Genomic DNA, 72089 nt, shown 5'->3' with positions numbered 1-72089 from the left:
GGGGTGCCCCAGGGTGAGCCTGGAGGCTGGGAGGTCAGGTCTAATCACCAAGGAGAGAAACCTGAAGGCCAGGGGTAGGGTAGGTGGTGGTGGTGGTGGTGGTGGTGGTGGTGGTAGTGGTGGTGGTGGTGGCAGTGGACAGCCTCCAAGGGCCAGGGAAGGGAACCAAGGAGCCCATCCTCTGCAATCATATTTACCAAGTCAATAATAACCATTTACTGCTGATCTGTGTCTGCAATGGTGCTGAGCACATGACACGTATTTTCTCAATTCCTCACAGCAATCCTATTCATTAGATATCATTATTTCCCCATTTACAGACAAGAGGCAAAGAACCCCAGTTCATCATTACCATGTCTGTGGTAGTTAACAGTTGGGTAATACTTAATGTAACACAGGCACATTACAAGCATTATCTCACAGAATCTTCATGCTTATTTGAGGATGTAGGTTTTATTATTCCTTATTTCCATTATATCATTGAGGAAGCAGAGGCTTAGAGAGGGTGTGTATCAGTTGTAAGCATTTGCAATGTAGCAAACCAGCCCCAAAGTTAGTGGCTTGAGACAGAAATCCCTCATTTTTTTAGTGCAGGGAGGGGACAATTTGGGCTGGGTTCCCCTGGGCAGTTCTTCTAGTCTCAGCTGGTCCAGGGAGAGCATCATGCATCTGTGGTCAGATGCTGGCCAGCGAGGGAGCTCTGCTTCAGGGGATCGGTTGGTCGGAGGCTGCGGTAAGGGTGGAGGTGGGTGCATGGGTGCCTCCTCACCCAGCTGGCTAGCCTGGCTATGAGCTGGGCAGGGGGTCTGAGGGGGAGCCTGGAGACATGCAAAGCCTCTTGAGGCCCTGGGCTCAAAACTGGTACGAGGTCACTTCTACTGAATTTGATTGGCCGGAGCAAGCCTAGGATCCACGGACAGGGAATATAGACTCCTGATGGGAAGGGCTGTGAAATCACAGGGCCAAGAGTGAGTGTTGATACAGGGAGGGTTGGAGAAGTGGGGCCATTTTGACAATGTATCTCTAGGTGGGTACCAGGAACAGGTCTGGGAACAGGTCTGGGTGGAGTAGGATTCCCTGGTGGAAAGAACAGTATATTCAAAGGCCCCCGAAGACTTCTTCTAGTCAGGATAGAGCACGTGTTTCTGAAAAGTTGGTTGGGGTGCCTGGAATATAGGAGGGGAAATTTGGAGGAGTTAGGGACGGGGTGTTATTCCAAGCACTTCATCTGGGTTAACTCCATCGTCCCAATAACCTCATGAAGCAAGCAGTGTGGTTACCTCCCCTGTTTCTAGATGAGGAAAATGATGGAGAGGTCAAACAATAGTCCAAGTCACACAGCTAGAAGCAGCAGTGTCAGGGTTCCAAGTCAGGGGGTCCAGATATAAAGCCTCCACCCCGAATCACTTACCACCCTGCTGGCACCACAACAGGTAGGAGAAAGGACATGGGAAAGAGGAGTTCGGGTGTACAGTAGGAGGGAGGATGTCGGAACTACTTTCCTGAGGGGCCTAGAGACACTGGGATAGAGATTCCCTGTCACCTCCTATTCACCCAAGACTAAGGCTGCTTGTTTTTGTTTGGATGTGGGAAGAAGCTGGGCTTTCTGACTCTGTGACCCTTACAAATAAGAGCACAATAGTATCAAGTGTATTCACTAAGATACTTTTTCTTTAAGCAACAGAAACTGATTCCATCCAGCTCAAGTTTAAAATGAAGTATTTTTCTTTTTTAAACATTTTTATTTTATTTATTTATTTATTTTTAAATAGGTTCCACACCTGCTATGGGGCTCAGACTCATGACCCCGAGATCAAGAGTCCCATGTTCCACCGACTGTCCAGCCAGGCACCTCTAAAATGATGTATTTCTTAGGAAAGTGCTGGGAGAGCTCACAGAATCAGATCGTCCTAGTAAGGGTAAGGGCTGCACAAGGCCCTGGGACCTCAGAGGCACCAGTTGCTGGGCTCACTTTTCATTTGCTGCCAGTCCCATGACTTGGGTCTAAAGACTTCCAATCACTATGACTTATGTTTACATCTTGGCTTCCTGTGGGAGAGAATCTGGCACAATTTGGGTGGCATGTTTTTATATTGGACAACCTGTATCTGTCCAGGAAACAGGGACATGAGCACAGCCAAGGCCACTGGGGGAAATCACTATGAAGCCATCCTGCTTGGTGTCTACTGCTTGGCAGCAGCATGAGCGCTAAGCACCCCTACTTACATCCCCGGACAGTTCCAAAGACATATTTTTTCTCAAGGAAAGGAAAAGGCTTTCTTCTCCCAGGGATCCAAAAGTTCTAGAGCTTCTGACCAAACTCTCACCCGCGGCTTTATTGCAGATATGAATTCTCAGCAAGAGCATACGAATGTGATTTTATTAATTGACTTTTTTTCCGAGTCTAGCAAATAGTTTTCATTAAATTATAACAATCCAAGGCAGATGATATCCTTAAGCTCAAACAATTTTGCCATACAAAGATTATATTTATATTTGAGTGCTTTTCAATCCTGACTTCCTAAGTGATTGGGTTATAAAATATTTATTAGTGGTTCAAAAGCATTGCTTTTGCAAATTCAGTATCTTCTCTAGGATAGGTTCTAGGGCAGACGGCTCTTTTTGGCTGAGTTCACGGTGTGATGTGCAAAGGTGCCTCCTTGCATTTACTGAGGGGTGAAGCCAGGCTCTATAGGTGATCAGCTCCTCTTCTGAGCTTCATATGTGCTTTGACCCTAAAACTGAAAAGGCCACTTGCACAGATTCCATGAAATCCATGGTTTTCAAAAATAAGTTTGGCTACTTAAATTTCTAGATGGGAGTTTCTTATAGATGGGCACAACCGGCTTCCATATAAATATTTTATAACTGCTCATTCCAATTCTTAACATAAATATGATTTTCATGAGCATGTAGTCTATTGGGAGAGTATTTGGGGTGGGAATTTAAGACTCAAGATACTCACCAGACCTGGATTTGCCACCATTCAATTCATGATACGACCTTGAGCGAACACGCTCATATTTATTTTGTTTATTTCAATATATCAAACTAAAATTGGTAAATATCAGTTAGGAATGTGTTTAGCTACAAATCAGGGAAAACCTGAAAGGGGTTTATTTTTTCCTTCCTTTCCTTTCCTTTTTTTTTTTTTTTTAAAGATTTTATTTATTCATGAGAGACACAGAGAGAGAGGCAGAGATATAGGCAGAGGGAAAGCAGGTTCCCTATGGGGACTCCAATGCAGGACTCGATCCCCAGACCTGGGATCATGACCTGAGCCGAAGGCAAACACTCAACTGCTGAGCTACCCAGGTGTCTCAGGGTTTATTTTTTTTTCTTTCTTTTTTTTGGGGGGGGGGTTGTTTATTTTTCTAATGAGACAGATCAAGAGGCAGGGAGTCAAGAATTAGGAGTCAAGAAGCACCCCCCTCCCAAATAGTCTTCTCGTTACATCTTGTTTGCCAGAACCGAAATATGGCCACCTCTACTCACAAAGGAACCTGGGAAGGTGATCCTTTTATTTGAGCATATTAAAGCCCTGAATCAAAATAGGGGTCTGTCAGTAAAGAAAAATAATGAGTGTGGGGTAGCAATTTAACTGTCTCCTTTTTATCCCAAAGGGGCAGAAGGAGACCATTGCTTATTGGTTCACTTGGTCTTTTAGCTGGCAGTGAGCATTGTGTTAAGTCCTTCCGCTGGTCAACTCAGGTAAATTAATCTATGTGTGGCAGACAGGAACTCTAGTGGAGAGATGAAGAAACCCAGTCTTGGAAGCATTGAGAAAATTCCTCAAGGTAGCAGAGAGGAATGAATTCAAAAGTATCTCCTTTTTCTATTGACTTTAGGAGGGCTGGATGAGGTCTCTGGTTACTCTGAATAGTTTCTGTTGGCCTTCAGGGGAGGGGTTAGAGCATTCTCTCCCTTCTTTCCTTCTAAAGATGTTATTTACTTATTTGAGAGACACAGAGACATAGGCAGAGGGAGAAGCAGGCTCCCTGCAGGGATCCCAATGCAGAGCTCGATCCCAGGACCCCAGGATCACCCCCTGAGCCAAAGGCAGATGCTCAACCACTGAGCCACCAAAGTGTCCCTCTCTCTTCTTTTCACTCCTCACCCTGAAGAAGGTTGGGCTTGTGGGTAAGAGAGGATTCCCAGAGGCCCTTATGTCCATGTTTGTGGGTGCTGGGATTCTTGTCCAGACCTGGTCTTCCCTGAGGACATCATCATTCCTTCCCAGATTTCCTGCAACAGAGTGGTGGCAGGTTCCTCCTTGGAGCAAGGAGCAGGATCACTTCCTCACTGTTGCCCCACCCAAACTTCATGCTGGGCATTTGCAGGGATGGGAGAGAAGGAGAACAGGAGTCATTTGCCCCCAGCTCTCAATAGCAGGTAACACTGATTAGCTGGCCCCTACAAAGGGGCGACGTTGTAAATAGTCAAGCACACAGTGTCGGGAGCCTTTGGATCACACCTGGCCAGTTCCTGGCTACGTGACTTGCGAGTTGATTGCCGTACAGCTCAGTTTCCCCATCTGTGAAATGGGAGGTTAACAGTACCTGTCGTAGGGTTGTTGTGAGACTCTGCACACACAAAGCACTGAGGACCATGCCTACCATAGCCAACACTGGTGCGTGCTTAAGTCAGCTCCTTCTGACTGTCCTCTCCTCCAGACATCTTTATGATTAACTTGCTTTTATAGATTCTTTCTTTGGAATCTTGAAAGCCAAGTCTCCTGGGGGTTGTTCTTAAGTTACTATTTGTTTTTAATGAATCCTGGAGTTATCAATTAATGCCTCGGTTCCTGCTGTTAATGCAGAGCAAGAAAAAATAATAGCTAATATTTCAGCTCTTACTCTCCTGCCTTTCCAAAATACCGATTAACAGTACAGTGTGAGCTATGCCCCCTGGAGTGGTGTCATATGGTGGCCCTCCGATTAGTCAACTTGGGAGGGATGGGTTGGTAAATAGTGAAGATCACTTCACAGTTGGGGCTGAGCCTTCATGTTTCTCATCCAGTATTTTCCTTGGCACCAGCTCTCCTTCCTATACACACACATTGCAGTCATGAGTGTATATGCTCACATGTTTGTGAAATATATTTCTCAATATGGATCACGGTGGGCCCAAGGAAGACCACTTTCCATGTGCTGCTTTTCTGTGTGTTCTCAGTCACTGCCAGGAAAATGCCACCTGGAGACAAGAGGTCAAAGCACTGGATCCTCGTCCCTTCTCTGCTCTCGCCTCAAGCCATGATATTGGGCAAGGGACCCACCCAGTTGGGCCTTCAGCTTCCCCTTCTATGAAATGATCCGTAGGGCCCACCCAGCTCTGCAGTTTTCCAGGATTTTCCAAAAGATGCCTTTGGACTTTGGAAGTGCAGCGTGCTCGGGAGATGTTGGTTTTCAAGTTTTCCTTTCGAGGATTGCCTTTGTGTTTTGAGCATCTTGTTGCTGAAACATATAATCAAGAAAGAACAGACTGAAGTTCCTTTTCCCTTCTCCAAATGTGATGCTTAAATAAAATGCAGTTTCCTGGAGCAGATACAGAGGAGTAGAAATGGATAGGGTTTCTCCTCTCTTTGAGCAGTCCCAGAGGAGGCTGCAAACAGCAGGGCATCCCTTCAACCAGATGGGCCTCTGAGCCTGGAGAGCCAGGCAGTCACAGAAAATAGAGAAATCAGTGGCAGAGATGAGGAAAGGCTGTCTGCTGTGATGTCGGCTTATTCTCGCAGCTGAATATAGTCAGCCTGGAGGCTGGGGAGAAGAGGGAGATTAACCCGGGCTGGTGGGCTGGGATGTTCCAAGTCACAGTTCTGATCAGATGAGACAATGGCCCAGTGAGCTAACTTTGGATGCAAGGCCTTCTTGAGAGCAGAGCCAGTCTCAGGAGACGTTAGGACACGGCAGGGTGAGCTGGCACTCGACACCCCTCCCCCTTTAGTGGCTTTGCCTCATTTTTCTTGGTGTTGTGAACAGCTTTATGTATCCAGGATTCTCCAGAGAGCTTCCCATGTGCCCCACCTAGGCCAGTCTTGATTTATCCAGTGACACTCTTGATTTCATATGTTTTCCTACTCCCTTCCTTAGACCATTAATCTTATTAAAATTTTAGTGGGGGCGGGTGGAGCATGGTGGGGTAGAAGGAGTCCATGGCCTTTGGACTCAGTCTTGGGTGATGATTGATTGTGGTCTTTTTGCTCATAGTCATGGGGCCTTGGGTAAATTACTTGATTTCCCTCAGCCTCGGTTTTCTCACCTTTGAGATGGGTACAGTCATACACAACATAAATAGTAGTTCCCCTCATCCTTGGTTTTGTTTTCTGCAGTTTCAGTTACCTGTAGCCGACTGCGGTATAGAAGCAGGTGATCCTCCTGATGGATTATCAGAAAGTCAAAAGTCATCTACCACTAGGTCGAAAGGCCTGTGTTATTCACCTCACGTCATCTCATCATACGGCATTTAATCATCTCACATCATCACAAGAGAGGTGAGCGAAAGAAATAAGATATTTTGAGAGAGAGACTATATTCATGTAACTTTTATTACAGTGTATTGTTACAGTTATTCTATTATATTATTGTTGTTCATCTCTTACTGTGCCCAACTTATTTTTTATTTTTTAAAGATTTATTTATTTGAGAGAGAGAGAGAGAGCATGAGCATGGGGGGAGGGACAGAGGGAGAGGAGAATCTCAAGTAGATTCCCTGCTGAGTCCAATGCAGGGCTCAATCTCATGACCTTGAGATCATGACCTGAAATGGGTTGAAATCTAGTTGAAATCTAGAGTGGGATGCTTAACCGACTGAGTGACCCAGGGCCCCTACTGTGCCTAATTTATAAATTAAACTTTGTCATGGCTCAGTATGTACAGAATAAATATAGCACAGAGCTTGGTACTGTGATTTCAGGCATCTGCTGGGGGTCTTGGAATGTATCCCTCACCAATAAAGGGGCTACTGTAGCATTATTGAATTAGATGAGATACAAAGGTTGCCTCAAAAAGAAAACCACCACTAGAAATGCCATTTCTTCCTACTTGTCCCATCTTATACTTCCTGTGCATGAGAATCTGGGGAATTTAGAAAATATACGATGCCTCAGATCCACCCTATCTCCTGGTGGGAATCAGTGCTCTTTAAAAGCTCCTCAGGTGGCTGTTGCAGCCTGAGTTAAGACCCGCTGCCCTCAGGCATTGCTGATCAAGGGTGTGCTGCTCCATGTCTCTGCTGCCTCTATTCCCATCCCCATTGGATCTGACTCCTAAAGTCAGTTTGCCTTGTGTGTTTTAATCTGACAAACGGCAGGTGATTAATCAAGGTTTGTGTGCTAGATCCCTCCCTGAGCCCTGGGTATTTATTTTCATTGGCACCTTGACAGGAGTAGGGCCATATTCTCTTCCGGCACTAAGGGGAGGGAACGGGTGGATAAAGATTTACTGAAATGTTGTGGCAGAGATGATAGGCTGCAGACAAGACATTCTCTGGGACATTAGCTGAGAATCAGAGGGGCCCAGTAGGACTGGTGAAGCAGCTGGGCAGATTTCCTGTCTTCATTCAGCAGTGCTGGAGCAGGAAACCTAGCAGCCAGGCTAGGACAAACTTCAAGAATTTAGAACTCAGGGGGTTGGGTCAGGATGTGCCTGACTGTGTGGTGTGGCCCAGGAAGGGAGGCAGGTGTTTTTGACTGACGGTGGCTTTCTGAGTTAGTCCTTCTTTCTCCCAGTTACATCTTGCAGGAGACCTTCAAACTGTATACTCTTAGGCTCCTGGGTGGCTTAGAGGTTAAGTGTCTGCCTTTCGCTCAGGTTGTGATCCTGGGATCCTGGGATGGAATCCCTTGTCAGGCTCCCCACAGGGAGCCTGCTTCTCCCTCTGCCTCTCTGCCTCTCTCTCTGTATCTTTCATGAATGAATGAATGGATAAAATCTTTAACAAACAAACTGTATACTCTTGACCCCCCCCAAGGTCATCTAGAGATAATTTCCATACAGCCCAAAGTTTCCTGCATCTCTCAGCTTGGGGGTGTTCTTTGGCCTTGGGAGGTTGGCACTCACTGGGTGGCAGGCTGGAAGTATTGGGAAATTAATTGCTTGGGTGCCACCTTCACATGGAGGAATGTCAGTTGGTGGATGAACACCCCCAGCTTCCCTGCCCTTTGGTGGGACAGTCCTGAGCCATGTTCTGCATGGTTTCTTAGACGGTCTCCTGCGTGACAGAGTCCCAGATGCCACAGTGACAACACCCCTCATCATGAACCTTTTGCTGGCTTTCCTCCCTTCCCTGTCTCGCTTTCCTTCTGAAGTCTTCATGGATAGAGGAAGGAAATCATGGTAAGTGTAGTGCTTTCCAATCTGCGAGTTTTGACCCATGAGGGAGTTTTGCATCCATTTCTTTTTTAAAAAAATATTTAATTTTAATTAATTTATTTGAGAGAGAGGGAGAGCAAGAGAAAGAGCAGGGAAAGGGGCAGGGGGGAGGGGCAGGGGCAGAGAGAGAAGCAGACTTCCTGCTGAACAAGAAGCCTGTAATGGGGCTCAATCCCAGCACCCTGGGATCATGACCTGAGCTGAAGGGAGCCTACTGAGCCATCCAGGTGCCCGTGACGTCCATTTCTAAAAAATGAAAGGGAATGAATGTGACATAGCAGAGTGTGCTACATGTTGTGAGGGCACACACTGTTATATGAAAATTTCATTTCAGTCACATGTGAATATACTCACATGCTGGTGAAATATATTTCTCAACATGGATCATGGTCAAAAAATTTGAAAACAAAGAAACAAAAAAAATGAAAACATTGCCATCGTGGGCCTCTGTGGTTTTTGTCTTCCCAGAATCCATTTTCCATCTTCCTGAAGTAATAGCACTTCAATATTCCTCTCAACAAGGAAAGAAGACAGTGCCCCTAATTAGACCTAGTCTTGGTGGGACAATCAATCAAAGTGTTGCATCACTCCTTGGTCAAAAGATGGTCTCATGACCCATGACAGCTCAGTCAGATTATTGTTCCAGGGAACTTGAATCTAGAGAGGACACATGAAAGGGCTAAAAATCATTAAAGATGCTTCACTCAAAGGGCATGGATGTCTGGATGTTCATATCTATATGTTTCCTGAAACCTAGATCTTTAAACTTCCTTAACTTTTATTCCCTTCTAAAATTTGGTTGTTGAGCCATTGGGTTGGTTCTGTGAAATACCTGTGAATTTCTTCCTTCCTTCCTTCCTTCTTCCTCCCTCCCTCCTTTTGTCTTTCTTTTCTTTTCTTTTCTTTTCTTTTCTTTTCTTTTCTTTTCTTTCTTTTCTTTTCTTTCTTTTCTTCTTTTCTTTCTCTTTTCTTTTTTTCTTTTCTTTCCTTTCCTTTCCTTTCCTTTCCTTTCCTTTCCTTTCCTTTCCTTTCCTTTCCTTTCCTCTTTTCTTTTCTTTTCTTTCTTTTTACCCTGTAGGTAGGTAGATCTATCTTCTGTTGCTAGAGACCAAAGAACTCTCCCATACCTGAGGACTTTGGAATTAGCTGAGCCTAACTCTACTGTCACTTGCCTGAGTGACTGGAAAATGACTTCTCTAAGCTTCAGGTTCCTCTCTTGTAAAATGAGGATAGGAATGCCAGATTGGAGGATATAGAGGATGTTTATATGGCACTTGACCCTAGACTTTCAATTAATGGCAGCTACTATTGTGAGCCAAATTTTAATCATCTCTCCCTGAGTAGTCATGATTTTCCACTTATTGAATATCTGTAGAGTAGATGAATGAATCCATGTGACAAGATAGATTTTCACAACTAAAACCCATAGCTGAATTTCTTTAAGGAGTTACACCACCTTGGGTATTAAACATGTGATTTGTTGCTCAAAAACTTAATATGAGAAAATCTCCATGACCTGGGGTTAGGCAAAATAATTCTTACGAAGGACAACAAAAGCAAACTCCATAAAAGAAAAAAATTGGATAAATCAAACATTATCAAAATTGAAAACTTCTGCTCTGTGAAAGACAATGTCAAGAAAGTAAAAAGACAGTCTAGAGACTAGGAAAAAAATCTTATACAAATCACATAATCAACCAAGGACCCATATTGAGGATACATAAGACCTTAAAAACACACAACCTAATCTAAAAGTGGGTGAAAGACTTGAACAGACATATCACACAAGAGGACATATGGAGGGCAGAGAAGCACTTTAAAAGATGTTCAGCATCATTAGGCATTAAGGAAAAGCGAATTAAAGCATAATGAGTTGCAACTACATACCTATCATACTGGCTACAATAAAAGTACTGACAATATCAAGCATTGAAAAGGATGCAGAGCAACGGGAACTCTCCCACGTTACTGATGGGAATAAACTATGGCTCAACTACTCTGGAAGATGACTTGGTGGTTTCTTATAAAGTTAAACATACACTTGCCACATGGCCCAGCAATCCCACTCCTGAGAAATGAAATGAAAACTTAGGTTCACACAAAACCTGTCCACATTTTTACAGCAGCCCTGATCATAATTATCCCGACTTGGAAACAATTCCAATGTCATTCAACAGCTAAATGCGTATACAAACCGTGGTCTATCCATACAGTGTGCTAAAACTCAGTAATAGAAAGGAATAATCTCAAAGAGGTCATGTTGAGTAAAAGAAGCCAGTCTCAAAAGGTTACCCACTGTATGATTTCATTTGTACAGGGATTAGGGGAGGGTGGAAGGTTTGTCAGTAAAGAGCACCAAGGAGTTCTTTGGGGGTGATGGAACTGCTCTATATCCTGATGATGGTGGTGGTTACATGAATCTATACACGTGTTAAAATTCAGAGGACTGTAAATGCAAAAAACCCCACAAAAAAACCTTCCTGTATGATAGTTAAAAATCCCTTTTCATCATGTAGAGTGAGATTGTGTTCATTTGGATATTTTTGTGTCCTGTAGATCTACCCCAACCAATACAGTAGCCACTGATCACTTATGCTAGTCCCAACTGAGGTGTGGAGTAAGTATCAAGTGCACATCAGGTTTTGAAGACTTAGTACAAAAAAAAAATGACATGCAATATCTCAATAATTTTTTAATCCTGAAATAGTACTATTTTATATTGAATTGAATATTTATATTGAAACAGTACTATTTGGGACAGATTTGGTCAAATAAAACATATTATTGATTAATTTCACCTCTTTCTTTTTACTTTAAAAAATGTGGTTACTTGAAGGCTATCACTACAATAGGTAGCTTGGGTTGTATTTTTATTAGACAGCTGCTCTGGATGACGCAGTCAGGGAGGAATGGGGAGGTCTGGATTTTTCACTCTTCATCTGGATCTGCAGGTGCAGGATTGCCCTCCTCAGGGCTGAACAGGATGCACCCAGGGCTGAACAAGACTGCATTTGGGGGCCGCTCACCCCCTCCCAGTCTGTCTGAGAGGTGAATGCCTCTTTCCACAGCTGCTTCATTTCCTGTCTGGCTTTTGGGAGGCTTTGGAGGAGAAGCAGGTGAGGGCAAGGTGAGACGGGCTTCATCAGAGGTTGGGGTGGTGGTGGCATCAAGTGATGGGTTAGACATGAGAGAACCTCGGGCCTTTGTTAGACTTGAGCTAGAATGCCATCTTAGCCACTGGCTAGCTGTATAGCTCTTGTTCTTTCTTAGCCTGGGTTTCTCTGTGTGCAGGAGAGAAAAACAGGTCTTGGAAGGGTTTCCTGGCCTGTGAGGGCTGCCCTGAGGGTGCCTAGGAGAGCGCAGGGAATGCACCCAGGAGGCCTTCTGGAGGTGGTCCTCTTGCTCCTTCTACTACTGCTCCTGCACCCCGGGCTCTGGTCTCCCTCCCCCTCCCCCTTAGTTGAACCCCGCAGCACTCTGCCCAACTTTTCTCCCTGATTCAGCACTGAGAAATGCCAAGGCAAGCGTTCCCATGAAGCTGCTTGTCAGCAAACACCCACTCCTGCCTCCGCTGCCCCCCCCCCATGTGTCAGAGACGGGCTTGGACTCCACGCGAGGCCGGGGCGCTGCCAGCTCCAGGGCTGACTCACACACACCCCTGCACAGAGGCTTCAGAGATCAGAAATTGGAGACTCCCGAAGAGTGCGGCAATCCAGGGAAGGCGAGAGGCCCTCCGGCTCTCAGGGGGGCTCCTGCTATCTCCCTGGATTCCATTTCAAAGGCATGAAGGCCTTGGTTTGGGATGTGTGCGCCTGGTCTGTCTGGTTCACTTTTTCTCCTTTGCCTTTCGTTTCAATTGAGCTGCTGCTAGTTATTTTGTTGCACGCCTCCCACTGCTCAGTGTTGGCATCAAATGGTAGGTAGGTACGGTGCAGCCTTATCAGCTGCATAGTTTGTCAAAGAAGCTTATTGGGTACCTGTTTGGGCAGGCACTGTATGGGGCTCTGTGGAAGGGATGTCCGAATTGGAGGTCTCTTGGGGCTCCCACGCATGGTAGTGGTGGTTGCTACCTGGTAGGGCTATATTGATCACCACCAGGACTTTAAGAGCCACAGGGTTCTGTTGGATCCCCAAGTTCAGGGGGCCGTGTGGCTTGAGGACCTCAGATTTAGGCCTGGGGTGGGACTCAGGCCATCAAATGAGGCCCTGTTTCGGGATGGAGCAGTGTGGTATGGGGGTCAAGGACATGGCTGTTGGCATCTGGCAGCCATAGGGTGTTTGCATCTGGGCTCCTCCACAAGGGGTCCTCTGGCTGCAGAGCCTGATCTGGGTAGGCCCCGCTTTCTCGGCTGACACCTGGGGTCATAATACCACTTCTTGCAGCTCATGGTGAGAATGTGACACCTGCCCTTTACTGAGCTGCTGCTGTGTGCCACAGACCTCACTACTTTCCAGGGGGTTTCAAATTTAATTCCTCTAACAACCCCACGAGGAAGGTATTGGTTTTATCTGCGTTTTACAGGTGAAGAAATGGAGGCTTAGGGAGGTTAAATACTATGCCCAGATGTAGATTCTAGTGCTCTGCTCCACACACTGCCTGACCCAACCTTCTCCATGTGGATGCTCCGGTGGGGACAGGGACGAGGGCTTCTGGAGCACGTGGGGTGGGGTCTTGGACAGCTGAGATTCCTCCCCTGGGAAGCCGGGAGGTGGCAGGGGCTGGGACTGTGCGTGAGCTAAGGCTCTGGACCTCTGAAGCATCTGCATTGTTCCATCCGACTTCATTGGCAAAATACACACTCAAAGGTAAAATTGGAGAAATTTAAGATGGTGATTACAGAGCGTCAAAACCCAGGCATGGGTGACCCCTTGAGGGCTGGGCCTGTGTGACTGCACTGGGCAAACAGTCACAAAACTGACCCTATTTTAAATGCTTTTTATGGCATGAACTTTTCTAAAGTGAGAAGTAAGTGTGTGTGTGTGTGTGTGTGTGTGTCTGTCTGTCTGTCTTGCTGTGTATTGGGTTTCCTAAATTGGGAGTGGACTCATCTACATGGATGTGTGTATATCAAAACATCCAGCAGCAACTCAACCAGTGTGACTCTGGGAAAATGAGTGCAGTGTCTGGTTATCTGCATACATGGAGTCTCTGCTGTTGGTTCAGTGGCCATACTGAAGACGCCTGAGTGTGCAATGCTCCTCCCTGCCCAGTTCAAAGAGTGTTTAGTTCACACCTTCCTTGGGAGGGAGAATAGTGCTGTGGCTAATAGCTTCCCTCCAAGGACTCCAAATACTTGGAGTTATTGATCAAACTCCCGACTCTGCAATTTTCTTGCCATTTGACCTTGGGTCAACTACTTAACTCTCTGGAAGCTCAGTTTTGCCATCTGTAACATAAGCGAATGGTACCCAAATTCTCTGACTCTTTGAGGATTATAATGACAAGGGCATGAAAAGCATCCAGCACAGTGCCTGGCATGTATCGACACTCAGTAGATATTGATCGCTGTCATTATTCTTGAGTTTAAGAACAGCAACAGAACTTAAGAATTGTGTGTGTGTGTGTGTGTGGGGGAGGTAGTTAATTATCAAACTGGAATAGTACCAAGGATAAGATGGATGAATGAATTCTGAGAACTTTTCTCAGTAGTTTATTATCTAATAATAATGCTTGAGATGTGTTCATCATTGTATAGTCCACAAAGCACTTTCTTACACATAATTCCACTCTAGCCCCACAACACCCTTGCAAAGTAAGAGGAATGAGAAATTTATTATCCTGTTTTACAGATTGAGAAACTAGAGGCCCAGAGATTAATGACTGCTCATTTATTCAACAGTCATTTAATGGGCACTTACTGTGTGCAAGACACTATGCTAGATTTGGGGATAAAAATGAGTAAGAGGGTTTTTTTCCCCTGCCCTTTTGAAGAACTTATTGTGGGTCAGGGTAGCTAGAGCAGGCTTGCAGGAGGATGCTGACCTTAAGGTAATGTATCTGTCAGGATAAATCAGGTGATGGTGCAGAAATAGCAACAACAAATTTCTGGGACTTAAAGAAATGAAGATTTATTTCTCATTCATGCTATTGGTCCATCATGGGTCAGCTAGTGGCTCTGCCCCCCCTAATTTCACTCTGAACCAGACAAGTGGAGCAGCCGCAGGTTGGAACATTGCCGGTTGTGGTCGTAGAGGAAACAGATCTGAAACTGGGAGGGTCTCACACCAGCAATCAAATTCTTCAGTCATGGGCCAGACTTTTAATATGGTTGCACCCAACCACGGGGGGGCAGAGCAGAAAGTAAAATTCCACTATGTGCCCAGAAGGCAGAAAGCTGGAAATATTTGGTGAGCAGATGAATAACTACTCCAGCTGGGCAGGCTCTGAAGGATGGGTAGGAATCAGGTGAATATTGGCCAGGTGGGTTTGGTGGGGAGCGTAGAAGGGTGAAGAGGAATTGGAGCCTTAAAGAGAAAGAGGCTGAAAAAAAAAAGAGAGAGAGAGAGAGAGGCTGGTAGGAGGTATGGGGGGGTGGGGGTGGGAAACAATGGGAGAGACAGGAGGCAGAAATGCGAAAGGCGCTGGGGGAGGAATAGTGAGTCTGCCAGTCTCACTGGAAGAGTTTGATTCAACAGTTTATTTAACAAGTACTGACTCAGCTCCTATGTATATTAAGCGCCGGGACTGCAAAAGAAGGAAAAGCATGGTGCCTACCTTTGAAGAGCCTACAGTCCAGTAGGAGAGCTAGATTTTGTACATGGAACAAAGAGAATCAAAGTATAAGAATATTCTTATTCAAAGTATAAGAATATAAGAAGAATAGTGCTTATATTTGCCGGGTACTCTTCTGGGATTTGTACATATTTGAACTTATGTAATCATCTTGTAGCTTCACAAGGTAGATGCTATCATTCCCATTTTATGGGTGACAAAACGAGGCATGGAATGGCTAAGTGGAGAGCAGAGGTGGGCTTCAAGTCCAAGGACTCTCAGTCCAGTGTCTGTGCTCTTAATCCAAAAGCTTTACTCTACTGTTTTTTGTTTGGTAACTTGTGAGTTGGGGCTGTGCCTCTACTCTTGGATGGCAAGTAGTTTTGCCTGCAGATCCAAAATGATAGATTGTTATTGGCTGCTTGGAGCTCTGTGTTGGGAAGAGTTCCAAGACCAAGCTGGGACTCAGGGAGGAGAGAATGATGTGATTAATTAGTAATGCCTGCCACGGCATGAGAGGTGGTATTGTCAGCACAATGTATTTGGTAACCCTCGTCTATTTAATGCCCAGGGCGAAGTGGATTTAATCAATTTATTAACAATAAAGACAAAACCAAACAACTAATTCGTTGACCGTTTGCCTCACTTTTCAGTCTGTTTTCTTTCTTCAAGGCTCCATCACGTTTATGGCAGCCTAGGTATTCCTTGCTTGAGCAGTTAGCTTTCCTTCCTGGAGATTAATGTTTAAAATATCAAAACTGTAACCCCTCAGGCAATCATAACACCTTAATTGTCAAAACAACAAAAATATCAGCCATGGCCAATGTTCAATCCATTGCACCCCTGGTAAAGTCATCAGCCGGGATGGCATGGCAATGACAATAATTAAAAAAGGATTCTAATTGCTGAGCCTGATTTCTGTTCAAGGAAGAAACCATCAGTTAGCTTGGGGAATTCAGCCATGAGAGAACCCAGCTGTAGCCTGCATCATTAGGGGAATTCCTGCCCAGAAATGTTGTAAGGCTTTCCTCTGAGGGGAAGGTTCTAGAAACATTGTCTCCCTGCACCTCCTTTTCTTGGCTTTTCTTTCCTGGGTACCACTTCTACCTATACTCAGACTTTCATTTCTTTCATATTATTTCACATAATTCCTAGGAATGGATCCCAAATTTGGGTGCATGGAGATATAGCTAGAACTTGGAGCTCAGAGCTCAGATGATGAATAGGTTTCTTCTCCCTGGCCAGCTCTGATCAATTGCTCATGGCTACTGAAATGCTGAGTTGAGAGGGTTTGCAATGGACGCAGCCCGAAAGCATATAGGGATTTATTAGTGATGTCTGCAATGAGCGTGGGCTAGGGACAATAATTTGTGTAAGCTTCCACTGGCTCTGCCAAGATGGAAAGCCTGCACTGTTCCTACAGCTGTGATGTTAGTGAATGAGCTTAGGGTTTGGCCTGAAGAGGTACTAGTTCGAGTCCTATCTCTTCGCTTGGAAACGTCACTTACCTCCTTTCAGTCTTAGTAAACCTTAAGTAAACATAATACTTCTTGTCAAGTGGTTGTAAGAATTGTAGGGATGATGTACATTCCTTCAACAAATACTTGTTGAGCACCATGGGAGGTGATGGAGGTACAATGGGGTGGTACATTATGGACATGATTCCTGCCCACACGAGCTTATTGTCCAGTGTGTGTGTAGGGGGGAGGATATATTTGTTTTCTAATGCTGTAACCAATTACCACACATTTAGAAGCTTTAAACAATATACATTTTTGTATCACACGTTCTGTGTGTCGGGGGTCTGGGCACAGCTTAGCTGGCCCCTCAGCTCAAGGTCTTATAAGGTTAAACTCAAGACATCCACTGAGTTGTTCTGTTCTGATCTGGAAGCTTGACTGAGGAAAAATCCACTTCCAAGCTCATTTAGGTTGCTGGAAGAGTTTACTTTCTTTCCATGGTAAGACTGTAGGCCTTGGTTTTGGCTGACTATCAGCTGGATTCCATCAGGCCATAGAACATTGATTGTCTCAATGCACCCCCAACCCCCATCTCTTTTCTTAACTTTTCTTTCCTGGTTACCACTTCTAGAAGCTACCCATAGAAACTGCCCATGACAACTAGAGGCTTCTTGTAGCTCCCTGGCCATATGGGCTTCTTCAACAAGGCCAGTTACTTCATCAAGTCAGAAAGCAGAGTCTCCTGCTCCAGTCTGCTGAAATGGAGTATTATGTAACCTAACATATCCACGGGGGTGACATCCCTTCATCTTGCTGTATGCTATTAATTAGAAGCAAGTCATAGGTCCTACGTATATTCAGGGGGAGGGGATTATATGAAGGCATGGAAAACACAGGGTCACTGGGATCATTGGGGGGTCACTTTGGAGTCTCTCCATCACAGGGACATACAAACAAGAGTTTGTGTATAAGAGAGTACACGTATGGGACACGTAACCACAAGAATAACAGTAGTGTGATAGTTGCTATGATGAGGAGATTCAGAGTGTAAGAAGGCCTAGATTGGGACACTCAAACAGTTTCAGGGTTGTCAGGACTTCTTGGAGGAAGGATTTTTCAGGCTGAGACCCAAAGGATGATCAGGGTTAGCCATGTCATAGGATTTTATCCAGATGCTACTTCTTCTCATGACTGTGTGCCACCCAAAATTGGAACACGTCTTCAGATAGGATCTTTCAAGCACTTACAGTGAGACCCTTTCCATATTTGCTCTGGGATCTTTTCTTTGTTAATGGACCCCAAGGAAAATCAGCTCCTGGACTCAAGTTTTACAAGATGACAAGGAGATGAGTACTAGGGTGAGAGGGAGATGGCGGGTCAGGAATGGGCTTCTAGGGATTCTCCGTCCAGCTAGTGTCAATTCCCACTGGTTCTCCCTTGGAAGGAAGAGAAACTGATGGATAGAATGAGAAACCCACTATCTGGTTCAGAGTGGGCCTATAGTTGAATAATCTACGGCCCAACCAAAGCTTTTCCCATTCCATACAGATCTGTTTAGAAATAACGAGAACATTGACAGTGCCATCCAAAGTCATGTCCCAATTTGTTAAGCTTTTAGGAGGCATTACTTGCTGTTTTTGAGAATAATGCATTATAGTTGTGAACATTTGCTGTATGACAGGCACTGGCTAAGCCCTAAGTGCTTAGATGGATTATCTATCCCAAGAAGAAGCTTCTCAGACACCTGGGTAGCTCAGTAGGCCAAGTGTCTGCCTTCAGCTCAGGTCATGATCCCAGAGTCCCTTGCTCAGCGTGGAGTCTACTTCTGCCCCCCTCCCTGACCCTCCCCCCATTCTCTCTCATAAATAAATAAAATCTTTATTAAAAAAAAAAGCTTCCTCCATGTCTTCTAACACATTAAATTCTGGTAGAAAGATTATCTGTGCCTTTCCTTGCTGCCTATTAAAACCTTCCTCATCTTGCATGCTCCACCTCAAGTCCTACCTCTTTTAAGAAACTGGCCATGAGCACCCCAGGGCATATCATCCCTACCACCAAGTTTATCACCCCATCAGCCTCTATCTTCCATCACTTATAACAAGAACCATAGCATTTTGGTGCTCTGACTCACCTGTCCCTTTCTAGCTGCTCTTCTACCTTATACTCTATCTATCCCCAATCAATCTGACCACAATAACCCTGGTCTCTCTTCCTGCAATTCTTGCCTCCCTCTGCTCCATCCTGGGTATTGTGAACAGATTGGATTTTCTAAAGTTCAGTCTCGATTGTGTCACTTTATCCCTCAAAAACATCCAGTGCCTAATGTTTAATCCACACCAATTTTTCTTTTTCTTTTTCTTTCTTTTTTTTTAATGATATCTACATGCAGTGTGGGGCTTGAACTCATGATCTTGAGACCAATAGTCACACACTCTACTGACCGAGCCAGCCGGGTATCCTTAATCCACACCAATTTCACTTCCAGCAATTTATCTCAGGCATATTTGCCCATGTGTGAAATGATGGCTGCCGTACATACCGAGTGCTGGATCACTGGTAGTAGCAGCAGACCTGAAGCAACTTGCACATTCATCAATAAAGGCTTGGTTAATAAGATCTGGTACATTTGTAACTGTGGTTTTTAAGCCTGGTTGCACATTCAGGTCACCTGGGTGTGGTATATTAGAATGATCTCAATTTCTCTGCTATTTCTCCTATTGAGAAATAGAGTCTAATGCCCTTTTTCTTGTTTGGGGACTTGCTTAAGTAATAGAAGGGGATCAAATAGATAGTCTGAGACCTCCAAGGCTAGGTTATAAGAAGCTTTGTAGCTTCTGCATTGGCCTCTCGGAACTTAAGTTCTGGGATGAGCCAACTGCTAGGTAAGAAGTCTGATTATCCTCAGACCACTATACTGTGAGGAGGCCCAAGTTAGCTGCATGAAGCAGGGTGGGTTGGGGGAAAAAGAGAGAGAGAGAGAAAAAGGGGGAGGGCTCTATTCAGCCCCAGCCCAGGCCCTAAGCATGTGAGTAAGGAAGCATTTTTATATACTTCAGCTTCTAGAAATATGATGTAGACAGTAACCAAGGCTTCCAGCTGATGTCAGAATCAAAGCCCCAGATCCGTGGCTCCAATCAAACCATTCCTGCTATCTCCCATCCATTCAAACCACCCCACCAGAGTGTGCCCTCCACCCCCAGTCGCTGTGGAGCATAGACAAGCCATCCCTACTACACCCTGCCTGAATACTTGGCCCTCCGAATTGTGAACATAACAAACTGGTCATTGTTTTATGATTCTTAGCTTTTGAGGTGGTTTATTGTAGAGAACAGATAACTGGAACTCCTGGGGATCTTTTAAAATCTTCCCAGGCCATTCTAATGAACAACCATGCTGAGAATCACTGGTCCATACAATTAAATGCTATCTATCCATTTGAAGTGAATAAAGAAGCTCTCTTTGGGGTCACCTGGATGGCTCAGTCAGTGGAGCATGTGACTCTTGATCTCAAAGCTGTGAGTGTGAGATTACTAAAAAAAAAAAAGCAAATTAACTTTAGAAAAAAACTTTAGAAAAAAAGAAGCTCACTTTGTTCTGCTCTGGTATGATACCTAACTTATATTGTCAAGGGGTAATTAGAAAGTTACTGGAACAATTTTTATTTTTTTTAAAGATTTTATTTATTTATTCATGAGAGAGAGAGAGAGAGAGAGAGAGGCAGAGACACAGGCAGAGGGAGAAGCAGGCTCCATGGAGGGAGCCCAACGTGGGACTCTATCTCAGGTCTCTAGGATCAGACCCTGGGCCAAAGGCGGCACTAAACCACTGAGCCACCCCGGCTGCCCAACAATTTTATACTGTGCTACCATTTGTGTAAAAGAATTATGTAGGTACGGATCGTTTCTGGAATAATATATAAGAAAGTGGTAAGGAACTTGTGTTGGTACCAGAGAGGGAGACTGCATGGCTGGGGATCTGAGGAAAAATTTTTTTACTCTATGATAGCATTCATATTTTAAAACACATAAATGTGCCAGTTTAATGGTAAAGAAATTCTGCCTGGAAAAAAAGAAAAGAAATTATGCCTGTTGCTTACCAAATCCTTTAGCCTGATCTGGCCTCAACCTTCATTTCTAGGCTTACTATTCACTCCTCTGATTTTACATTAAAAACTGGTTGTGTTAAGAAGAATAACGGCCCCTCTCCAAGATGTCCTAATGCCTGGAACCTGCAAGAGGGACTTTGCAGATGTGATCCAATTAAGTAGTTTGAGATGAAGACATAATCCTGGATGATGTAGGAGGGCCCAGGGTAATCCCAAGGGTCCTTGTGAGTGAGAGAGGGAAATAGAAGTCAGGGAAGGAGAGCTGGGGAAGTTAGAGGTTGGAGTGATGTGGTTGCTGACTTTGAAGATGAAAGAAGAGATGCCCTGAGGCAGGGAATTTGGGCAGCCTCTGGAAGCTGGAAAAGTCAAGGAAACAGATCCTCCCCTCCTCAGAGCCTCCAGAACCAAGAGATCCCTGGGAACACAGTGACTTTAGCCCAGTGAGACCCATTTCAGACTTATGACCTTTAGAACTATAAGGTAATAAATTTGTGTTGTTTTAAACACCAAGTTTGTGGTAATTTGTAACAGCAGCCATAGGAAACTCACACACTGGTGTTTCTCCAGATGGTGGTAAAATAGGCCTTTCAAGGGAATATTAATGAAAATAATTAAAAAGTTCTCCAATATAAAACAAACAAAACTAATAGATTATAGTTTTTAATCAAGTTAAATGAGGTATAATTTACACACAAAATATGTATCAAAGTGTATGCATTTTATGTGTACAGATCAATGAGTTTGACATATACATACAACCATGTAATCTAGCATCCCAGTCAAGATATAGAACATTTCCATTACTCCAGAATGTTCCCTTGGGCCACTTCCTATCCCCACAACTCGCCCCAGGTAACCACTGACTTGCTTTTTTTCCCACTAGACAAAGTATTTTTTTAAAAGATTTTTTTTTTTTTTTAAAGTAGGGGAAGGAGCAGAGTGAGAGGGCAATGAGTATCTCAAGTAGACTCGGTGCTGAGCCCAGAGCCTGACGTGGGGCTCGATCCCTGGAGAACAAGATCATGACCTGAGCTGAAAACCAAGAGTCAGATGCTTAACAAACTGACCACCCAGGGGCCCCTAGAGAAATTATTTTTAACTGTGGGGTTTCTCAGGATCTTTAAAATGTTGAGAGGGTTGTGAATGTCCAAGGAGAGGTGCTATGATCAGGGGTTGCATGTCCAGATTTTTTTTTTTTTTGACCATGAGTCTTTTTGTTCTAGAGAATCTCACAGAATGAGGGGCTCTCAGAACACACCTGAGAAGTGCCTTTCTGCTCACCTGCTCAGCTCAGGTGTTTCCTCCCTCTTGAAGTGCCCATCTCTAGCCTTTGAAAATGTACTCATGGACAAGCACCTCCATGAAGTAGATCTTTCTCTCTGCTAAGTCTTATATTCTCTGTTTCACATCTGCAGGACACACATTGCATAATAGTTAATATTATAGCAACATTACATTTGCATTATAGACACATGGCTGTATGGTCTTTTCTGAGGGCAGTGAGTGCTATTTGCGTTACTATTACATGATTACGAGGAAATGCTCAAGTGTTCATCAAAGTCAAAGAAGCTATGCTCCAAAGTAACTGTTGAGCTGCCCTAAACTTGGGGCCGTCACTGGCTAAAACATTTTGAGGCTCTGCTTCAGACACCCATAGCCGTGTGAATTTAATAGGCTGCTGGTGAATGACTCCCTCATCTTCTTACCGCATATCAGCCCAGCACATTCCTGAGTCCTATGGATTTTATTTCAGAATGGTCTCTCCCATCCTTAGCTTCTTTCCTATGTCCTCTGCCAATGCCCTGTTCAGGTTCTTACCATGTCTCACTTACATTATTACAACAGCTTCCTAGATGGTCTCTCCTCAGTCTTGCTCCTCCTCTTATCTACATTCCATTCTAATGCCAAGATCCTGATCTTGTTCTTTTGCCTGAAAATCTCAGCACAGTTGCCCTTTGCTTGTAAGATCACATTAGAAGGGCTAGCGTGGCAAACTTGGTCCTCCCCACATGAGAACCTTTGCCTCTTAAGCTTCACCTCCTGTTCTTCTTTTCCATGTCCCCTCCATTCCAATGACTGTGGCTTCTCACAGCTTCATGGGCACACTGCCCTTTCAAGGTGCCATGTTGTTCCTTCAACTTGGGATGCCCTTCCCCTTCTCCATCTGGCAAACATCTAGTCATTGGATGACTGTTCCAAATATCACCCCAGGAAGACTTCTCTTCTTCCCAAGGTGCAATGAAATCTTTTGCTTCATTACACGTCAGTAGTAACTGTATGAATTTCTTTGGCATAGCTCTTACCTAACCGCATCACAATGTAGTGTATCGGTTTAGATGCTGTTTCCCTCATTACAACATGAGATGTGTGAAACACAAGTGACCCACTTTATCTCTGTATTCCCAGCACTTAACACAGTGCCTAGCAAAATGTCTTTGTGACTGATAATGCCTAGTATTTACTGAGTTTTTACTATGTGCCAGGCACTGCATTAAGTATCTTTGTGGGTTAACTTGATTAGTTCACTTCTTACACAGCCCTATGAGGAAGATTGTTAATGGTTCTGTTTTGCAGAAGAGAAAACAGCCTTGGAGTAGTCAGAAACTTTCTGGTACAGCTGTTTTTGTCTATTTCACCCAACTGGTAAGCGGCAGAACTTGTATTTCAACTTGGGTTTATCCCATTTGTTCTCCTAATGCTCCTTACTAGTATTTCATGAATGAATGATGGGATAAATGAATGAATGGTGAACACAGCCAGTTATTGGGATATTTAAAGTATATATCTTCGAGCAGCAGACCAGGACCATTTCCTTGGCTTGGAAAAGGAAGAGGAAACGTCTCAGCAGAGGTAATAGCACTAGGAAAGCCTGAAGACAAAGGGGTACGACTCAGAGAAGTGAGAAGACATTCCCACTTGTGGGGAGGACCAATTCTCATGTGGGGAATGTCTCTTACTACAGAGTAGTAAGTGACAGTGTCTAGAATCTCAACTCAGGGAAGGTTCCAGGATGGGGCCCTGAAGCTTGGCTCCTGCTTCTAGCAGCCCCCTTCTCCAGGGAAATTCCAATGCTAGGCTAGGCATTTCCAGTTGCAGGTTCAATGAATCAAGAAGGAGCTCCCTGTCTTCTGGGGAAGGCCACCCCTTCCTTCCCTGCCAACCCCCAACGCTCTCCTCATCTCCAGACCTGAAGGATAGTGTCAAGAAGATGTCGATGTGTCACCAGGAAGAATTAGTGTTGCTCAACAAACCTGCACTTCCCTGGTCTGTTCACTCTGTCTTCTATCGTGCCATTTCAGACCTTATCCTCCTGCTTATACTTGTAGCATTTATTTCTTCTCTCTCTCAACCCATTAACTTGATTCCTATTTCAGGGAAAAATCACAGACACTGGAGGAAACCTCTGGGAGCTCTGTTACTTTATTTACCAGGTTACTCACGTTGGACACATATGTTCGACCTTTTCCGGCATTACTGGTCAGACTCTCCATGCTCCTTTATCAGGCTGGACTCCCTGGTGTGCTCCATCTCATCCTCCACCTTCGAGAATTTCATCAGCAATTCTTCCTCTCCAGCACTCATCAGTGGATCACTTTTATCCACATACACACATGCTGTTATTTCTCCTCCCCGGGGCTTGCATGTACTGTTCCCTTTACCTGCCATGCTATTCCAGTAAATATTTGCAAAGCTTGTCTCTTTGTTTCCTTTGGCTCTTTGCACAAATATCATCTGACCATGCTGTTTAAAAGTGCAAAAATCGCAGAACTATGCTCTCCTTTCCTTTTGGAAGCAACAAGAAAGAAAAATGTGAAAACAAAGATTTAAAATTTTTAAAAAAGTGCAAAAATGTCATCCTCCCCATCCCATTTTAATTTTACTCTGTAGTATTTATCACCTCTTGACACGTATGGACTATTCATTTGACCCTCCAGGGCAGGGATTTTTCTTTTTCTTTTTCTTTTTTTTTTTTTCATTGCTGTATCTCAGCACCTAGAATAGTACCTGGCACACAACAGGCCCTAATGAATGTTTGTAGAAAGAATGATTCAGTGACTTCCCTTCCCTGACATCCCTGCTGGTTTGTAGCAACGGTGTGATTTTTCCTTACAAAGAGAGAGAGCTATTCAGAAAGATATTACCACCCACCGCTTTCACTCAGAAGTTCTTAGCACAGAGCTTCTCAAACTTTGATGTGCATTTGAATTGCCTGGGGGCTCTTGTTAAAATGCAGTTTCTGATTCAGCAGGTCTGAGGGGCCCGAGACTCTGCATTTCTAACCAGCAACCAGGTCCTATAGATGTTGGTGATCCAGACCGCACATTGAGTGGCAAGGCTGCTTTGGTCATCTTAAGCATTGGTCTTTTTTTTTTTTTTCTTAAGGAATAGAGTGAGTATACATATTTACATAGTGCATTTACATATTAACTGTGTAAACATGACACTGAGTTTAAGCAGTTCTATGTTCAATGTGTTTGTAACTGTAGTTTACTAAGTTTGTGCAGTTTCATCCAGGGTTATATACGCCCGGGGACGAAATGTTGGTAGTCTGTTGAATGATGACTGTCCATTGTCTGGGCAGATTTAGTTCAGTTTAGTTTTGGTGTGTGTGTGTGTGTGTGTGTGTGTGTGCAAGAATAACATTATTGAGGCTAATAAGTTTCCTAGCAATTGTCTGATGCAATGTGCCATGTTTTGGCAGGAAATCAATACAAAGACAAGTCCTGCCTTTCCGCTCAGATGATTATTACATCACTCTGTTTCTGTCTAGAGAACAATATGGAGTGTTTCTTATGATAATCACCAGAATCAATTAGTTTTAAAATCGTAGAGACTCCCTACACTGTGGGTACAGTTTGTGTGTCCCATAGAGGGGAAAGGGGAAAGGCAGGCAGAGACTGAAAACCAGCCAACACCCCTTTGCCAAGTCAGGTGTTCTGGCTGGAGTTGCATTGCCTTTTTCACCTAGAGAGGGTGCTTTTTGCAAACTGAATAAAAGTAGCTGTTGTTTGGTGACTGGTCCTAAAGCTAGAGAGCTGCAGAGGAAAACAGGGAGTGCTGAGCACAGCATTTGGGTATTAGGGAGGTGGAGATACAGAGAGCCAGAGCACTTGTTCTTATCAACGTCAGCATCTAACATTCATTGAAGTCTTAGGATGCACGAGGCCCTAAACCAATTGCTTTACATACATTGTCTCATTTATTCCCTATCACAGCAACCCCCAAAGTTAAGTAATAGTATTATTTATTTCATCCTTCTTACAGAGGTATAAAACTTGGAGAGGTTAAGTGACTTGTCTGGGGTCACAGAGCTATGCTAAATGTAATTTTTAAAAATACACATTATAATCTTCAGGTACATATTAAATTAATCGAATTAAATTAAAGTACAAATTGTATCATATCAAAGATTTTATTTGAGTCATTAATTAGTGCAAGAACCAGTAAGATGTTAAAGCTTACCCAAAGAGCATTAGAGAATTTGGGTATATGCAGGTGATTTAACAAAGAAATATAAGGATGGTATGGTAGCCTGGAAAATGCTCCTCCATCCTCCGAAGACGTCTATGTTCCGATGCTGGAATTTATGAGTACATTACCTTAAAGGTAAAAAGCACTTTGCAGGTGTAATTAGGTTGTGAATTTTGAGATGGGTAGATTATCCTAGATTATCTAGGTAGCCCAATATATTCATAAGTGTCCTTATATGAGGGGGGGGGCAGGAATATCAGAGTGAGAGACAGAAGAGCAGAGGCTAGAGTGATGTGCTTTGCAGATGGAGGAGGAAGAGGCCACAAGCTACAGAATGTAGGTGACCCTAGAGGCTGGAAAAGGCAGGGCTACACATCTTCTTTTAGAGCCCCCAGGAGAAACCAACTCTGCTGACACTTGATTTTAGCCCAGTGAAACTGATTTTGGACTTCTGGTTTCTAGAACTAAGATGAATTTATGTTGTTTTAAGCCCGAAGATGTGGTACATTGTTATAGCAGCAGGAGGAAATTAATACAGAAAGATTACTGGATTAGATAGAAAGCTGGTTAATGTCCAACAGAGCCATAAACCATAACCCTTGGAGCTAATTCTTCCACCAGAGTTAAATGATTTGCATCTTTACTGAACCTAAATTTACAAGTTAACCTCTGCCCCTGCAGAGATGAAAATTGCCTGGTCAGTACAAAGTCAAGTCCAACACTGCACCAAAAGAACACCCAGTAGTCCCTTCTGGATATTCTCAAGGTTAGGACACTCTTCTAGATAGCTAGGAAGTGAAGGAGCTGGGATTTGAGCAGGGTTTTTCCAAGTGCAGGGCTTACCTTCTCACTAGCATCAGTTGGTAGAGTAGCAAGGTAGTCTGGGACAAAGCAAATTGTGCATGGGAACTGAGAACATAGCCCAAAGACTGTCAAGGTGAATTTACCAATTCTTTCATGGTGCATTCCCTGAACACAGGACTTTCTCCCTTCCTGGCCAATGGTGGAAGTTCCTACTTAGAGGCAACTGGCTGGCTCAGTTGGTAGAGCATACAACTCTTGATATCGAGGTTGTAAGTTCAAGCCCCACACTGGGTATAGAGATTAGTTAAAAATAAAATCTTTAGGGGTGCCTGGGTGGCTCCATTGGTTAAACATCTGGTCTGATTCTTGGTTACAGCGTAGGTTATGACTTCAGGGTCATGGGATTGGGTTCTATGCTGAGCATGGAGTCTGCTTGTCTTTCGCCTCCCCTCCTACCTCTGTTCACATTCTTTCTCTCTCTCTCTCAAATAAATAAATAAATAAATAAATAAATAAATAAATAAATAATAAAATCTTAAAAAAGAGAAATTCCCACTCTAGCTTTCTGAGAACTTAGAGTCAAGCTTTTAAATAAGTGGTTAAAGTAAGTTCCCAGTGGGTGTATCTTGAGAGGTGTAGTATGAAGCTGAACTCTCACCTCTACTCCTCCCCACCTTGTTTAGGAGCAAAGGTCCCTGAAAGTCTTTTCTTTAAAAATATCTTACTTGGTTAAGCATCGTAATACCTTGTCTAGCAAATGCTTGATAAAAGTTTGAATTGCATATGGTTTGGGGGAAGAGAGAAGTGAAGACTTTGGGGTTGGGGAATAACTAAAGGAGCAAGTGAGAGGTGCCAAGAACTAGCATGGCCTTCTTAAGAGATGGTGTGCTGAAGGTTCTGACAGGTGGGCAGCTTTTATAGGGGAGTTGGAGCTATGGTTAGACTGGCAAAGTGTGGGCCAGTGTCTTGATGAGGGCTGGGGAACATAAGTTTACATTATAAGGCAATTATTCTTGACACTGAGTAAACATTAGAGTAAACTGGGGAGAATTAAGAAATGCACCGACCCTATATCAATTTGCTAGGGTTGCCATGACCAAGTACCACAGACTATGTAAACAAAAATTTATTTTCTCATGGTTTTGGAGGCTAGAAGTTTCAAGATCAAATTGTCAACAGGATTGATTCCATCTGAGACCTCTTCTTGGCTTGTAGTTAATCATCTTTCCTTGTGTCTTCATATGCTCTTCCCTCTGTAGCTATGTCCAAATTTCCTCTTCTTATAAGGATACCAATCAGATTGGATTAGGGTCCATCCTAAAGACCTCATTTTAAACTTTACCTCTTTAAAGATTCATCTCTGAATATAATCACATTCTGAGATACTGAGGGTTAGGACTTCAACGTAGGAATCCTGGGGGGACACAGTTCAGTTTATAACAGACTCCATCCCCAGAGGCTGATTCAGGCAATCAGGAATGGGGCTGAGACTTTGATATGGGAAACTCCATTTTAATGTATGCCCAGGAATAACAACCACTGCTGTGGGGTCTACGCTGCAGGTGATTGGGAATGAAAACTGAGGAATAAGTGGGTAGATTTCTGCTGGTGAAAGCCGTGTACCTGGCTCACCAGGATGGCTTTGGGAAGATCATTCAAAGATGTTGTGCATTAGTGGTTTCCTCTGTGAAGTGAAGACAATAGCTTGGCCTGCCTTCAAGCAGGAGGCCGGACTGGATATTTTTTGAGGTTTCTTTCAGTTCTAAGATTTCTTATTCTGGAAGCAGTGGTAAGGTCAGTTTATGGTGGTGGTGAGTGTTGGAAGAGACAGGGAGAGAGTCACTTTTAATGTGCTCATGGCCACCACTGTAGCATCCCAGCCCTACCACCATTACCATCATTAGCAACATCACCAACATCACCAGGTTCACCACCATTATTATAAGCACCATCACCATTGCCAGTGTTCTCTCTATGCCTGCTGCCATCACTCCTCCCGCACTGGCATCAGCATATTATCATGAAAAGCAACTCCATCAAACTCAAATCCCTGTGCCTGTGCTCCATATTTCCCTTTCCAAGAGGCTGAAATGTTCCAGTTTAAGGCTGGGGCATAATCTTTCTTTTAATTTTTTCATTTAGGACTTGGTCAGTAAACAGTGACATAAACCCAACCAGACATGGAATAAGCAAAACAGAAACTTCTTGGCTCAGAGAAGAGCAAGGGCAACTCTGATTTCAGGCATGGCAAGATTCAGGGCTCAGATATAATCATGTGTCTTGCCTTTCTGTGTGGCTTGTGCTCTGTTGGCTGAGTCTCAGGTTCCCTGTGGTGGCAAGATGGCAGCACTAGCCTTGTCCTCTCAGATTTCTTGTATAATGGAAAAGAAAATAATAGAATTAAATAATTCAAAAATATTTATTGAAGGGTGCCTGGGGGGGTTCAGCTGGCTTAGTGTCCAGTTCTTGGTTTGAGCTTGGGCCATGATCTCAGGGTCCTGGGATCTATCCCCCCATCAGGCTCACTGCTCAGCAGGGAGTCACCTTGGGGAATCTCTCTCTCCATCTCCCTCTGCTCCTCCTGTCTCTCTGCCCCTCCTCCACCTCAGACATTCTCTCGCTCAACTAAATCTTTAAAAAAAATTTATTGAGGGCTCACTGTATGTCACAGGCTCTTCCACATGCTAGGAATACAGAGAGAAAGAGAAAAGCTTCCTCTTGTCATGGGGCTTTCACAGGAAAGCCCTTGAGGGGTCTGATTGGATGTCTTTGGACACCTGCCAGCTGTGAACCAATCACTGTAGCCAGGAGTATGGGATGTGTTAATTGGCTTGGGCTGGGTCATGTGTCCCACTTAGGAAATGTCGGTTTCTTTCTGAGTGCAGGGACTAGTCATAGTTCTATTTGTGGTGTGCCCTGGGGCATAACTCAGGGACTTGTCAGTAGTAAGCAAATGAGAAATAACATGAAAGGAGTGAACAACTGAGTAAGCAGAGGAGAGAAAGTGTGTGATAGGCAAATGTATAAAAACACTTTGAAAGTGGACAGAGGTAAACAAATCAAACCATAAAAGGATGGCTATCAGCTGCCAATCAGAAAACGGATATAATATTAACTGTAGATTATTTCCTAAAAATATTTGCACTGTGTGTTTCTTATCAGGATAAGAAAATCCTGCTCGTTATTCTGGGGAGTATTAGAAACAAAAGGAAAACTGTGGTTACTTTCCGAGTTGTCCTTGGGCCACCAAACCCAGGGATCGCTCTGGGACTCATACTTTGAGGAGCAGGTGAAAGAAGAGATGAAGAGGGCTTACAGCTGGCAGCTAAATATGTTGATGTCATTATGTAAATGTCTGCTACCTTCATCTTTCCTCTTTCACTCTCTCTGCCTGCGATGGGCAAGTAGGAAACATTTCTCCCCAGTGCCTGAGGTTCTTAGGCACAGCTTCTCAGTTCCTTTGATACAGGCTGCCCTTAGTGTTCCTTTTATGTGTATTTCAATTGGTAAAAAAGTAGAAGGCAAGAAAAAAGTCTAGAGGAAAAATTTATACCTCTAAAACTAACATGTCACAGAGCCTTTCATTGGTTCTGGATACTCAAAGTTCGGTTTCACGTATCTTGTACAGCATCTAGATAGTTCAGCACTTGCAGGAATATGTGTGTTTTCATTCCACCATTCAAGGAAGGACATGCAGAGGATGCATCAGAAGAGGTAAACTAAATTATTAAGAGGCACCTACATTTGAGCAAGAGCTCAAAGTCTATGAATTCAAGGATGGAAAGACCAAAGCTTTGAAGAAATAAGCAAATGCTATGAATTCACGAAAGACATAGAAAATATGTCTGTAAATGAACTTGTTCACCAAATTTCAAGACTCAGATAAGAGGGGCACCCATGAAGTTTCAAAAGGCTAAAAGAATCACAAATCCTGAGTGTGTTTTCAAACAATGGGGATAAACACTCGGAATTCCATGACTTTAGAAGTAGCAATGTTTGAAAAGATAAAGTCCTTTGAGAATTTGGATAAATTCATGGATGACAGACCAAGAGTGAGTCTTCAGAGCCTGGAGGATGCTCTAGATGCAGCCCTGCCCACAAAGGACAATCACATCCACCCTCAATTCTGTCAGAGATGGAGTGTAAGACAAGTGTCCAGATGGATCATGGGCAGGCCGAGGACAGCTCTCAGCAATGCTTTGAGAATAAGCGAGGAGATCTGCTGTGTATTTGAGGGTTTGGTTTTTTGGGTTTTGTGGGTTTTTTTTGACTCGATGGTTACCATTAGAATTAATACCATGAATAAATGATTTAGCAAATAAATAAAGGGGAATGCTGAATAAAGGGTTTTTTTTGTAACTTTTAATTTTGAAATAATTACAGATTCATGGGAAGTTGCAAAAATAGCAGAGTCACATATACTCTTCACCCAGCTTCCCCAGTGGTGGTATCAAGCTGTAGTACAATATCAAAACCAGGAAACTGACATTGGCATGTTACTATTAACTAGACTACAGATCTCATTTTGTTCTTATCATTTTTGAAGTGTGTTTGCGTCTATGTAATTGTATTCATGTGTAGATTCCTATAACTACCATCACAATCAAGATGGACAACTGTTCCAAGGAAGAACTCCTTCACACTACCTCTTGCATTCCCACTTCCCTATCTTCTCCCATCCCTGGCAACCATGAAGCTATTCTCTATTTCTATGGTTTTGTCATTTTTTATCATGTTACAGAAGTAGAATCATACTTCAAAAGGCATGTGACCTTTACAGGCTGACTTTTTTTCATTAACATCATGCCCCCAAGGACCATTCAGGTTGTTGCGTGTGCCAATGGTTCATTTTCGTTGGTGGTGAGTGTTTCATCATGGATATACGAGTTTGTTCCACCACTCACCTATTAAAGGACATTGCAGTTGTTTTCAGTATTTTGCTATTATAAATAAGGCTGCTGTGAACATTTGTGTACATGTCATTTGTGAATATAAGTTTCCGTTGTTCTGGGATAAATGCCCAAGGACTGTGGTTGCTGGGTTCTATGGTAAGTGCATGTTTAGTTTTACATGAAACTGCCAAACTGTTTCCCATAGTGGTTGTACCATTTTACATTGCCGCTAGCAATGTCTGAGAGACCTAGTTTCTCTGTGTTCACGTGAGCATTTGATATTATCCCTATTTTTCTTAAGATTTATTTTTATTTATTTGAGGTGGGGAAGGGCAGAGGAAGAGGGAGAGAGAATCTTAAGCAGACTCTGCACTAAGCATGGAGCCTGATGTAGGGCTCAGTCTCACAGCCCTGAGATCATGACCTGAGCTGAAACCAAGAGTCAGATGATTAACTGACTGTGCCACCCAGGTACTCTTGATATTATCCTTATTTTTTACTGAGCTATTTGAATAGGTGTGTAGGGATACATCATTGTGGTTTTAATTTGCATTTTCTTAATGACTACTGATGTTCACTAACTTTTCTTGAGCTTCCTTACCATCTGTGTCTCCTCTTTTTTGAGATATTTGTTCATGTCTTTGGGCCATTTTCTAATTGGATTCTTTTTTTAAAAAAAGATTTTTAAAAAAGTAATCTCTATACTCAACATGGGGCTTGAACTCACAACTCTGAGATCAAGAGTCACAAACTCTACCCACTGAGCCAGCCAGGTACCCTTTAATTGGATTCTTTATTTGTTTTTGTACTGTTTGTTGAGTTTTGAGAGGCCTTTATATAGTCTTCATACAAGGCGTTTGTCAGATATATGACTTGCAAATATTTTCTCCTAGTCTGTAGCTTGTTTGTTCATCCTTTAAATGGGGTCTTTCACAGCAGAAAACAAATGGAGGTTTTAAATTGCCATTTAGAAAAGCCTGACCTGTACTTGAGAGCGCTGGGCATGGTCTCTCCATTGGTTACCACTCATCAGGGCAGATCATGGGTCTAATTCCCATTTGGATGTGCTCAGTCAGCTTTAAAATAGCTCACCCCCCCCCTAGGGGTTAACTCTATTCAGTGGCTACAGGTCAGTGTTTTTCAGAACATCACAAAAAAGATGAGCTGACAAAGAGCCGTCCACCACTGAGAGAACAATTCGAAGGGCATGTCCTCACTGATCCAGGAAGTGAGTCTGGAGCATCATCTCTTCTTAGAAAACTGGAAAATGCACCATCACCAGGATGGCGTGAAAGCCAGCATTCCAAATGCCCGGAGGGTTCTCAGGCTGTTTCACCACAACATCAAGTAACAAACAGACTTGAATTCACCGGGTGAATTTAGCCAAAAAAGAGGGCCAAAACACACATGGAATTCAAAACCAGAAATAATCTCGAGTTTGAGTCATCCAATGCACTTGTCTACATTGATTGCATTCACCAGCTAAAAGTCAAATCCACTCCATGAGGCAAATGCAGCATTGACTCAGGTTAAGGGTTGCTGCCATGGGGACTACAAGAGTAGAGATTTTCTGACACACTGCCGGCATGAAAGGAATGGATTACAGCTCCGTCTTATGTAAATTTCCACTGGGGGAAAAAAGATTAAAAGGAAAAATAATCATGCTTTAGTCATTTTCATTTAAGGTAATAAGATCCTTTAATTCCTTCTTGGAAAAAGAGGCAACAGCTGTCCTGTCATAAATAGTAAGACACTTGACTTGACATTTTGCAGGAAACCAATCTTTAGCTGAAATTTTGACCTAATGGTGCACTAAGTTATGTTTTTGAAGAGGAAGATAGATTTTCTCTCAATACATGACATAAGCCGATTGGCCCCAGCAGGAAGAATTAAATACAAATTGTATCAACCTCAGTGTTTGAAGTAGACAGAGAAATCTTATCCTTCCTGCCTCTCCTGTCCAGACTGAGTGGGATCTGGAGGAGGGCGAGCTATCAGATAAAGACTATTTCACAGAATTGGTAAGTGGATGTTGGATGTTTGCTTCTGCGACATTCATTGTCTTTCCATTTTGGCTGTAGCTCCCAACTCTGATGTGTGGGTACACCTCACCCAGCCCTCAGCCTGTGTGGCCACTTGAATGAACGACCACACGGCCCTTGCACAGCACTTTGATTTAGGCGCTATCATTATTGTTATTACCATTTGCCAATGGGAGGACTTCTTCCCAGGCAGGGTGACTTGCTCAAGGTGTCAAAGCTGGTAAGTGGGAACACCTGGATTGGAACCCAGATGGTCTGACTCTGGAGTCCATGGTTTCAAGCCTTCCCAGTGTCTGCCTCTGTCAGGCTGGATGTCCATCTTTAATCTCCACCTGTAGCCCAGAATAATAGCTAGTCTGGTTGTTTTTCTCAGGGGCCCAGAAGTGTGGAGTGTTTTTTATGTAAGTCATCTGGGGAAGTTGATCTTATCTTGGGAATTCTACTGGCAGCTGAGGATGGAGGGAATTTTGTTTTTCCCTGTTCCCCTCTGGGTTCTACAAGGAAGATAAAAAAGTTTGTTGGGGGATAATATAGAAATGACTGTATTCTCTCCTTGCTTAGGATAATGGGTAAGCGGTTTATCAGCTATCTTGCTCCACACATCCTCCTTATAGGAACCCTGTGTTTTAGCGCATGAATAGTCACATGCTCCAGCCAGGCCAAAGTCTTTCCTGGAAATTTTGTTAGAATTATGGAGAAGGAAAGTTCTTTTTGGAGACAGTTGGCTTTAATTCTCACATTAGTCTGGAGCTGTGAGAGACTGTCTTCTCTAGGAGCAGAGAATCTGCCTGAGAATAAAGTCAGAACATGGGAAAGCAGAGTGGAGAGACATGTTGTTATCATGGTACCCCTGGATTTAGCCATATCTGAGATTTAAATTAATCCTGAGTCTAAAGTTGTGTGAACTGGTAAAGTAATTTCATGTTTGTGTGGATTCCCTGTATGCACGACTATTAAATTTGATTTTCTCCTGTGTGTGTATGTGTGTGTTTGTGTGTGTGTGTTTAAATTAAGTAAGCAATATGCCCAATGTGGGGCTTGACTTCACAAGCCCAAGATCGAGAGTCATGTGTTCTCCTAAGCCAGGCAGGCACCCCTGATTTTCTTCTGTTAATCTGTCTCATGCCAATTTGATTCTAAGGCCTGCTAGAAGGACCATAGCACAGAGGAAGGTCTTCCTCCCCAACAGCTGGCAGTCAGCAGGATCACTTTAACTTGCTGGCCACTTCTTGCCCTGGACTCTGCTACATCTGAGAGGTGCTTAGGACATCTGATAAGCAGCTAGCAGAAGGTAAGATTTCTTACCATGTCAGCCTCCTGGACTCTGTCTGCAGAGTCCAAAGGAGCAAGAATGGTGAGAGTCTTTTTCTCTATTTCAAAATTTAGGTTAGTAGGAGAAAAATATGTGTGGAACTAGTTCCTTGGTCCTAGTAATGCTTTGGTTAAATTTGATAGAGTATTCTCTTGTTACTAATCTGTTGCCTCCCATGGTCTTTGTATGTGTCATGTGATGTGTACACGAGGTGAAGTGTGTTGCTAAGGGCCATCCTGGAAGCCTAAGCCACAAAACTGGTGGGCACAGGTCAAGTACTTAAAAGCTGTTAGAGTGCTCGCCACCTTAAGAAGACTCCCCTGATAGGATAAGTCATAGGAAAGGTTATACTGACCCTAGGTCATCTGCCAACCTCAAGAAAAGTTCTGTGTGGGCACCTGGCCGGCTCATTTACAGTTGGTCACGAGATCAACTCATGATCTTGGAGTCATGAACTTGAGCCCCATGTTGGAGGGTAGATTGTACTTAAATTTTAAAATTTTTTTTAAAACTTAGAAAAAACCTTAAATATAATTTAAAAAAGAGAAAACTTCAGTGGATTGAGGTATGTTGTAAAACATCATACTGTCTCCAACCCCCTGGAACAACCCTCTTAGGTATTGGTGTGGTTCCAAGGGACCTAAGGCTTGGCCAAGACTGTTGATGTGCATATATTTTCCCTTCATCTCCTCTGTTCTAAGAGCTTGGCTTTGTGACCATGAGAATATTCTCTTTGGTTTCCACTATTGGAGAGTGCACTTAGCAGGGTGCATTTTGGTGGCCAAGCAGATGAGGGAACTGACTCCGACTCTCTCTCTCTTCTGTCTGGCTGTGCCAGTTCTCATGAGAGGTTCCAGCTCATAGGAACTTTTGTTGTCTAAGCCTTTGCTGCTTGTTAGTGCTGGAAAGTCCCATTCCAGTATTGTCTACACGTGTCATAGTAACAGGCCTATGACTGGAGGCATTTCACAATTTTGTGGCAGACTGGACGTATCATTTCCACCACACCATTCTTTCCACCTGTACAATGAAGGTCCTCACTTTCTTAGACTAATTTTGGGAGCAAAATTCTGGATCACGGGCTGTATCACCTCTGCCCTTGGATGCATCTTGCATCTTTGGCTAAGCCATTAAGGCTTATTGGTTTGATTTGCTGTTAGATTCTACTTGTCAATGGCCAGATGATGAATCCTTTCAATTGGCCATACTTTAAAGAAAATATTCTTTATAGAGAGCTCTCAATTTTCTTAGTAGTATAATGGCTAGCCTTAGGGACTCCCTTGATAAGATAAGATCACAGAAACTAGGCTCAAGGCTCAGAAACAAATGTCCATATCCAATGTAAATTTCCCTTAAAATTTGGCCTCATTTACCTATATAGGACCTCATCAGACCTATAAGACTTACAGGGAACATTCAGCTCTAATTTCTAGGTTCAAAGTGTACATGTTGCTCACATAGATGCTGAAAGCCAGGAAATACATTTAACAAAAGCACATGAGACTGGCAATAAGGTTCGTTTTGCTCCTACAGTCCAGGAATTGAGAATTGGGCTCTGCCAACTTCAGGCATTCCTATGCAGTGTTCTTTGCATGTGTGTATTAGAACCCCCCACCGCATTGCAAAAGAATTTGTACCTCTTGGATGGTGGCAAAGTCTTTTAAAGATTTTATGTATGTATATATGTATGTATGTATGTATTTGAGAAAGACAGCATGAGTGAAGGGAGGAGCAGAGGGTGAGGGAGAGGGACAAACAGACTGCACTGAACCAGGAGCCTGATGCAGGACTCTAGGACTTGATTCCGAGGACCCTAAGATCATGATCTGAGCTAAAACCAAGAGGCCAGCACTTAACCGACTGAGCCACCCAGGCACCCTTAGTGGCAAAATCTTTTAAAGTATAAGCTTCTACTTTTAAAAGATCCTACAAAATTCAGAGAGAAATGTAAAAGGCTAATGACTTATTTGCTACCTTCCCTTCAGAGGGAAAAGGGACCAAAATTTCTCCTAGTCCCTCCTACAAATGATCTGTGAAAAGAAAAAACCAACAATGTTCAGGGACTAACAGAATTAGAGGGCTTTTATTGAAATCCTTTACACAGACAAAAATCTTTTTATTCCAATTTTAGTTAAAAATCTTCCTAATATAACAAAGCAAATTTAGCTAAAAAGTCAGGCCAATTGCATAACATTTAGGCTGTAATATAGTTGTTTGGGGGGAATTAAAAACAACTCATTATCTTACAAATCTCCATAAAACCAGAAATGGAACTCCAGAAAGAAGTCAAGCCTCATCTATCTGCCAATCCCCAACCTTGCCTATTCCTCTGAAATGTTTGTGGATATTTTAAAGATCAAGATTGGAACAAAATTATCCTGTACTCAGGAGAGAGGAAGGTGAATTTAAATCACAATTTCCCTGAAACTCTGAAAAAAAAAAACAAAACCCCAAAACACTATTTTGCACTCTTTCTGTACCATGAAATATAAATCTTCTGTCTTTATAATGTAAATACAGTCTACAGTTGCCTGAGACTGAAGAAATAAAAGGGGTTAAAAGAAATACAAACTGCTGGAATGAATGGCTTTTGTGCCCAGACTCTAGCACCTCTTAGACCCATATGTTCCAACTCTTCACCTCAGACAAAATATAGGTGCTTTCTCTCTGCCTTGGTGATGTAAATTTTCTGCCCTCATCTTTTCTAGGACCTCAGAGCAATTCTTTGAGGTAGAAACAACTAGGAACTTTAGGGAAACAATTTTCTTTTCTTTTTTTTTTTTAAAGATTTTATTTATTTATTCATGAGAGACGGGGGGGGAGGGAGAGAGAGAGAGAGAGAGAGAGAGAGAGGCAGAGACACAGCAGAGGGAGAAGCAGGCTCCATGCAGGGAGCACGACGTGGGACTCGATCCCAGGACTCCAGGATCACACCCTGGGCTGAAGGCAGGTGCTAAATTGCTGAGCCACCCAGGGATCCCCAGGAAACAGTTTTCATTTAAAAAGAGAGAGAGAGAGAGGGAGAGAGGGGGAGGAATTTGGAAATTGGGCTTTTAATGTCTTTCCCACAAATATTAGTAAGAACAAAGGCTAAAAGATTGTTTACATCTTGTCTGTGTATGTGTCTATATGTGTTTTATTTTTTTCTACCTCCGGATGATATTGCTGAAATTCACTTGTATAAGAGCTCTATTTAGTTGGTTGAAGGCAAGCACTTGTAAGAAGTGGGCATTCCAAAAGTCAGAAACTAGCTCAAATGTTTTATCAAGTTCACGTAAATCTGGGATAGTACTAAAGCTAATTTAAGGTTGTTGGTTTAATTAAAAGAAAATTTTCTTTGGAGTTATACATTAAATGTTAAAACTTATTTTACCTGTGCTTAATGAAGATCAGATGGGTACTTGTCTTTGTTGCAAATTTGTCCAAAAAAATTAGAATAATAGTTGACTTTGTCAAATGTCTCATGAAGTTTTGTAGGTAATCTAAACATAATTGTTAAGAACAAGTATATTAAATAGATGTAAATAAGATTAAAATGTTTATATTTATGGGTAAACTTACAAAACATTTTGGAGTTTTGCTAAATTACATGATGAGCCAAGTTTGAGTATCTAGATCATTTCCAAGTAAGATAAGATAATGAAATATTAAATACTAGTTTGTCTACTTCTGTCTTACTGTAGAGAAACTAAAATGAATACAATTTATTAGTAAACTTGGTTTGTGCTTTATTTAAAAACTGTACTGTGAAAAATACATGTTTAGAAATTATAAAAATTTTCATAAATTTTCTAGCCAAAAATATTGGTATAACAAACCATCTTTCAATTGCTCACTGTTTAGTTTACACTAGAAATGAAGGTTTGTAAGTATGAAGAATTCCAGTAAATGCAATAAGACTTCTAGAGGGCAGCCCAGGTGGCTCAGCCCTTTAGCACCACCTTCAGCCTGGGATCTCCTGGAGTCCCGGGATCGAGTCCTGCATCAGGCTCCCTGCATGGAGCCTGCTTCTCTCTCTGCCTGTGTCTCTGCCTCTCTCTCTCTCTGGGTCTCTCATGAATAAATAAATAAAATCTTAAAAAAAAAGACTACTAGAAATAAGGTAAACAACTTTGTATTTAAGCAAAGTAAGATATGTGTTCTTTTTTGGAAAATATGTGGAATGGGGATATACTTTTGTTGAGAGAAAAGAAAGTAATTTTGTTCTAAAATAAGACTAATTAAAGACGAAAAACTTAGGACAAATTCTGAATGTAAACAGGAAAGTTGTAGAAGATTTATAGAGAAGAGTCTTTAGAAGGGAATTTTGTGTTTGGTCAGTACTGGTTAAGATTAGAATAAATTTACATAAGTAAGTGAGTTTTAAATAAAAAATACACTGGTGCAAAAGTTAAAATTTTTGTTTTCTCTTATTTAAAAGAAAAAAGTTTTCTAAAACTATTGATCTACTCTTAATAATAAATTGTAAATGTTTTTATCTTTAAAAGTTATCTGCCTAGAAAGCAAAGGATCTGTTTTGCCAAAATAATTTCCTATGTTTATCAAGTCTTTGATTTAGTTGAAAAACAAAACAAAATAACAACAAAAAAACCAACTAGATTTTGCTCATAGCTATGTAACTTTATGTATTTGTCTTTGGTATCTTTTATTGTCACTTTTGTTAAATGGGTAATTAAATGTTTTATAATGATCTGTGATTTTAATTAGTCAAAAATTTTGATTTTGGGGGGGCATACTTCCCGAAATCAAATTCTAAAATAAAATTTTCTTTAAAGTTTATATTTAAATTCCAGTTAGTTAAGATATAGTATAATATTAGTTTCAGGTGTACAATATAATGATTCAGCACTTCCATACATCACCCTGTGGTCATCCACAATAAATACACCCCTTAATCCTCATCTATTTCTTCCCCTCCACTGCACCTACATCCTTTCTGGTAAACCAACAGTGCTGTTCTCTATAATTAAGAGTCTGTTTTTTGGTTTGCCTCTCTTTCCCAATCTTTCTTTTTCCCCCTTTGCTTATTTGTTTTGTTAAATTACACATATAGGTGAAATCATATGGTATTTGTCTTTCTCTGACTGACTTATTTCAGTTTTGCATAATACTCTCTAGCTCCATTCATGCCATTGCAAAGGCAAGATTTCATTCTTGTTTATGGTTAATATTTTATTGCATATTCTATTGTATATATATTATGTTGTATATATTATATATATTATGGTGTATGTGTATATTATGGTGTATATATAATATATGGTGTGTGGTATAATATATATATACACCTCATCTTCTTTATCCATTCATCAATCAATGGACATTTGGGCTGTTTCCATAATTTAGCTATTATGGATAATGCTGGTATAAACATGGGGGTGTATGTATCCTTTGGAATTATTATTTTTGTATTCTTTTCCTACATTTAATTTAACAAATTTTTTTAAGTAAACTCTACCCCCAACATGGGGCTCAAACTCATGACCCTGAGATCAAAAGCTGCATGCTCTTCCAACTGAGCCAGCTAGATGCCCCAGGGTACTTTCTGAGGAAGCTCCATACTGTTTTCCAGGGTGGCTGCACCAATTTGCATTCCCATCAACAGTGCAGGGTCCTCGTTTATTCACATTCTTGTCAACATGTGTTGTTTCTTGTGTTGCTGATTTTAGCCATTTTGATAGGTGTGGGATGATATCTCATTGTAGTTTTGATTTGTATTTTTCCCTGACAATGAGTGATGTTGAGCATATTTTCACGTATCTGTTGACCATCTGCATGTTTTCTTTAGAAAATGTCAAATCATGCCTGCTGCCCATTTTTTAACTAGATCAGTTTTTTTGGGGGTATTGAGTTTTATGAGTTTGTTTTTGTAAGCTCTACGCCCAATGTGGGGCTTGAACTCATGACATCAAGATCAAGAGTCACGTGCCCTACCAATTGAGCCAATTAGGCACCTCTGAGTTTGATAAGTTCTTTATGTATTTTGGATAAGAACCCTTTATCAGATTTGTCATTTGCAAATATCTTCCCCCATTCCACAGGTTGCATTTTAGTTTTGTGGATTGTTTCCTCCTCTGTGCAAAAACTTTTAATTTTGATGTAGTCCCAATAGTTTATTCTTGATTTTGTTTCCTTCGCTGCAAAAGACATTCCTAGAAAGAAGTTGCTATGGGTTGGTGTCAAAGAAGTTACTGCCTGTGTTCTCTCCTAGGATTTTTATGGTTTCAGGTCTCACGTTTAGGTTTTTCATCGATTTTGAATTTATTTTTGCATATAGTGTAAGAAAGTGGTCCAGTTTCATTCTTCTGCATGTTGCTGTCCAGTTTTCCCAACACAATTTGTTTGTAAAGACTGTCTTTTTGCCATTGGATATTCTTTCTTGCTTTGTCAAAGATTAATTGATCATGTAATTGTGGGTTCATTTCTGGGTTTTCTGTTCTGTTCTATATTGAATCTATGTGACTATTTTTGTGCCAGTATTATGCTGTTTTGCTTGCTACAGCACTGTAATATAACTTAGAGTCTGGAATTGTGACGTTTCCTGCTTTGTTTTTCTTTCAAAGTTGCCTTGTCCAATCAAGGTCTTTTGTGCTTACATACAAATTTTAGAATTGTTTGTTCTGGATCTGTGAAAAATGCTGGTGATATTTTGATAGAGATTGCATTAAATGTATAGATTGTTTTGGGTAGCATAGACATTTTAACAACATTTGTACTTCAAATCCATGAGCATGGAATATCTTTCCATTTGTGTCCTCTTCAATTTCTTTCATCAGTGTTTTATCGTTTTCATAGTACAAGTCTTTTACCTCTTTGGTTAGGTGTTTATTCTTAGGTATTTTACCGTTTTTGGTGCGGTTGTAAATGGGATTGATTCCTTAGTTTCTCTTTCTGCTGCTTCATTATTGGTGTATAGAAATGCAACAGATTTCTGCGTGTTGATTTTTGATCCCACAACTTTAATAACTTGTTCATCAGTTCTAGCAGTTTTTTGGTAGTCTTTTGAATTTTCTATATATAGTATCACGTCATCTGCAAGTAGTGAAAATTTCACTTCTTCTATGCCAATTTGGATGCCTTTTACTTCTTTTTGTTGTCTGATTGCTGTGGCTAGGACTTCCAGTACTATAGGGAGCAGTAGTGAAAGTGGACATCCATGTCTTATTCTTGACTGTAAAGGTAAAGCTCTCAGTTTTTCCCCATTTAGAATGTTAGCTGTGGATTTTTCATATATGGCCTTGATGATGTTGAGGCATATTCCCTCTACACCTACTTTGTTGAAGGTTTTTATCATGAATGGATGTTGTACTTTGTCAAATGATTTTTCTGCATCTATTGAAATGATCATATGGTTCTTATCCTTTCTTTTATTAATGTGATGTATCATGTTCGTTGATTTGTGAATATTGAACCACCTTTACATCCCAGCAACAAATCCCACTTGATTGTAGTAAATGATCTTTTTAATGTACTGTCGCTAGTATTTTATTGAAAATTTTTGCATCTATGTTCATCAGGTTTATTGACACGTAGTTCTCTTTTTTGGTGATGCCTTTATTTGGTTTTGGTGTGAGGGTAATGCTGGCCTCATAAAATGAATTTGGAAGTTTTCTTTCCTTTTCTATAAAATAAAATCTTTTGACTATAGTCTGAGATGTTCCAGGGGACTCCTGGAAATCTTAAGGAATTTTATGAAACATTAGACTTATTTGGTATGTTAAACAGGAAGCATTGTCAAATAAGTGATACTAAACTTTGTTAAGATTATATTTTTGTAGGGACTTTTAAAGCAAGAGTTTTAAAAAAATGTATAAAATTCCTAGAAACCTGATATCCTTATTTGTTATTATCTTGAGTGTTGTATGTCACAGAAATAGCAAAATTTCCTTGCTGATTGCATTATAATGAATTCTAATAAAATCTTTAACCATGGCCATTTTTAAGTCTTATCCTTTGCGTTAGGATTTATACTGATACTCTTACAAATGTGTTTCTTATTCAGTGAGATGCATAGGAAAAAACTTAAAAAAAAAAGATTTCATTTATTTATTCATGAGAGACACAGAGAGAGAGGCAGAGACATAGGCAGAGGGAGAAGCAGGTTCCCTGCAGGGAGCCCAAAGCAGGACTCCATCCCAGGACCCCGGGATCATGCCCTGAGGCAAAGGCAGACGCTCAACCACTGAGCCACCCAGGTGCCCTGAAAAAAACCTCTTGAGTGCAGGTTTCTGATAACCTTATGATCATAAAACTGAAGTAGGTAAGAATTTCCAAAACTAATGGAAAAACTGGATTCAAGCAAAACAACAATTAATAACATGGGACTGAATAAACTCAAAAGGAGAATAGTAATTTTTATGATTTTTTTTAATTTTTATTTTTTTATTCATGATAGACAGAGAGAGAGAGAGAGAGAGAGAGAGAGGCAGAGACACAGGCAGAGGGAGAAGCAGGCTCCATGCAGGGAGCCTGACACAGGACTGGATCCCGGGACTCCAGGATCGTGCCCTGGGCCAAAGGCAGGCGCCAAACTGCTGAGCCACTCAGGGATCCCCAACTTTTTGTTTAAAACATTGCTGGCTTTTTAACATGTCTTTTTCTAGATCTAAGTAAATATTTTCTCTTAAGCTAACTGACCCTACAGCAATTTGGTAAATTATAGCATTATAAGCAGAATTACAGTATTTATCCTTTCTTTCTACTTGAACCCTCTAGAATTAAAAGACTCAGTGAATATTCATGTATATATTATATACATATATATATAGTATTCTTATATTCTAATGGCAATGTATTTATTTACAGAATTTCAATAAGAATCCGTTCTTCATGTAACAGGATACCATTGGAAACATTGCTTATATTATCAAGGCTTTGACTTGAATGTTCCATTTGAGACCTGTACAGACTCAGATATGACCAGATAGATTTAAGGAACTAAGGTTGACTTTATGGAACCAATAAACCCCATGGAGATGTTGGCCTGATACCTTGCATACAGTTTCTAGCAGCTTAATCAGGTAAGTAAAGAAGGTCACTTCCTGGCAGGTGCAGGAAACTCAGGATATACCAGGGACATGGAGAAGAGAGGAATTCACCCAAATCCATAGGTACTATAGGGAAAGTCTGGCAGGTATTTGGTGCAAGTTTTGGTTGGGCTATTAAAAGTTCAATATAGGGGTACCTGGGTGACTCAGTTGGTTAAATGACCGACTTAATTTTGGCTCAGCTCATGATCTGAACCTTGTGAGATCTAGCCACTTGTTGGGGTCTATGCTTAGTGTGGATTCTGCTTAAGATTCCCTCTCTCTGCCTACCCCTCCCCCTGCTCGGTTGCTCACACACTCTCATAAATAAATAAATAAATAAATAAATAAATAAATAAATAAATAAATAAAATCTTGCTTAAATTTATTTATTTATTTATTTTAGAGAGAGAGAGAGAGAGAGAGAGAGAGAGTTGGAGAGTGCAGGCGAGGGGTGGAGAGGCAGAAGCAGGGGGAGAGAGAGAATCTCAAGCAGATTCCAAGCCCGGCACAGAGCCCTATGTGGGGCTAGATCTCATGCTCAACAACTGAGCTACCCAGGTGCCCCAGTAAATAAAATCTTAAAAAAAAATAAAGGAACCTTTATGGCCAATCACTATTTTTGCTTTGCTTATGTAAATAATTAGGGCAAGGTGTTAAAAACTAGATTTACTTTGCAAACACATTAATTTGCCTATCTTTGTTAAAAATGAGGATGATTATAAAAGATAAAAATGTCTTGATAACATACCTGAGTAATTATTAGATTCTAATACTGTTTATTATAAATTAGAACAGATCCTGATTTCTTCTAGTGCCTATCACTCTCCAAATGAACACGTCTTATTTTCCTCCCGCCTGTATGTTGTATTCATTTAAGACCTAAAACTGCCCTTTTTTCCTGAATTCCTGCAAACTGAATATGAACGACTTGATATAAACTTCAGAGAAACCACAACAGCTCATGTGTAGATAGTCTCATGCCTATTGCTGTGTGGGATCTTCAAAGATCTTGAGGTATTTGAACTACAAACCAGGAAAATCTGTTGACTGTCATGCCTACTCTCACTGTATCTGATGATGCTTTGGGCTTGACATCTAGAATTCTTCTCCACTGGCTATCCTCAGGACTTAAAAACTGATTTATATTATGACCTAATCATTAACCATTGTTTTTCTTTTTTCCCCCATAGAAATGCCTCTTGTGTAATTCTGATTTCTTTCTTTCTTTTTTTTTTTTTAAAGATTTTATTTATTTATTCATGAGATACACAGAGAGAGGGAGAGGTGCAGACATAGGCAGAGAGAGAAGCAGGCTTCATGTATGGAGCCTGACGTGGGACTCGATCCTGGAACTCCAGGAACACACCCTGGGCCAAAGGCAGGCGCTAAACCACTGAGCCAGCCAGGGATCCCCAATCCCTTATTTCTTGAAGCATAGGCCTAACTTTGAGAACACATTAGTATCCTGAAATGAGTTTAACTGAACTAACCTATGGTCAGGAGTAAGACTAGCTCCATGAGGGATGCCTGGGTGGCTCAGCAGTTGAGGATCTGCCTTTGGCTCAGGGTGTGATCCTGGAGTCCTGAGATCAAGTCCCACATTGGGCTCCTTGAATGGAGCCTGCTTCTTCTTCTGCCTATGTCTGTACCTCTCTCTCTGTGTGTCTCATGAATAAATGAATAAAATCTTAAAAGAAAAAAAAAAAAGACTAGCTCCATGAGATGGAACAATTTTCTAGCTCAACTTTTAATATGTAGAACTTCCAGGGAAGTTCCAGGCAGGAGCCCAATTCTGTAGGGTCACAGGGCAGGCTGCCCCAAAATGTGCTCCTTTGGCATGAAGATTATTTTGAGTTAAAAGTAATAAAAACCCAACATATGCAAGAGAAGTGCTCTGCTTCCTCCCTGACTGCCTAAATTTACATTGGGAAGGAGAGCCTGCAAGGGGAAGACAAGTATAAAGTAGCACCCGCCCCCTTTGCCAAAAGCTCATCTGGATGATAGAACAACCTTGTTTTTCTGAACATCTCCTTTACCTCCTTGCTAACAAATTTTCTCCATTTGTGTCCTCAGGCCCCTTCCTTTTTCCTTAGCTCATGCAGGGTTCATATTGCCTCATTGTCTTTGGAATTCCTTGTTGGTGTGGATTCCCTTTCTGTATGCATATTCAATTTAATTTTTTCCTGCCCCCTCCCTTTTTTTTGAAGTTGAGGGCACATGGCTGGCTAAGTGCATAGAGTATGGGACTCTTTTTTTTTTAATTAATTTATTTATATGCGAGAGAGAGAGAGAGAGAGAGAGAGAGGTCACAAGCAGAAAGAGAAGGGCAAAGGGAGAAGCAGGTTCCCCACTGAGCAGGGAGCCTTAATGCTGGACTTAATCCCTGGGATCATGACCTGAGCTGAAAACAGATGCTTAACCAACTGAGCCACCTAGGCCCCTAAGTATGGGACTCTTGATTTTGTGGTCATGAGTTCAAGCCCCATGTTGGGCATAGAGCTTACTTTAAAGAGAATGTTATGTAAACGAATATATCCTTTTTAATAATTTATACTGGTTTGAGCTGCATTTTGACACTTGCTATCAAGAGTCCTGAAAAATATACCTTCTTCTGTCTTCTTATCTCCAGCCATGTTCTTGTAACTGTAACTTCCCCATTAGGGGAATTAAGAGGTTAATATAAGATGTAGAGATGGCAGTACCATTTCCCTATGTAAGATCTTTTGATGGCTCCCCAGAGCCTACTCAGAGGAGGCAAGCTCAAAAGTCTTAAGAGAACAGGGAGACAGTTTATATGAAGGAGGGAGGCCAGGTGGAAGACAATAGAAAGGGGTTCAGTGAGTGAGAAGTGCCTTGCCTCTAGCCATTATATTCAGAATGCAAACACTGTGCTCACCAAACAGAACACATCTGGAGGTTGGTTTTGGCCTCCTGGCTCTGGAATCTGCAATTTCTGGCCTATTTTGCGGGTTCAAGCTCCTGCAGACAGCCTAGGAGGCCTTCGTGACCATGCCTCTGACACTGGCTGAGACTCATTTCTAGTTGCTAGATGCTCTAAGATTGCTAAACTGGCGCTGGCCTCTTGCTCTTCACCATTCTGTGCTTTTGCTAATGTAACTTCTTTACCTGGAATCTTGGTCCACTCACTCTTTTTATCATCTCTTCATCTTTATCTTGCTAAATCCTATTTATTCTTTAATATTCACCTCAGGTGTTACCAGCTCCAGGGATTCTTCTCTTGGTGGGACAGGTGTGCTTCCTCTAGGCTCCCATAGTTGGCCTTACACCTCCTTGTCATTACGCCTGACAGATCTTGTTTGCTTACTCACAATGGTTCCTTCTCCTGTTTACTTGCCGGGAGAATCTGTCTCTCCCTACAGAGGCTGAGAAAACCTGACATTTTCTTTCTCAGCCTGCCTTGCAGCTAAGGTCTGGGATGTAATCTGTTCCTGCTGGCAGGGATTGGATAGAAAATCAACTAACTCAAGGGGGGACACCTGGGTGGCTCAGCTGTTGAGCGCCAGCCTTCGGCTCAGGGCGTGATCCTGGGGTTCCAGGTTTGAGTCCCACATCAATCTCCCTGCATGGAGCCTGCCTCTCTCTGCCTGTGCCTCTACCTCTCATTCTGTGTCTTTCATGAATAAATAAATAAAATCTTTAAAAAAAAAAAAAAAGAAAAAAGAAAGAAAGAAAGAAAATCAACTAAGGGATTCTTGGGAAAGATTTTCCTCCATGACAATAAAGGAGTAATGCAGAGAACACCCTGCCTTTCCATTTCTATTGTTGAATATAATTCTCTGAGAAGTGATGTTTGGAGCCCTAGCAGCCGTCTTGCAACTATGAGGGGAAAGCCAAGAGAATCACAGAGAGAGAGAAGCAAATCCCTTCCATCCCAGAGCTGCTGAACCACATTAGGAGCTTTCTCCCTCATCTTTTTTGTTATGTGAGGTATAGTAATAACCTCCTGTTGCCTAAGTCACATCTGGGGAGATATTCTGTTACTTTCAGGTGAATACATTCTAAATGATTCAACATATGTTCATGTTGCCTTTGTGCCTCCTCTTTCTGTAAGTTATTTGTGAGAAAGGATGATCTTATACTCACCTTTGTATCCCTGATGTCTAGCAGGGTCAGAACTCAACAAATGTTCATTGAAGTAGTGTTTATTTTATTTTTTTATAACTTTTCCATTAAGAGCTACAGTAAACAGTGTGTGCCAGACAATGTCTGTTCTATTCAGGAGATCGGCCTTCAGTGTTGGAGAGTGAGAAATATATCAGTGAATCTTATATGGGTAACCCCCTGGGGACTTATGGGAAGGTTCTGATACAAATGTTATGTCATCTCAGTGACTATTGCTATTCACATTGTTGATTCAGACCTATGAAAGCTTACTACAAAGCCCAGCATGTATGTCAGATGAAAGTGTGGTGTATTGACTGGAGAAGGAAAGGGGTAGTGGGTGCTTACAGCCCCCCTCTGTCATGCTACGCCTTCTCATCTCCTGCTATGGTCCCTGAGGCCCCTTTCTGACCCCATCCCTGGGTCAATGGGACAAAAATGATAGCTGCTTTCATAAACTCAAATCCATCAAACACTGTAGACTTCTCTTGGTCCTTAGTGGCTGCCTAAACTCTATTATTAAAAGTTGGAGGTTGCCCTTAGCTTCTTGGAGGTTTGTGAGATTCCATTTTTATTGAAGTGTGCAGAGCATTATACCAGCTTTAGCTAAAAATGGTGCAGCGAATCAAAAAGGCAGCTACTTTGGAGAATCCATTTGGCAACCCCAGTCCCTTAAGTACATACATTTAATTTTATGGTTTGTTACACAAATCAGTTGAACTTGTCATATCAGAGAAAGCCCATGTATTTTGGAAAGCCCTATAAATTAAGAGCAGACATTCTTATATGGGGCTTGTGCTATTTTGTTTTTATTAATAAGGGAGGAAGATCACTTTAGATTTTAGTATTGACTCATGGAGAAGCCATTCCCCTTTTCGCATGTTCACATCCCTGCTACCTTAAATCTAATCTCCTCAGATCTTCCTGACTGAAATTTAGATGGTAGAGTTAGATCTCCATGTGATCTAGAGTCTCAGCGTTTGTAGCCAGGAAAGTGACTTCTACAACGTGGTATTAGGGTGGTGGGTTTGTGTGTGGGGTGGGAAGGAGAGGCATAACATTATGCCTAAGTCATTAATGGTCATACCCAAGAGAAGCCCAATGTCTGAGTATATGTGGGGTGTGTGTTTTCAAAGGAAAGGAGGTTAGATTACCTTTTCATTTTTTCATGGCCACGAGTTTGCATCTCTTTAGTTTCAGAAAAGTAAATATAAGTCTCTCAGCCTGGATGAATTGCAACGCATGGCCAAAAAACTACCCTATGTTCTGAAACTCTTGGCTGAGCTCTCATCACCTGTATGGCTTCCCTGAATCCTATCTCTCTTCTTCAAGGAAACAGCATTCTTGGAGGCCCCTCAGTTACATTCTGTTCTCCTGTATCCCTGGTAACACATGATGATACTTTTTGTTTTTCCTTTGATCAACAACACAACTTTGAGATTTTTACACTGTTCCTTTCATGTTATACCTCCTTTGTGGCCCAGACTATCCATTTATCCATCCATTCACGCACTCATCCAGCCACCCAAACACACACCCATCCATTGACCAATGCACCCATCTACCCATTCATGCACCCATCTACTCCACAAGTACCCATCCACTCAACTTCCATCCATCCATTTATCCAACTATCTATCTACCCACCCATCCACTTACCCATCCATCATTCATCCATCCATCCATCCATCCATCCATCCATCCATCCATCCAACAAGTATTTGTTAACCACATTCTATTTGCCAGCAGTTTTCTAGGAGCTGAGGATATAGTGGTGAACAAGCCAGGCATGTCCTTATTATCACAGAGTTTACATTGTATCTGGGGAATAATATTAACAAACACTAAATGTAACAACATCAGATGGTGAAAGTGCTGTGAAGAAAAATGTGGCAGCCATAAGAATGGGCCTCTCTGATCTCAGACTGCAGGGTGTGTAAGTGACCGAGAGAGACTCTGTATTCTGAAATCCCTCACTGTGTTTGACTAGGACCATGCTTCTCAGGGGCTGTTCCTCAGCAATAAGACTCAGTGAAGGAATCCTTGAGTTTGGATACTCTCTGGTGGTCTTGCTCAATTTTTCTTAGAAATGTACTGTGGCCTAGGACTTCTTACCCTCTCTCCCTCCTGTCTCCCCCCCGCCCCCGCACAGTCTCCTTCCTTCAGGCACACCTCTTCATGGCAGCCTACCAGCTCTCCTAGCCCATCCTACATCCCTTCTTTTACTGTCTCACACCTTCGCTCTGATAAAAGTTTGCATTTTGTTCTTCCATCTCAGCATCTCTTTCTTGGAGGACCTGGGCTAATGCTAATGCAGCCTGAAAGAAGAGGCTGTGACTTGGGGTTGGAGTGACTTTGGATAAGTGGCAGGAAAAGCCTCTCAGAAGAGGTGACATTTGTTTAGGAATTTGATTGGAAGGCAGGATGACCCACACAGACACCCGGAAGAGGTGTACTTGGGCAGAAAGAAGAAGAGCACATGTTGAGGCATAGAGACCAGGGTTTTTGAGAGGAGCAGTCCTTAAAACTGCTGGATGGGGAGGGAGGGCAAACCAGTCTCTGGATTCCCTTCAAACTCTCTTGCCTTTCAAGTGGCTCTAACTTTATCTACTTTCCATATTTGGCTTCCCCTAAGATTTCAGACGAACAAAGGCTTCCAGGGTTTAAAATATAAATACTCTGCAAATCACTGCTCTAGATGAACTCTGTGATCTCTGCCCTATTTTATACCTCTATCTATCAGTCCATTGTCCATGGAGAGAATAGGTAGGAGAAGAAACTACCTCTATTTGGAAGGCTAATTGTTCCGCAGAGATACTGGATTAGTACAGGGCAGGTGTGGATAAGGGGAGTTAGAGTCAGTGATTAAAGGGCTGGCTGGCTGGAGGCTGGTGCAGGGAGTAGGGAGTCCCTGCAGTTGGACAGCAGCCAGAGGACCGGCCTGTATCAAGTAGGCAGAGGCGGGCTGACAAACGACTGCTGTGTGTGCTAAGCCTGTGGAGATCATGGGGCGTAAAGGGTTGTCCTCCATGTGAGATGGAGAGGTGTTTGGAGAGGTGGCTGTACTCAAGGACTTTGGTTTCATTTGTAAACTATTAATATTACCCAGGAGAAAAGTGATAGAATTTACCTGTTGCCAGAGGGGTTAGTAACTGAATTTATAAAAATCTCCTGGTCCTACCTCAGTGGTAAAACCTTATTTTCTCCCCACTGAGTGTTCAGTAGAAAGGGAGACCAATAGCAGCAATGCAAAGAGTGAGCTGGAAATGAGCAGATTTCTTTTTTCTCCAATCCTTAACGACTGTGTAGAGAAACCACAGCCACTGATAGGAAAGTGGGTGTATATGCACTGAGGTGAAGATGTGTTCACCCAGTGAAGATGCAGGAATCTTTAAAGTGTGCTTTTGAATTACATTTATTTAGTAATCAGAGGCTCGACTACAGTGGCTAAAACATCTAAGAATGTTTTGTCTTACGTAAAAGAATTTTGGAGGTAAGTAGTGGGTGCTGCTAAGACAGCTCTACGAATTGTCAGACACCCGCACACCTTCTGTCTTTCTACTCTGCCACATGTACCTTCCATTCTTATAGTTCAAGATCGCTGCTAAGGCTCCTGCCATCGCATCTAAATTCCAGGCAGCAGGAAGGAGGAATGGAAAAAGGCTTGTTCTTTTCCTATTAAGAAGCCATTCAGCATATCACATACAACATTTCTGCTTATGTGTTGTCAGCTAGAACTTAGTTTCATAGGCACGCCTCACTGCAAGGGCGGTTGAGAAATGAGTGATAATGTTCTCAGTTTAAAATTTGGGTTTTGGTCCATAAGGAAGAGGAGGAGAGTGACTTTTGAGAAGCAACTCATTGTCTGAGTAACTTAGTGAGAAGTATACATAGCTGAAATGGGACACAGCATTCATTCATTCATTCATTCATTCATTGAATCATTTGCTTCCTCCTACACTACTTCAATAAATATTGCGTATTTGGGTGCTAGGGACCTGAGAATGAACTGTTTTTGCCTGCAGAGTACTCCCTAAGTGTGTAGAAATAAGGGCAATGACATGTGAGAAGCGACCGGACAGATGTGCCTAGGTCCAGTGATAGCCAAAGCAAAAATTTTAGTTCTGGTTGGGCTGGGGAGCCTTGCAGAGAAGAGGACACATGAACGGGGAGTTGGAGAATGAGGAAGTCTCCAAGTGCAGATGGAGAAAAGGCATTCTGGGTGGGCGGACTGAGAAGTGTGGTGGCATCTGTAAAGTCCCATTGGTGTGAAATAGTATGACAGACCCATTTGGGAGCTGCAAGCATAGCCAGAGAAAGCTAAAGAGATGGGCAATGAAGCCCTTTGGTGTCTGCTAAAGACTTTGGAAAGATGCTTGTCTATTCTAGTCTGTCTGATTTCAATGAAGAATTGAAGGCAGTCGAAGGCATTTGGACTTTATCTTGTAGGTAACAGGGAGCCCACTAGTGGGTTTTGGCCGATGGAATGTGGGCTGAGGTAAGTGTGTCAGTTCTGAGCCTTAGGAGACACCATTGTTCCTACTCGCCCCTCTGGAAACTTCCACCGTGGGAAGAATATACCTCGGTTCTTGGGGTTCCTTCAGCTTGGGCTCCAGACTGAGATGTATGAGGCAGACCTGCACTTGATCCACAGGTTGACAAAGAACTAACCCAGCCACCTCATAAAGCAACAAACAAATGCTTATTTTGTTCACCTCACAGATTGGTGATTGTTAGGCAGGAGCACTGCAGTAGAAGCTTGCTAATATACCTGGTGATTAGATTCCTATCATGTCACACTGTGCTTGCTAGATGGGTGGGTTTGGCCAAGCCTACCTGTTTGGTAGACTAGATAGCTTCATAGCACATGTGAGGGAAATACCACACAAAAGGGATATTCCCCAACCCAGGGGTGTGAGGCTCATCTGGATGGAAGAGCTTGACACCCAGGTGACTGCCAGTGTTGGTTTAGCTCAGGACTTCTCGACCTCCATGATACTGACATTTTGTTGTGGGGGGGCTGTCCCATGCATAGGAGTTTAGAAACATCTCTGGAGTTTACCCACTAGATGCTGGCGACACTGCTCTCTCCAGTTTGCAACCACCAAAAATGTCTCCAGGCATTGTCCAAAATCACTCCCTGTTGGGAACCATTAGTTTAGCTGACCTGGATTCAGTTTTTTGGTAAGGTAAGAACAGAAATTTATAACTAATGACATTATTTATTGAACACTTACTGAATTTGAGGCTTCTTGTTAAATACTTTTAGCAATTGAGCCAATTTGGAAAGTATATTAGTTTGTATTACTATCGCCATTCCAAAGTACCACAGACTGGGTGACTTAAATAACAGAAATTTATTGTCTCATTGTTCTGGAGGCTGGAAGTTTGAGATCATGGTGTCATCAGGGTGAGTTTCTTCTGAGATCTCTCTCTCTGGCTTGGAGATGGCTGTCTCCTCAGATTGTCTTTCCTCTGTATGTTGTCTGTACCCTAAGCTCCTCTTTAAGGACTCTGGTGATACTGAATTACCCTAACAATCTGATTTTAACTTAATTACCTCTTTAAAAGCCAGTTCTCTAAATATAGTCACATTTTGAGGTGCTGGCAGTCAGGAGTTCAACAAATGAATTTGTGGGAAACATAATTCAGCCATAACAGAAAGCCTACAAGGGAGGATACACAGAGGTGGGGGAAACTCTTGTTTCAGGAACACATTTACTGGGTAGAAGAGCAATTTCAACTCTAGAATCTATGCTTTTGATCATACTCCATACTGTGTCCCCAAGAAATTGGTTCTGAGAAGAGACAGGAAGGGAGACACCATATAAGTACATGCAATGTATTCTCTGTGTGTTATAGTAGGAAAAAAAGGATAGGCTTGTTCAGATGTGATGTTCACTCCCCTTACATATCTGTGCATGAGAAGAACTTCCTCCAATAGTCACATTGTTTCCCTGGTTTCCCTGGTCACGTCAGAAAAGCTATACAGATTGTAGGAAGTACTCAAGCCTCTGCTGGGCTGGACCACTCAATCCTACTCAAGGAAAAATGTATTTCTGGACCCTGTGCTCTTTGACGATTGAATTAAAAAGCCTTAAAAATGTCTACCTGCTAGTCTAGCAATTCCATTCCTTGGAATTTATCTTTAGGAAGGAAGCAAATATGTGTATGAAGATTTATGCATAAGATATTTGATTTTAGCATGATTTGCAAGAGCAAACATTGGATAGATATTGGATAAATAAATTACAGCATGTCCATATGGTGGAATGTTCAACTCATAGATGAATATTTTCCTCCAAGGGAAAAACCTTCATGATATATTATTCTTTGAAGAAAAAATATTTGGATACCATATAGAGTATGTTCCGAATTTTTGAAATTGTGTACGGTATGTCCTCATGACCCTGAACAAGGAGGTACTTCTAGAATCTAGCAGAGATGAATTGTAGTCTTGGTTTTCTGCTGTCCTGCCAAACCTGTTCTGTGCCCAGTTCTGAAAACTGGAGCAAGTCCTAGGGCTTCTTTTGTCACTCTTATCCAAGAAAAAGTCATCTACTCACTACAGTCACAAAAACCCAGTCTCTACTAATTAGTATGTCCGCTCCATGGAACAGCTCAGATTCTCCAATCTTCACTGAAAATGAATATTTCTTCCCTTTCCTTCTTCAACTGTGTCAGGCTGGCGCCTGTAGTGAGAAGGGGGGGTGGGGCTGTTGTGTCTCTTTCTCTTCACTGGGTGCTTTGGTTCTCTCCCCATTCCGTCCAACACGTCCTCTGGTTCCTCCAGAACTGGGAAGAGGGAGAGGGAAAGAAAGAGGCAGGAAAAGGCTCACCTGACTGGTGTTATTCTAGCCACCTGGGTTTTCTCGTGCCTTCCTTCTTGGGTCCTTTGCAGCTGATCCCTTCCTGTTCCTGGTGGGCACCTGCGGTTTGCTTGACCGGGAGCTTATGTCTCTTCTGGTGGCTGCTGCACGACTTCTCCCTCCCCTGCTGCCCCAGCATCTGGCCAGTTCTGGTTCTTGGAAACCTTCATACATCCTTTGTCCTGATGACTTGGGGAAAGTGAGCCACCTTCAATATAACCTCTCCTTACTCCACCCTCAGGGCTGCTAGTCAGCCACAGTCACTGGCCCTTTGGATCCCTCAACGTGATTGGAATATCAGTCAACTGAGTTCTGCATGTTCCAGGGACTATGCATTGAGCCTTCTTCTAAGAGGTCTCACTGAAGCCCCGGTGCCTTGGACAGAGCCCCCACAGGGAGGGTGGGAATCTAGACACTGACGGTTCTCTTCTCAAATCCTTACCTGACACCAACCCCCACCTCTGCCTCTCCAACTTCTTTAAGGTTCTAGAGATGGGTAGATTGGGCTTTTTTTTTTTTTTTTAAAGTAAACTCTAACCCGAACATGAGGCTCAAACTCAAAACCCCAAGATCAAGAGACATATGCTCTACCAAGTGAGCCAACCAGGTGCCCCTGGATTGGGATTTTAAAACCTGACTAAATCAAGTCATCTTATCCTGTGTTCTGGTGGTCTTACTTCTCACTTTGAAATGGGAAGCAGTTGGCTCTTGTCTTGGAGTATCAGCTGATACTGAAATGGAAGGAACCTGTTCTCAACATTCTGTTTTGCACAAAGAGAATAAAGAGGCAGCCAGCATGCACGTCAGTCTTGCAGAGGCATGTCGGGGAGAGAGGATGGGGGTCTGGATAGAAAGATTGTCAGGGTCCCTTCCAATCCAGAGATTGTATGGCAGGCAGGCAGGGAATATGAAAAAGTATCATTATGTTCCCTGACTGTGATGTTGGAGAGACAAGACATGAAGCATGATAGCGGTGGGCCATCGAAAATGTTCTTAATGGTAATAAACTCAATAACATTAAGTGTGAATAACCAAGTGCTGAGTGTACAGGACAAGCTTTATGTCTTAGAGAATGGAGGTGAGTCAGCTCACTGCTGCAGAGGGTGTCTGAGAAGAGGTAGGTGGAAACTGAGTTTGGCAGTCAGCAAGGGGAGACACGCCCCACCTAAGCCTCCATGGCCTCTCTTCTCAGGCTTTGTACTTACTTGTTCTCCCAAATGCCACCCTGCCAGGAAGTCGTTCCTTATCCCTGTAGCTGGAGGTAAACAAGGCATCTCTTGTCACCATTGCATTTTGTTTCTACTCTTGTTTGCCCTGGCCCATGGCAGGTAACACACACACACACACACACACACACACACACACATAAACACACGTTATTATGATGTCCCCAGGCACTCAGTGAGCCTTTGGCTGGGTCAGAATTAGGGCTGAATTCCTGTTTTTTTTTTCCTTTATTTTTTTTGAAGATTTTATTTATTTATTTATTTATTTATTTATTTATTTATTTATGAGAAACACAGAGACAGAGACATAGGAAGAGGGAGGAGAAGCAGGCTCCATGCAGAGAGCTCGATGCGGGACTTGATCCCAGGACTCCGGGGATCACACCCTGAGCCAAAGGCAGATGCTCAACCGCTGAGACACCCAGGCATCCCTGGGTTCCTGGGTTTTGGCTCTCCAGCCCCTCCTCCCAGGTGTTTCCAGAAGCCTGGAAAGTACTTCGCTGGATATTCCAACCCTCCTGGCATTTGTGATTAGGGATGTGTGCCCAAATCCATTTTGTGTGTTTCCAACTCAGAGCCTCCTGGAAGGGAGGTGCTCCCCAGAGACATGGCAGGCAACTGCAGAAAGCTGCAGTCCCAGCGCTGGTCCTGCTGAGGAGGGCCCAGCCCCCCTCCGTCTGTGTCTCTTCACTGAGCGGTTGGCCTGCGTTTCCAGCAGGCCTGGGCTCGGCGCTGGGCATGCTGATGGACTCCTGGGGTGGCTCTACTCTATGGGAGCAAGGGACAGGCCTGGCCCTGGAGAGGGGTAATGATGGCCGAGTTGGTGCATCTGGGTTAGCAGTAGGCGTGGCCACCACCAGGCCCGCAGAGCTACTACACAGGGCGGCTGGAGAGCCTTCTGATTCTGCTCCAACTTTGCTCAACTGCCACCTCCCTTAGGGAGAGTTCCCTGCTCCACAGGCTGAGTTAGATGCTCCTGTGTGTACCGGAGCCACCGCACTCAGCCCTCGACTGTGGGAGCCCTCCGCCAAGCGTGTCTTTGGAGGGCCAGGCCCATGCATTTATCATCCCACTGTGGGTGCTGCATTGGCGTCAGAGCTGGGTTTCCTGTAGGAATTCACACCTGGTTCTACCTGCTCACCATCCTTCTCTCCCCTTTCGTCACAGTGAGTCTCAGAAGACTGAGTAGTTTCTTCTGAAAACACCACCCTCTTAACACCGGGAGGGCAGCCCTGCTGGGGAGTGGAGGAAGACGGGGTGGCCATGATTCTAGCCAGTGTTCCAGTACAAAGGACAACTAGAAGAAGGTCTAGAACAGTGCAGACCGATGGAAAAATAATGTGAAAAAAAGGACAAAGAAACAGTGAAATCTAATAATATATTTTATTTAACCCAAGATATCTAAAATATCATTTTCATATGCAATCAGTACAAACCATTATGAATGAGATAGTTCTTTTTTTCTGTACTAAGCCTTCAAAACCTGATATGTATTTTATAGTCAGTGCATCTCAATCTGGACACTCAATTTTCATCAAAAATACTTGATGTGTATTTCAATTTTATAAAATTTGCCGTTGAAAAAAACTGACCCATCCACCCACGTCCTTCCAAACATAAAGTTTTCCAATAACTGAATTAAGTATCTGTTTTTAAATTTAGATGAGTTTAAATAAAATACAAATTCAGTCACGCTGGCCACTTCTCAAGTGTACTCGTTGAGTCCCATGCAGTTTCTAGAAGGAGGGCTGGGAGGGAAGAGAAGACGTGACTGAATCAGGGGAAGAAAGCCCAGTGGCTCTCAAGGGTGGTGGCAGCTTCAAGCCAAATATACAGCAGCTTCTCCAAATATACATTGCGCTCATTTTCCTTAAGACTTTTGGGGCTGAAGGCAGATGGCAGTCATGGTGGGAGGCTCAGCTCACTTCCAGGACAGTCTTCAGTAGGGTGAAACTTGTCTGCATTTTCTGCAGCATCATTAAACTTGGACGGTGGTTTCCTGCTGGGGGGCCATGGAGGACTGAAATTCTGGGGAGAGGCTCCTAGGTACCCCCCACCACTGAGAGGGGTGAGGGCGCTGCGGAGGGCCCTGGAGCTGACGGAGGGATCAGCTGCTCCCCCTACCGAGAGCCACAGGACCTGCCTGGCTGCAGCCACCAGAGAGTTAACAGGGGCTGAGGCTGCCTTTTGTAGACTTGCCCTTCACATGCTGGAGGCGGTCAGTGATCCTGTGGGCTGGAGGACCGTTGGCAGGGGTCGAAGAAAGACTGGATCTTTTTGGGGTTATCAAGCCTCGGAACACAGAGGCCTTGACTTTGGAAGCATAGAAATGTTAGTGCAGAAATGCATCTTAGAATACAAAGGTAACATGGGTACCTGGCTGGCTCAGTCCGTAGAGCATGCAACTCCTGATCTCAGGGTCCTGAGTTCAAGCCCCAGGTAGGATGTACAGCTTACTTGAAAAAAAAAAAAAAAAAAAAAAAAAAAAAAGAACAGGCGAGTAAGATAGTTTAATAAAGTTCTGTGGTCTCCAAACTCAAAAATTGTTTTTCTCTAGACTTTACTAGCTGGTGTCAGGTGTGACAGACACATCCCTGGAAAATTCAGCTAGGAGCTGGGTTCCGTTCTCGGCAAATGGGTTGAGAGACCTCTGGCCAACCCAGTGGATATCCAGGCTAGCGGAGGAGCGCTGAAGGAGATGAAAAAAGTCTTCACTCTCAAGGAATCTGCATCCAGGGGGAAGACAGAGGGTAAACTGCTAATCAAAAACGTAATGCAATTGCAAGGGGTAGTGGGCAGGGGGATGGGGTGACTGGGTGACAGGTACTGAGGGGGGCACTTGATGGCATGAGCACTGGGTGTTATACTATTGTTGGCATTGAACTCCAATAAAAAATATGCATATAAAAAATGTAATGCAGAGCATGATGTCTAGTGGCAGATTTCCTTCGGGTCCAAAGGAGGGTTCAGCAAAGAACAGCCCACAGGCCAAATCCAGCCCAAGGCCCATATTTTGTAAGTGAAAAAGGCTGGTCCCTCAGCAGGCTGGTTTGTTTGTGTTGTCGGCGTCTGCTTTTGCCCCCTAACGGCAGAGCTGAGTACTTGCAGAGAGTGAATGGCCCTCAAAGCCTCAAGTACCTACATACTATCTGGCCCTTGAGAGAAAAAAGTTTTCAGGCCCCTGGTCTAAGGCAGGGGACAGCTATTTTCAATAGAGAAGCATGTTGGATCGGCTTCTGGGAATAAAGAGCCGAAGAGAGGGAATTCTGGCCACAGGCCCGGTGACCTGATTCCAGGACAGAGGAGCGGGCCAGGCTCCCAGCCTGGGTTCTTCAAGCCTGTCCTTACTCCTGAGCAGAAAGGAATTCAATCAATTTTTCCACACCTTGTAGAAAGAGAAAGAGAGAGGATGAGTGAGCCGAAGTTCGTAAAGGCTTTGAGAGTAATATGAAAAAAAGCATCCATTAATCAAAAGATATTATTTCTATTTTATTGTTAAGTGGATGCTAATTTTCTTTTTTTCTTTTTTTTCTTTACAGTCCCGGCTGCCAGCTTCCTCCTTCCTGTTGTTCTGCCTTGGAAAACCAAACCAAACCAAACAAAAAACTAGGCATTACCACCACAGACCGCAAAGGCATTTACTTTAAGAAACGTGTTTTCATTCTTTTTCAAGATCCAAATAGGTGCAAGTAGGCTTAGATAGATTCCACAAGGTCCAGACTTCAAAAGGTTTAAAGGGTGTGGGAAGAAATGCCTCCCTCCTATTTCTTGTAAAGATTTTATTTATTTATTTGAGAGAGAGAGAGAGAATGAGCAGGAGGGAGGGGCAGAAGGAGAAGCAGACTCCTCGCTGAGCAGGGAACCCCATGAGGGACTTGACCCCTCTGTTGACGAAAGGGAAGAAAAAACCCGATGAACTCCTTGCTGAGCAGGGAACCCCATGAGGGACTTAACCCCTCTGTTGCTGAAAGGGGAGAAAAAAATCCAGAGAAGAAATGTGATTGGTGTGGAGGATACTCCTTAGGCCAATGGCCATGGCCAATGACCAGCGGACTCCTCGCTGAGCAGGGAACCTCATGAGGGACTTGATCCCCTGGGATCATGACCCAAGGCAGGTGCTTAATTAACTGAGCTACTTGGTTGCCCACCTCCCTCCTATTTTTGAGGCTCTCTGTTCCTCAGTTTGGAGGAGGCAAATGGCACCAATCTCTTGTAGTGTGTATCCTTCTTGAGATATTTTAAGCAGGAGGAAATATTGACACACACACATATTTTTTTCTTCCTTTCAACACAAATGATTATCTCCTATATATACACCATTTTGCAAATTGCTTTTCCCCCCCTCGTTAATGCCTTTTGGTAAGTGTTTCACATCACTACACACAGAACTCCCCCCTTCTCTTCTTTGTGGTGTAGTGTCCCATCACATAGAGGTGCCACTCTGTATGGAAGTGTTTTAGTGGCACCTAGGGCTGTTGCTCTACCCTGGTGGCATCGCTGGGCTCAGGGGACAGGGTCGATAACAGTGCCTGGGTAGAGGTTCATCCTACTGATGGCTTGAAAGATGGCCCCTCCTTAGTCCTCCGCAGGCCAGGCAAGGGGGTGAGGGGCATTTCATTCCAGCAATCATGTCACAGCGTCCTTCTGCCTGCTTTGGCCACCTGTGGGATTAACCCTGTCCTTGTGATTGCCTTGCCTCAGGCTGCTGTGGGAAAAGCACGTATTCCAACTGGAAATCGAAGTCAAGATTATTCTGATATAGTTGGATCAGGTGGTGGCGGTGGCGTTTGGCAGGCGTATTAGTCATGGCTTTTTATTGAAAGTTATAAATACCAATCTCAAACTGGCTTAAGCAAAAAGGAGGATTTGTGGACTCACACAGGCAAACAAGGCGATTGGGGAGTTGTGGCAGACACCCAGTTTCCTACCTGATGTACATTCTCTCCATGTTCTCGGTGTGCCCAACTAAAAGCGCTCAGCTCTCGAGGCTCCCTTGCAGCTAGGGTGGTCACGTGACCCTTCTCTGATGGAAGTAGGCATGCACAGGTTGGCCCATCTGAGAATCCTCACACTTAGCTGGCGTATGCTTTTTTGTCCTTTTTGCCTGGAATGTGGATATGACACCCAGAGATGCAGGAATCATCCTGGAAGATGAGAAGGAGAGTCAAGTGATGAGTCAAGTCAAGTCAAAATGGTAGGAGAGGGCTGGGTCTCTGCAGTCACCATGGAACCTGCATACCAGATCTCTCCTGTCAGCCTTTCAATCAGATGCCACCTGAGAAAAATAAACTCCCCTTTGGGTCGGTCCTGGAGTTGGGCTCTTATTACATGCAGTTCAACCCAGGCCAGCTCTGATTCTGTGCATCTGGAGTCTAGGATTTCATAGTGTCAGGTTTCTCTATCTCTCTAGTTCATTCTCCCAGAATCCTCAATGGGGCAAGGGACATGACACCAGTAGCTCTGGAATGCACTGTGAAGGCTTCCGATCCAGGAGAAAGAGGGAGCTAACCCCTCTGTTGCCAAAAGGGAAGAAAAAATATCCAGAGAAGAAATGTGATTGGTGTGGAGGATACTCGTTAGGCCAATGACCATGGACAAGGGGTTGAAGTAATATGGCTGACCAGGTCTGTGCCACCTAAGCTTATCTGGAAAAGAGAATGAGAAGCAGTTTCCAAAGGAGGAGAGGGGATACTTTTACCAGGAGGGTGGGAAGGTGGGAGGACAGATGAAAACAACAGATGGCTCTCTAGCAGGCACTGGAGTTTAGACATGTGGAGAGGAGAGAGAAAGGCATTTCAGGGAGATAGTCCCCTCCCCTAGGAAGTCTTTTCTGATGGCCTGATTTAGCCACTCCTCTTTCCACCCCATTAGCTCCCTTGCTTATTCTCACGGTAGCACCTGTCTCTGTGTATCACTGTCTGTCTCTTCTTGGTGGCTCCTCAAAAGTGGGTACTTCATCTTATCGATCCTGTATCCCTCCCTCACTGGTGTGTAGTGGCCATTGAATGTGTGGATGAATGAATGAAGGAACAGCAGGAACAAAGACACAGAAGAGGGAAGTCCCCTCTGGTTTGGTTGGAATCTTGAGTGTGTGATTTAAAAAAAACCAGTAAGTCCTGGGGCGCCTGGGTGGCTCAGTCATCTGAGCATCTGACCCTTGGTTTCGGCTCAGATCATGTGTCATAGGTCATGGGATTGAGCCCCACATTGGGCTTTGTCCTCAGAGTCTGCTGTAGATTCTCTCCCTCTTCCGCTGCCCCTTCTCTGTTCACACACATGCTCTATCTTTAAAATGAATAAATCTTAAAAACAAAACAACATTCCAGTAAATCGTAAAGTGAGGGCAACGTTGAATGTTAGGTTAAGGAGTTTGGGTTTTGTTATGGAATTAGGGAGCTACTGAAAGCTTCTGAGCCAGAGTGGCATGATCAGATTTTCTATGGCCAAAGTCTAGATCCTTTTGACTCCTGGCCTCTGTCTTTATTTTCCATTCTCTGGCTTCTCTATGATTCTTCTTGGCCTGACTCTTCATCGGTCTCAAATTTGGTCCATGTTACCCACCAGTGCTTCTCTCTGCCCCACCCCTTTCACCAGTCAGTTCTGGGCTGATTCTGGTCTTCACTGCGCAGGTGGAAAGGATGGTTTTCCCTGACTGGTACCAACTGGATGTCCTTCTAAGGAAGTTTCCACCTGAGCAGCTCTTGTCTGCCCTCTTCTGGGCACTCGTGGCTACAGCTACTTGCTCTTTGGAACTGAATATAAACAGGTCACAGCCTCATGATGTGGCTTGTCTTCTTATATTTGCCCCCAGGTCTCCCTTAATTACTTACAAACCAAAACGGAAGTTGTTGTTGTTTGAGTGACAACCATATGTGTAGGTTTGTCTGGTAAGAGCGACATATAGAAAACACTTCGGACTTTCCACCGTCTAGCTATTTTTCATTGTGGGCTCCAAGGGCTCTCATAAATGGCAGACTATTACTTTTTGCTAATTTACATGCCTCTTCTATTTATTTGTCTGAACAGAGGTTACTTTAGTTTATTTCACCATTGAAGAGGTAATACATTTGAACTTTATAAATATGTAAGCCTTACATTTTTATATACCCTTGGAGAATAGTCTTCCCAATAAATCGCTACTGCTTTCATCCTAGTAGAGAAGTCCATGAACATATTTTTATCTTTCACAATAGAATCGAGGCAATGTCCTAATTAATGATTTTTATAAGAGGCAATTTCTGTTTACAGAGAATTTGGGCCTGTAACGTGGATCAGAAACTGTCTCCTGGGGTTTTTTTGATCTCATGACATGATGGATACACATCTTCACAGAATACCTGATTGCATTCTTGGCCTCACCGTGGGTGATGGAATGATTTTTTTCTGAATATGTGGGTTTTCTTAGGCCAAAGCTAAAACTTGGCCTGCCCACTCTGGTTAGCAGACTCATTCAAATGCATTGGCTCTAGATCCCATAATTTCTGCACAGTCCCCAAAACCACATCTTGCTCTCCTGGGTCCACATTTTGAATTCCTCATTTTCCCTATCTATTCAAGTCCAGCCTTTCCCTCAAGACCTACTTTTAATATCCTTCCTCTGAGATTCCTCCCCTGCATCCTAATCTCTTCTAAACAGTAACACAGCTATAGCTTCTCGCATATATTTAACAAAAATCATGCATTATCTTGTGGCATCTTTTTACCTTTTTAATGAGTCATTATTTATAAATTTGTATTGCCATTTAACTTTACAGAAGTTTATGTCCCATGTCTTTTCTTGAATAATAAAAGCTTTAGTGCCAGAAACTCTATCTTACACTAGGCTGTTTACCCCACAGAATGTTGACTATCTATTGCTACATATTCAATAGTTGAGCAGCAAGTGCTGTTGATTGACGGGTTGTTGTATCATTTGCCTATCCTAGCTCTAATTAGTATACTTTCCTGAGAACTATTTACAACAGACAGATTGGCCCAGGCCATCATTAACACTTCCCTGAAATATTTTCATGCATTTAGATGCTTTGCAAAATGTATTGCCCAAATGGTGCTATGTGTCTATGTGTGCACATAACAAAGGGAAGCCAAATTAAAACCATCCTTTTAATTCACTGTTGATGCATGATCATTTTAAAATGTAGCTTTCATTTTCATCAAAGTTATGCACTTACATAATTTTAGGAGTTGTCTTAGTCTGCTTGGGCTACCATAACAAAATACCGTAGACTGGGTGGTTTAAACAACAGACATTTATTTCTCACAGTTATGGAGGCTGAGAAGTTCAAGATCGTGGTGCCAGCAGATTTGGTTTCTGATGATGGCTCCTTTCTGGCTTCCCTTCTTGCTGTGTCCTCACATGGCAGAGAGAGAGAGAGAGAGAGAGAGAGAGAGATTGAGAGAGAGACCTACTAATCTTTCTTCCTCTTTTTATGAGGATACTGATCCCATTATGGAGACTGACACTCATGGCCTCATCTAAACCATTGCTTGCCAAAGGCTCCACCTCCAAATACGATTGAATTGGAGATTAGAGCTTCAACACATTAATGTGAGGGGACACAGACATTCAGTCCATAAGAGGGGTCAAATAATTTCACAAGGTACTCTAAAATACAGCAGCTCCTCCTTGCTCCACCGTTTCCCTGCTTTCTAGAATCAACATGTTTGGCTACTTTAGATGCTTATTTTGATGTTATCTCCTTATCTCTATATTATGATTACACTACTACTTTCATTTTTCTTCTTTCAGCTTCAGGTATTATCTATTGGCTTGCCACTGTGTCAGCTCTCTTTAACCACACACTGTGCTCTATCATGTGCAGTTCCTGACCTTCCACCTTCCCATTTTCTTGCTACTGTTATTTCATAATTTTGCTTAAGTTAATATTTACTGTGCATATTATCCTGTCTATATAAACGTTATTCACAGCTGGACATGATTATTTTTGTTTTCTTGTATGACCATTAGGTTTTCCTGGAGTTAACAGTTGTATTGTTTTTTTTCCCTCCCTTGCTTTGTTTTCTAACCCCAATTCATCCAAAACTCTCTTCTCAGTTGTTTAAATCTCCTCTCAGCACATTCACTCACATCAGGTATTTCTATACGGCCATCTGTTTGGTCTTCCGTGCTCTTCTGAGCTATTGCAATCTGAACTATTTTCTTTCTAAGCTCAATGTGCAGCTGTTCTTCTTGGATCTCCCTTCATCTTCATCCCTGAGATTCCTCTGGCTCTTTCTTGGATTGATTCTTATATTTCCCAGACCCTATATCTTCCTTTCTCTTGGTTTACCTTCTAATTTTGGATGAACTTCCCAATAGCTTCTTGAGAATGGCTGAATGAAAGGCAAATATTTTGAGACCTATCATGTCTGAAATGTTTGTGTCCACCCTAACATTAAACTGATAACTTTGTTTGGTATGAAATTCTAGGCTGGAAATTATTTTTCTATAGAACTTTGAAGTTATTGCTCCATTATCTTTTTGCTTCTAGTGTGGCCACTGAGAAATCCATGGTCATCCTGATTTCTTGAGTGACCTTTTTAGCTTTTCTGGAAGCCTTTAATATTGTTCCTTTGTCCCCATTGTTCTGGAAATTCATGGTGATAAATGTTAGTATGGACTTGTTTTTGTCTATTGTACTAGTTATTTAACATACTCTTTCCATCTAGAAACTCATGCCCTCCAGTTTTGGGAAATTTCTTGAAATTTTTTTTGTATTTTCATTTCTTCTATTTTTTCATTCTCTTTTTCTGAAACTACTTATTCAGATGAAGGACTCCTAAACTGATTTTAAAAGTTTCTTTTCTATCATATTTTCCTTCTCTTTTACATTTCACTCTACTTTCTAAGAAATTTTCCTAACTTTATCTTCTGATTCCTCTGTTGAAATTTTCATTCTACTTCATTGAATTTCTAAGAACTCTCTTTTGGTTTATACTTGTTTTATTTTTGATAGAATTTTTTAAATTAATAAATACAATAACTTCTCCTACTTCTCTGAGGATGTTAATGATAATTTCCTTTCAATCTGTTATCTTCCTGCATAGTTTTCTACCAGTTGCTTTCCCTAATCCTAATATTTTGACCTCTATTTTTCAAGTTAAAGAATTTCCTTGAGATCATTGGCTGATGCTCACATTTAAAATGGGACTCTTAAAAGCTAACTGGAAGCTCTTTGTGTGTGGGTGGAACTTGTTAATTGTGGACTTCGTTAGAATGAATTGTAAAGGGTAAGTTGGTTTGGTTGGTTTGATTCTTCAGGAGTATTATGATGTCAGCACGTGTGTGTTTGTGTGTGTATGTGTGTGTGTAGAGTGGTTAAGTTTCAGCATATTTAAGAAACAGTAGAACAGAACCTTCTAGTTAAGATTCTCCAGAGAAATAGAACCAACCAGATCTCTCTCTCTCTCTCTCTCCTGTGTGTGTCATATGTATGTATATGTATATACATGTTCATATTTTTTTTTACAAGGAATCAGCTCATGTGATTTTGGAGGTTGAGAAGTCCTACAATCTTCTTTCTGCAAGTTGGAGACTGAGGAAAGCCTGTGGTGTAGTTCAGTTTGAGTCCAAAGGGCTGAGATTCAGGAAAGCCAATAGCGTAAATCCCAATTGAAGGGTAGAAGATCAATGTTACAGCTCAATAGGCAGAGCTCTACTTTCTTTGTTCTATTTAGCCTCTCAATCAATTACTGGGGAGGACCATCTCCTTTACTTAGTTTATTGATTCAAATGGTGATCCAGGAACATCTTCACAGGCACATTCAGATTATGTTAGCCAAATATCCAGGCATCCTGTTATCTAGTCAAGTTGACATATAACATCAATCATCTCAGCCAGTGTGGACTAAGAAGAGTGAGCAAGAGGAAGATGGGCAAAAGATGCTGTCAGATGGGCTAGGACTTAACGACAAAGGGGCTTATAGAACAAGATGAGAACAATAAAAAAGTTTGTTCTAAGTTAAATGGGAAGCCTTTGGAAGACCTTGAGTAGGGAAATGACATGATCTTATTTACCTTCTCAAAATGGCTTCTATCTACTATGTGGAGAATTTATTGGGCAGGTGGTGAGGGAGGGCAGTGGTGTGGAACTAGGGAGTCAAACTGCTAGTCAAATTAGTCAGGATGGGCTAAGTAATGCTGTAGTAACAATGCTTCATGTTTTTCTGTTCTGCCACACATCATCTTCACTATCTGGAATCTTACTGGTCTTATGGCTGAGACAAAAGAGATTATGGTGAATCACATGCTAATTGTGAACTCTTCTGCCTGAAAATGACACACATCACTTCCTTTAAATTTCATTCACCAAATCAAGTTAAATGGCTAAGCCTGGTATCAGTGGAGTGGGGAAGTATAATCCTCCACCAAGAGGAGTGGAGAATTTTGGAAACCTACAGGAGGTTATTGCAATAATTAAGGCAAAAATGAAGCTAGTGAGAATGGTAGCAGTTGAGGTGTAACAAGAATTCAGATTTGGGATAGAGTTTGGAGAACTTGCTGGTTTAGTAAATGTGAAGTATGAAAGAAAGAAGATTTAAGAAATATTCCAGGGTTTTGGTCTGAACACAATGGTCGTGTCATTTGCTGAGCTGGAGAAGACTAAAAGTAGGGCAGCTTTAAGGGGAAAAATTAGGAATTCCATTTTGGACACATTGGGTTTGAGATTCCCAATTAGAGAAGTGTTGGTGTTGAATGTAAGATTTGTGAGTTAGCAGCATATAAGCTGCCTTTGAAGCCATGGGACTGGATAATATCACACGGAGGAAACTGGAAGGCTGGGATTGAGCTGTGGGGTAAACCAACATACAAAGGACAGAAGAAGAGGAGAGCCCAATAAAAGAGAGGGAAGAGGGAAAAGCCAGACTGGGAGGAGGGAAACAAAGTATGTGGGATGACCCAGAAGCCAAGGGGGAAAAGTATTTCATAAGGAGAAGGATCCACAGTATGACTACTACTGAGATGCTTAGGTAAGAATTAAAATCCATTGTTGAATTTGGCTAGGTGCAGGCACTGGTGACCTTGACATGCCATTGCTGACCTAAGGGTGAAAGTCTTATTGTAAATGGGTTGAGAAGAGCACACTTGTCCTTCTGATTCAAAGTCCAGTCCTCCCTTGGTTTGCTGTGTAGAATGGAAAGTTCTCTTGTACAGAATGGAGTTGTTGAAAATGTCAGCGAATTAAATAATTTGTACCTTATTCTTTGGATCACTTAGCATGGGGAAACAATCCACTAAACACTTGAATCAACCATCCAAGCATAACTGGCTCATTGCCTTCTCTTCTGTGAGTCTATGGAATAAATGTTTGCAGAAATCTCTCTTTTCTCTCCATCCAGGCTCCAGGCCAAGTCTTTATAAATGATGGGGCGTGTTATAAATTTGTTAGCCCCCTTAACCATGGAGACACATGAGGAGGCAGGGAAGTAGGATTGGGAAAAATAGAAGCGTCTTGTTTACTGTCCAGCATCAAGTATAGGATATAAAATCTGCTTCCAAGAGCAATACATTGAATTAAATGAGGTGATTTTACTCCAGAACAATACTCCAAGGGGCATTCCAAAGTAATAAACCCGACAGCAAAAACTATGAAACCAAAGGAGAAAAAGGCAGGATATGGACAGGAAAAGGAAATGTGCACCTGTTACCTCGTGCATTTTTTGTTCAGCCTGTGGGGTATGCCCACTGAAAACTGCTTCTGGTTGTGCAGGAGATTCACCATGGACACATGGGAAGACCAGATGTCACTTCTGTGCCTTGGCCTCAGGTACTGATACATCCAAAGCAAGCCAGGTTTGTTGGTAAGGCCAGGAAAGCAGGGCCGGGGGGTGTTTTATATAAACTTGAAATACTTCCAACATTTTTTCAAAGTTGGTTGTGATTCTTGCCTTCCTGCTCTCAGTCAAGGGCAGTACTCCAAACATTTAATAACTAGTCAAGAATAGGCCTTCACTAATTAGAACAGACACCAGACCAATCAGAATAAGGGCTGTCTGTACCCAGCATTTTAGCTGAATACTAGGCTTGTTCTTCATATCTGGTGAAAAGAATAGGGACCAGTAAAACCTGAGTTCAATCTTGGATGTTTCTTAAAATCTCTCGCACCTCCCCGTCTTTGAGCAGGTTCAAGCTTTGCTGAGTCTCATTTTCCTCAAATGGAGAGAGAGAGAGAGAGAGAGAGAGAGAGAGAGAGAGAGAGAGAGAAAGTATTTCTTTGTGTGGTTATTTTGAAAATGAAATGAAATGCGTTTTAATTACCTATTGCTATCTATCCCGTCATCCAAACCTAGTGGCTTAAACAGCAGTAATTTATTATTTCTCGGGATTGAGGAGGGTGGGGGGTGGCTCAAGAATCCAGTCAGCTCTTGGCTTTGAGGTCCTTCTGCTCCACATGGTATGGGCTGGAAGTTGCTCACTCAGCTGCATCCAATCTGGCACCTGGGTTGGGCTGGAATGTCCGGGAAGGCCTCACATACATGTCTGGCACCTCCCTGCTCCTCCACCTGGCCTCTTTCTTCCCACCAGGAATCTTCTCATTCAGGGAGCTGAGCTTCTTTAAAGGTGAGAGCTGGCTTCTCAGAGCCAGAGAGGAAGCTGCCTGGTATCTTCAGATTTAACACGAGAACTGGAAGGCATTATTTCTGTCACATTCTACAGGAAAAGGCAAATCATGAGGTGGGAAGATGCAAGGGGGCGGCAGGTGGGGGGAACATTGTATGTGCACAGAGAGGCAAGGAGTTATTGGTGATCATCATTGGAGGCTTGTGGCCTCACAGCTTCCACTTTGGCTGCACAAACCTCTTGCCATAATTCCTTCCACTTTTGTGTCTGTATAGGCTGCTCTCTGAATGAAAACGCTTTCCCCTCAACGCTCCCAACTCCCGATTATACTTCATAACTCTGCTTAGTGATGCTTCCTCCGGGATTCCCTGTCTCAGCCTCAGAGTAGCGAAGAAAGGTAGCTGCAGAGGGACAGAGAAGCAGGTATGGGGGGGTTTGCTAGAAACTCCAGACAGCTTTTTAGTCTTCTCATAGCCCTCACAAAGTACAATGGGTGGAATTGAGCACCCCCTCCCCAAAGATATGACCAAGACCTAACCTTTGTACCTGTGAATGGGACCTTATTTGGAAACAGAGTCTTTGCAGATATAATCAAGTTAAGGATGTAGAGATTAGATCATAACAGACTTAGGGTGGGCCCTTTACCCAGAAATTGGTGTTCTCACAAGAGAGAGCAGAGCGAGGTTTGAGACACAGAGACAGAGAAGGCCATGTGAGGAGGGAGGGATGGAAGGTTGCAGTCACAGGTCTAGGAGGCCACTGGTACCCAAAGCTGGAAGAGGCAAGGAGAGAGTCTTCCTTCCTTCTGAGCCCAGAGCTTTGGAATAAGTGTGGTCCTTAATTTCAGACTTCTGGCCTCCAGAAATATGGAGGCATAAACTTCTGTTGTTTGAAGCCATCTGGTTTGTGATAATGTACTGTGGCAGCCCTAGGAAACTAACACAGTAGGAGAGACATGGAACCTGAGATACCTGTGGGCCCAGCAGAGGCCTGGGTTTTGGACTGGTGTTCTAGAGCCTTCTTAACTGGAGGCACAGGGCCATGATTACAGATTTCAGGATGTGGTAGCAGTTCAATGCCTCAAAGGACGGTAAGGGACTCCTATGCCTGAGGACATGTCCATGCTGGGCTCCAGGGTCCCAGCCTCACCCAGCGGCACTCCCTGGGGAGACTTGCATGTTCCTCTCTGGTCACCATGAGATGAAAATTGTTTCCAGTGTCCATCACAGAGGAAGCATGCGAGACCAGCATTCCCCTCCCAGGGACTCAGTTTGAAAGATGCTGGAGAGGACCGAGAAGCCTTCAGCTCATGAGTTCCTGCTCCCTTGTGGAATGGGGCTTATGAATACATTTAGGTCAGGGATAGAACATAAAATGGTGGCCATTTGGGGGTCATAATTTAACAATCATATATATAATTTATATATACATACAGTGGTATAATCATATGTGTATATATTTATACATATCTTATAATCTCGAGCCCTCTATTTTATTTTTTTTAAAGATGTTTTATTTATTTGAGAGAGAGAGATAGAGAGCACAAGCAAAGGGGGGAGGAACAGAGGGAGAGGGGGAAGCAGACTCCCTGCTGAGCAGAGAGCCCAACGCGGGACTCAATCCCAGGACCCCAAGATCATGACCTGAGCCAAAGGCAGACAGTTAATCGACTGAGCCACTCAGGCATCCCTATTTTACTTTTTCTTAAGTAGGCTCCATGTCCAGCATGGAGCCCAATATGGGGCTTGAACTCACAACCCTGAGATCAAGACCTGAGCTGAGATGGAGTCAGACGCTTAACTGACTGAGTCATCCAGGCGCCCCTTAAACTCTTCAAGTATAGTGACAAGAGGTAAAAGGAATTTTGTTTTGGAGCCGTGCTACAGCCTCTCAGCATGAGAAGAAAGCATCCTCAGTGGCCCAAAGGTTACGTGTGGGCTTGGTTCTAGGCTGTGGGATTACTTTCTGTGGCTTGTGAGGGAGAAGTGCAAAAGGGAAGAAGTGAAGTCATGTGGCATTTCTGTGCTGGGACTCAGACAAATTATATAATTGTCCTTTGCATTAAAATCTGCTCCACTTTCATCTGATATTTTGCTGAGAGGACAAGTGAGGAT

At 42.7% G+C, this 72089-nt stretch overlaps 1 long non-coding RNA gene across 1 annotated transcript; it reads left to right on the top strand.

The window, feature by feature from the left end:
* The first annotated feature begins 11983 nt into the window (after positions 1 to 11983).
* LOC106559606 lies at positions 11984 to 61726 on the top strand. The gene is made up of 3 exons (XR_005368292.1): positions 11984 to 12289; positions 58972 to 59164; positions 59954 to 61726. It is a non-coding gene; the product is annotated as an uncharacterized LOC106559606 (long non-coding RNA).
* Positions 61727 to 72089: the final 10363 nt, after the last annotated feature.

This window comes from Canis lupus, chromosome 13 (assembly GCF_011100685.1).
Source record: "Canis lupus familiaris isolate Mischka breed German Shepherd chromosome 13, alternate assembly UU_Cfam_GSD_1.0, whole genome shotgun sequence".
In the NCBI taxonomy this organism is placed as follows: domain Eukaryota; kingdom Metazoa; phylum Chordata; class Mammalia; order Carnivora; family Canidae; genus Canis; species Canis lupus.
This window is presented reverse-complemented; position numbering and strand designations above follow the sequence as displayed.